The 72,089-nt window shown below is 39.2% G+C and overlaps 1 protein-coding gene and 1 long non-coding RNA gene across 2 annotated transcripts; one reads left to right on the plus strand and one right to left on the minus strand.

The window, feature by feature from the left end:
- Positions 1-7,907: 7,907 nt before the first annotated feature.
- On the plus strand, positions 7,908-40,840 carry foxg1a (forkhead box G1a). Its single transcript, XM_051944606.1, has 4 exons — positions 7,908-9,764; positions 36,682-38,823; positions 38,924-39,010; positions 39,991-40,840. Exon 1 carries the CDS (start codon positions 8,223-8,225, stop codon positions 9,549-9,551), a length of 1,329 nt encoding a protein of 442 aa, XP_051800566.1. The 5' UTR covers positions 7,908-8,222; the 3' UTR covers positions 9,552-9,764; positions 36,682-38,823; positions 38,924-39,010; positions 39,991-40,840.
- A 2,951-nt stretch (positions 40,841-43,791) lies between these two features.
- On the minus strand, positions 43,792-51,401 carry LOC127532665 (uncharacterized). The gene is made up of 3 exons (XR_007940261.1): positions 51,051-51,401; positions 44,568-44,618; positions 43,792-44,172 (listed from the first exon to the last, which is right to left on the minus strand). It is a non-coding gene; the product is annotated as an uncharacterized LOC127532665 (long non-coding RNA).
- Between the last annotated feature and the right edge of the window lie 20,688 nt (positions 51,402-72,089).

The following is a 72,089-nucleotide window of genomic DNA, read 5'->3' on the forward strand; positions in this document are numbered from 1 at the left end:
AAAAACAGAAAAGCAGCAGGAGATCCCAGACTCCACCAGTTCAACCAGTTTACTCCTGCAGACTGGAAGCAGCTTTTCTCCACCAGCCAACCGGAGAAAGACGCAAAAAAACACAGAAAATACAGATAAACTGCAAAAACATAGAATGAAACGTCGAAAAGACGCACAAGGGGCCGCAAAAATATAGAAAATACGGTAAAAAACGAAACGAAACGCAAAAACCCACCGCAAAAATACACAACTAATCAGACAGAATAAAAAAATAACATTAAAAGCAGTAAACTAAAGATTTCGTGCCTCGGTTCAGCTTTTTTTTCCTCATTAAGTTAATTGAAATTTAAGATTTCTGCGATTAAAATCCCGTAAATTAAAAACGTGTCGCCCGTTTTGCGGCACAAAGATGATTTTTTAAAATGTTCTTTTTTCTGGAATAAGATTTAAAATCAGTGAAATACGGGCTAAAATAAAATCATCTCCAGTGTCTTCTTCACTTTACCACCGAAAACTCCGATATTTGAAGAGAAATCTGTTTCTTTTTAGTCTGTTTTTAATTAAAGGCTGCAGATGAAGTTTAAAATGTTTTCCTCTTTAAATAAGCTTCACAATAAAAGACGCTTAAAGGCGATTTAAGCCAAAACAAAATCATATTTATTCGTAAAATGGTACTAAAATACTGAAAATATTCATAATTAGATTATTGTGTAAAAAATAAATGTGAAGATTTAATTTAATTTAAAACATTAAGATCTAAATAAAGTGACTTCAGATCAGTTTAATATTAAATCTTTTTCCAGGTTTTAATATTTATTTAATGTTTGAAATAAAATCAGAAGTTTGTTTTGAATCTTTTTATCAGATAAATCTGAGGTTCTTTTTTAAATCACTGAAAGGCTGAAGAACAAACAGGAACATAGAACCTTCAGTCTGCTGCACTTCCGCTTCCTGCCGTCGGGGGGCGCCGTCAGTCCTCCCACAGAAACGCTGAGGTTCTCTAAAGTTCTCACAAAAACCCAACAGAACGTTCTGTAGACCAACAACCATTCTGTTCTATGTTCCGTTTAAGGAACCTTCAGGGTTTAGTCAGTCGTTGGTTCCACCTCAGAACAGGTCAAAGGTCACAGAGGTCAAAGGTCACGGGGTTCTCTGGCCGGAGAACGTGTTGGAACAAAATAATAAAGATGCCCTTAATACCCCTTAATCCTTGTAAACCTTCAGGGCAACTGGAACCTTCAGGAACCATCTTAACAACCTGACAACCCCCAAAGAAACCCTGAAACACCCTTAATAACATCTACAGAACCCTTTAGGAACCCTATTAAAACACCTATGCCCCCCAGAGAACCTCTAAATAACGCCTATAGAACCCTTTAGGAACCCCATTAAACCCAAACCTTCCAATAATCCTCCACTGAGAATCAATAAACCCCCTTTAAATGTTTCAAAATGTCTTTAGAGCTTCTGGAACCTCGTTAAGAATCACCAGTCTCCAGGAACCCACTTAAGATCTCCTCATCAGTAAATAAAAATACCCTTTGAAATGTCCTGGAACCAATTAAAACCTTGAGGAATTCCTTGAACCACCTTAAAATTCTACAACAAATGCTAGAACCACCTTAAAAATCCCTGAAACTTCACAATGACATCTAAATTTCCCTCATTAGGATCCACTGGGACCTCCTTTAAAACGGAAAGAGAACCCTTAAGAACTCCTAGAGGACCCTGTAGTCACCCTTCCTGGTCAGCTAGAACCTCCAGGAACCCTTTAGGACCAACAAACTCCCTTCCTTAAACCCCATCAGATGCACCCTGACAACTCCAGAATTCTTAGTTTTGAAACTCGTTTAGAACTCCTAGAACGTCTTGAGGAACCCCTTAATGACCTTGAAATCACATTTCTGTTCCTTCAGAAGTCCTGGAACGTCCTTAGACCACTATGACCCCACTTATTAACAGCAAAGCCTCCTTTAGAACCCAAAGAACCACGTATGGCTGCTAGAACCCATTTCTGAACATATTTAATAACCTTTAGAAGTCATGAGGACGATCTTGAGCTTTACTAAAACTCCTGGGTTCAACTCAAGAACCACTGAAACCTCTTCAGAACTTCTAGAACCCAATAGAAAACCTCTTTAAATTCTTGACATTCCCTTATATGACTGAACACCTTTAGATCCTTCAAAGGGTTCTAGAACTTCCTTACACCTTGCAGATCCTATTTATTAGCTCTAAAGAACACCCCTAAAGCATCTTCAAGAACCTACAGAACCCTAAAAAGGCAGTTGAAACCCCTGTATAAACAAGAACAACATTAAGAACACAGAACCCATTAAGACGATCTTAGGCTTAATTAGAACTCCTGGATTCAACTTAAGAATCACTGAAACCTTTGCAGAACTGCTAGAACCACATAGAAAATGTCTTGACAAACCCCGAAATCCCCGATGTTCATCTTTAGATCCTTCAGAGAGCTCTAGAACTTCCTTAAACATCTTGGGTCCTTAGAAATGAAGACAAACACCTGAACCCTAACAAACATGAAGGTTCCTGTAGTCTTTAAGGAGGTTTGTTGGGTTCTCCAGAGTTCTAAGGTCTTATGACTGGGTTCTAGCGGTTCTTCTGGTTCTTTACAATATTTCAGGATCTTCTTTGGAGTCAATAAAAAGGATCCAAGAAGTTTAAGAAAGTTCTAGAGCGTTTTGAAGGATCTAAAGGTGTTCATTTGTCATTTAGGGGTTTGTCAAGACGTTTTCTGTAGGGTTCCAGAGGTTCTGAAGGGGTTTCCGTGGTTCTTAGGCTGAATTCAGGGTTTTAATGAAGCCTGAGAGCTTCTTAATGAGTTCTATGTTGTTCTTGTTGTTTTTACGTGGATTTCAACGGCCGTTTTAAGAGTTCTTTTGGTTCTTGAAGAGGTTTTAGGAATCTTCTTTGGAGCAAAAAAAAAAACAAAGGATCCAAGAGGTTTAAGGAAGTTCTCGAGCTTTTTGAAGGAGATACATGTTCTTTGGTCATTTAGGGGTTTATCAAGATGTTTTAGGGTTCTAGAAGTTCTGAAGAGGTTTCAGTGGTTCTTAGGTTGAATCCATGGGTTGTTATCTACGTTCCTGTTGTTTATAAATGAATTTCTGCAGCATTTCTGGGGTTCTTTAGGTTCTTTAAGATGTTTTAGGATCTTCTTTGGAGCTAATAAATGGATCTACAAGGTTTAGGAAAGTTTTGTAGCTTTTTGAAGGAGCTAAAGGTGTGGTTTGACTTTTAGGGGTTCCTCAAGAGCTTCAGAATGGTTGTTAAGGTTCTGAAGGTTCTAAACAGGTTTTAGTGGTTCTTAGATTGAATCCAGGAGTTGTAGTGAAGCTGGACAGGTTGTTCTGTATGTTCCTGTTGTTTTTAATGAGTTCCAGCTGCGTTTTTAAGGTTCTTTGGGTTCTTTTGTTCTCTAAACTGACTCTGGTTTCGACCAAAAACAGAGACATTCAGTCCATCCGATGGTCCACGGAGCAGATTTGTGTGTTTAAGTTGTTTTAAGATGTTTGGTTTTATTTAACTTCTCTGTTGTTGCTTCGTGTTTTTCTGCTTCTTCTGGCTGCAGATCTGATGTTCTTGTGTTTTTCATTTATTTTCAATTGTCTGCTCATAAACTGATGAATCTCCGAGATAATAAACGGATTCTGGTGCAGTTTAGTCAGCGCTAAAATACAGGAAAGCTTAAACGGAGTCTGGTTTGTTTCCATTTGAACGTCTTCATGTTTTGGTTGTTTTAATAGTTTTCTGTTGTCAGTCGGCCTGTTTTCCTTCCTGCTGCAGGTTTGAATCTTTCTGTCGTTTGTTGTTGAATTTATTCATCAACCAGCTTCTCAGGTTTGGTTTTTAATCCCAGATTTGTGCTGCTTAAACAAGAGACAAGAATGAAGCTCTAAAATTCAGGAAAAATAAACTGGAGTCTGGTTTGGTTTGACCATGACGTCCCCTGGATGTTCAGATAAAGATTCAAACTTCCTGTGGGCTCCTCACTGCAGATTTGTCTGTTTATGTTGTTTTCAGACTCAGAATAAAACAAATTGAGTCATTTCATCTTTTTTTCATCATTAAATTCCAAATTAAATTAAGTGAGTTGGACTCAATTTTCAGAGTGGAGCTCTAAAATTCAGAGAAAAATGAATGGAGGCTGGTTTGGATTTATTGGAACATCTGTTTGCACATTTGTGTTTAAGTTGAGTTTTAAAATGCAGAAAAACCTGAACAGAGTCTGGTTTGGTGTTTTTTTAAGTCTTCTTAGTCAGTCAGTTCGTTTCTGCTGCACTGAACATTTGTTTGGTTTGATTTCAGGTTTTTGTTTCCATCTACGAACATTTTAGTGAATCTTTAAAATCCAGATTAAATGAATGGAGTCAGGCTTGATATTTAATCCTGATGTTTTAGCTGCAGAGAGTGAAGCTCTAAAATTAAAAAGTGAACGGAGGCTCGTTTGTTTTGATTTGGTGTCTGATTATTTGAATATTTTCCTTTATGCATGTGAGTTTAAGTTGAGTTTTAAAATGCAGAAAAAAAATGTCTGGTTCAATTTAGTTTGAAGTGTCTGCAGTTAATCAGCCTTTCTGTCATCATTTGTACTGAAAATGTGAATGTTTGTCAGTTTTGAGTTGAAGTTTTAGCTGATTTTGTGCCGCTACAATCTACAGTTTCATTTATCAAACACTTTTATCCAAAACAACTTCCACATGAGAGCAGATCCAGCAGCAGCGAGGATCTATGAGGAGAAAACAGCTGATCAGATCCACAAACCAGCTGCTTTTCTCTATAGATTTTTATTTTGACTTTCAGGTAAAATCAGCGCGTCAGGTTCAGTTTGTTTTTGGATAAATCTCAGATTGGAGCCTCTAAAATTCATGAAGTCTGCTTCGGTTTGAGCCTCTGAGCTTTCTTCTCTTCAACAGAGGTTTAAGACTTTTATTTCTGCACATCTCCTTCTTTTTCTTTTCTCAGAATCTTCCTCCATCCACCTGCTGCTCAGTCCGGCTCGGTTCTCTAAAATCCTGAAGCTCAGAAGCACAAAAGCAGCAGGTTTGTGTCTGATGGAGGTTTTTCCTGCAGCTCCTCCTCCTCCTCCTCCTCAGGTCTGTTTGGATGCTGCAGAGTCTCGCAGCCCCACAGACACTAGCAGGATTTACCTCAACACGTTCAGACACAAACACGGAAACGCGGAGCGGCGCGTCGGTCCAGACTCACATCCGCAGCTTCCCGAGCAAAAACAACAACAACAGTAAACAACCAGTATGTTCGGTTCACCGGGAGTCACCGGGGAGCCGCAAAACAAACATCCTAAAGCTCCACCAGCAGCGTGACGCACGGAACCGACTCTCCAAACATGTTCGCTTTTACGCACCAACAAAAGAGAAAAAACCCGCGGAGAGCTGCGGCGTTTCTGCTGCCGAGGAGCTCCTGAGCAACAAACTGAACCCTCCCTGCATCAACATTAAATAAAAATATGTGTACCAGCAGCTGAATGAGGGATGGAAGCTCCAGAAAACCCAAAGCACAAGATGGAACCGTCTGCAGGCAGCTTAGTGACAATAACTAAAATCACATATAAAAGGCACATTTTAGAAGATAATTAGAAGGAAATATGACATAAACCCACTTTAATGTAATCAAATGAGCTAAATATTCATGCAGGATGCCGTTAAAACATTTTAAAATAAGAAAACTAACGTGAGAGTTGATTTAATCAGATATTTTCTGTTTATTTGACCTCCACGATGAGTCCAAAGCTTCACAAAATAAATCTTCGTGATAAATTTCAGCCTCATTTCAGCATTTAAGCCAGTTTTTATGAATTAATGTATAGATTAATTTATAAATCTCTGGTCAGCAGCGACCAGGAGCCGGTGCAGGTTGCCTCGGAGCCGTTTTTCTGCGGCTCCGGCTGGATCTCCACCGGCTCAGGTCGCTGCTCCGGTGCGTAAAGCGGCTCCACGGCTCCTCCAGAAGCTCCGCTGAAACCTCAGGAAACGTTTCTGGAGGATTTTCTGACTTCTGCGCTGCGGGTTGCGCGGTTTGTTTGTTTTTTGGATCAGCTGTTTTTCTTCTACTTGATGTCAAATAATAAAAATCTGACAGCGAGTCTCTCATTCCACCTTAAACGTGTTAAATCAGCTGTCTCCGTTAAACGGTTTAAGGTGGAACGACGTCCCGAGAATTCACACCTCTGTGTTTGCAGGTGACTCCACAACAGAATATATTTCATATTTATCCTCAGATGAAGTAAAACCCTCCGTGTTTTTCATTTTATTTTAAATCCTCTAATTTTAGCTGCTGAGTCAGAAACAAACTGGATTTCAGTGAAGCTGCCTGAGTGGGAAGCAGCTGACTGGAGACTCCAGTAGTAGAAAATATCTGCATGAATGAAATAAACCAGATAAGATTTCCCTGAATTTCCGCACCAGTAAAACGGTCTGATCCGTGCTGGGTTTGGGCTTTTTGTGCCACAGAAGCTGCAGGAAACTTTGACACCAAACAGAGAAACATCCAGCTGCCGTAAATAATAAATACTGGGGTGTTTTGTGCATGTTTGGGTTTTATTTAATAGAAATAAGTGAACATTTAAAGCATTTCTATTTATTTTCGCAGCTTTGGAGCCGCTTTCTGTTTGGCCTTAAATCTGAATCCACTCAGTGTGAATAAAATCAAATCAAACCCAGATCAGCCTGTAAAACCCGCAGCAAAATGTCTTTATTTTTATTCTTAAATGTGGAAATTAAATAGCATCTCATGTCAGGTTTTGATTTTTAAAAACCCTTAAATGTAAATTAAACGTGTTTTGTGCTTCAGACCAACGAGGCGAAACGTGTTGAAGCTTTCAGACGTTTTATTTAAATAAAAAGTGAAATAAATCCAACTGGAATCATCGTTTAAATTATTTTATTATGACTAGTTTTGTTTCCAGTGAAAATAACCTGTTGGTGACTTTTGCTTTTAGTTTTTAATTCTTCGTCTTTTTCCAGGTTTCGTGCCCTGACTCGGCTCGGCTCGGCTCACTTTGTGCTGCTGCTAATTTCTGCTCCACCCGGAGGAAAGTAAAATCTCGGCTCGAACCCTCCTGGAAGCTCCGCGGCTCCGTGTTTTTACGCCTCTCCGGTGCGTCTTTTACGCACGAAGCCGCGGCTCGTCTCCGGCAAGAGAATCACCTCCGCGTGTCCCGGCCGTGTCCGCGTGCCCTCCGGATCGCCTCTGCTCTGTTTATTTTCCTGTGCACCGGGATGTAAACAGTTTGGGAGACGCCGAAGGGGCAAATATTTGAATCGGAGGAGTGTAAATATTCGGAGCGGCGGGGATTTGGGTTTACGCATGCACGGTGTGTGTTTCCCAGCTCCGGTTCTTTTGGTGGAGGAGGGGGAGGAAGGGGGAGTCTGAGGGAGGAGGGGGGAGGCAGAGTGTTGATAGGGGTGAGTGTGTGCACGCTGCAAAAAGTGTAGAGACACCTGGGCGTGAGAAGAGGCTCCCAAAGTCTCATTTTACCAAAAAACAAAAACGTAAAATAAAAAACAAAACGTGGGAAACATTTTTAGTTTCTGATCCGTTTTATTTTTATTTTCCAAATCTGTGGTTTGTTTTTCCAGAGGAGTCTAAAATAAGCTCTGGAGGCTTCAGTTTCAGAAACTAGGATTCACGCAAACTCCTAAATCAAACCGTTTGGACTCATGAGGAGTGTTTGTCAGATTTATGTAGACCCGGTTCTGGTTCTGGGTCCAGTTCTGGGTCCGGTTCTGGTTCTGAGCCTCCAGCAGACCGACTCTCTCCCGGAGGTGTGCGCATCTTTTGCAGCGTGCTCGGCATTGGTGGATGTGTGTGTTTCCCTGTGCGTCATGATTGGCTGAAAGCGCGGAGGACGCCTTAATATTTAATCCTAATGTTCCCCTGGTTGGCTGAGGACTGGAAAGGTCCAACCAATGTTTTTGAGTTGCTTTAGTGGCTGCGGCTCCCTAATTAATTGCAGCTATCTGTCTCCTATCGATGTGTGTGTACATGTGTGTTGTGTGTGTGTGTGTGTTTCCTTTTTTCTCCCCAAACCGAACATGAAATAGTTTGTTGGGCTATACTTTCTTTCTTCCTATCTATCCCCCCTTCCTTCCTTCCCGTCCTGGTTCGCAGCAGAGACAGGACAGATTGAAGCCCAGCTGTGTTCGTCGCTTTTGCTCGTTGCCATTTTCCCCCCTCATTGCCCGGTGATGTTGGATATGGGAGAGCGCAAAGAGGTGAAAATGATTCCTAAATCGTCGTTCAGTATAAACAGTTTGGTACCCGAGGCCGTGCAAAGCGACAACAACAACCAGCAGAACCAGCACCACCACCAGAACCACCACCACCACCACCAGAACCACCTCCACCGGCCCGGCGGCGCCGACGAAGCCGAGCAGAAGGCGCCTCTCCCGGCCGCGCAGCCGGACCCCAAAGCGGAGCCGAAAAGTGAGTCTCCGAGTCAGGAGAGCTGCGGGGAGGAGAAGGACAAGCAGGAGGACAAGAAGGACGGCAAGGAGGCGGACGGAGGGTCCGGGGGGAAGGACGGAGAGAAGAAGAGCGGCAAGTACGAGAAGCCTCCGTTCAGCTACAACGCGCTGATCATGATGGCCATCCGGCAGAGCCCCGAGAAGAGGCTGACGCTCAACGGCATCTACGAGTTCATCATGAAGAACTTCCCGTACTACCGGGAGAACAAACAGGGCTGGCAGAACTCCATCCGACACAACCTCAGCCTCAATAAGTGCTTCGTCAAGGTGCCGCGGCACTACGACGACCCGGGGAAGGGCAACTACTGGATGCTGGACCCCAGCAGCGACGACGTCTTCATCGGCGGCACCACCGGGAAGCTGCGGCGGCGCTCCACCACGTCCCGGGCCAAGCTGGCCTTCAAGCGCGGCGCCCGGCTGACCTCCGGCCTGACCTTCATGGACCGGGCCGGGTCCCTGTACTGGCCCATGTCCCCCTTCCTGTCGCTGCACCACCCGCGGGCCGGCGGCGCGCTGGGCTACAACGGTACGTCGTCGGGCTACCCGGCCCACCCCATGTCCTACAGCACCATGCTGACCCAGAACATGAGCAACAACCACTCGTCCTTCCCGTCCTCCAACGGGCTGAGCATGGACCGGCTGGTCGGCGGGGACCTGCCCTACGCCACGCACCACCTGACGGCGGCGGCCCTGGCGGCCTCGGCGGTGCCCTGCGGCCTCTCCGTGCCCTGCTCCGGGGCCACCTACTCCCTGAACCCGTGCTCGGTGAACCTGCTGGCCGGACAGACCAGCTACTTTTTCCCCCACGTCCCGCATCCGTCCATGAGCACGCAGAGCGGCGGCAGCGGCGGCGGCGGCTCCCTGCAGGCCGCCCGGGCTTCGGCCTCCAACTCCCCGCAGGCTCCGTCCTCCTCCGCGCTGCCCTGTGACTCTCTGAGGCCGGCGCTGTCCGGCTCTCTGCCCGCCTTCTCCTCGGGACTGTCCGGGGGTTTGTCTGACTATTTTACGCACCAGAACCAGGGTTCGACCTCCAACCCGCTCATACACTAACACCCCCAGAACCTCACCCTCCACCCCCCTGTCCCCCTCACCGTCCCCCATCCTCAGCCTAAAGACTGGAGCTGTAAGTTGAACATTTACATGTAAAAAGTGACAGAATTATTATAAAACTACCGACTATAGAAAAAGAGGAGAGACTAAAAACTGCAAAACAAAACAGAGCAGCAGAGAGACAGAGACAGAAAGCAGCCCTGAAGTTCCCAGGTATTTTTTAATCTTTTCTTCTCTTCTCTGGCTTCTTTCTTTCTGTGTACATACCGTCTGTGTTTGTCTGGAACTTCCTGTCAGTCAGCGACGTGCAATGTGAGAAAAACGGAGATGAGAGCGGATTCTTCTGTTGTGTTCTTGTTGGAGGAGGCATTACTTTTAGAGAATGTGTATTTAAAATAGTTTGGTCTAATTTTGAGATTTAAAAAAGCTAAAATAATAATAATAATCCTATGTCTACTAGCCGCATGTCTGCAGTATTATCAGGTCTCATGCGGGTCGGAGGAGCGGCGGAGAGTTGATTTTATTTTATTTTACGGAATTGAAACACTAATTTTTTTGTTTTTTATTTTCTATACAGTGAATGTGTTTTTTTAAGCGACTCTGCTAAAAGCTCAAAGTCTCCTGAGGCTGTTTCTCATCATTCAATGTACTTTTTCTAGACCAAAGACTCGGTTTCTAGGAGTTGTAGTCAGTATTGGAGCCACGGCGGGCCTCCTGCTCCACTGCTGAAAATGTCCATTTAAACGAGATCTCATTGCACTTCTTTTGCAATCTCTTCATGTGCTTAAATTGGCGGGGATGTGAGCGCAGTCTGGTGCAGCAGTTGGAGGGATTTTTGCCTTAATTCGCCTCCTTTTTCTTTCCTCATCTGTCAGAAGAGAAGCCGCTTTCAGGCTGAACCGTGTCTCGTTTTCTCTCATGGATATTTTCCGCAGTGCCTCCTGTCCTGCTTCTCTCTCCTAAACACGGACGTTCACGATTCTCCTGCTTCTTTTGTTCTTTTGTATAATTAGTAAAAAAAATAAAAAATAAAGAGAGAGAGAAAAAGGAAGAGAGGAAATGTCTATTTGTAATTTGGAGTTTTGCTTTTCTTTCTTTCTTTTTCTGTTGTAGAAAAGGAGGAACACTGTAAAAACCGTGTGTCTGACAGAAGAAAAGATGCCTCATTATCTAACCTACTTGGAATGATTGTCCTTTAATTGTCGTCTCTAAAAACAATTTTTCATGGTTGTGATACTATTGTGGTCTTATTCTTATTCCCGTGTTTGTCGCTTACAAAAGTTAAAAAAAGAGAAAAAAATGTTTTAATCATAAAAATAAAAAAATAAAAGAATAGGTTACATTCATAACTAAAGCAAATCCTTTTGTCTTTTTTCCTCCTGTGTCGTCACTTTACCAACAGGTGCAACAAACAAAAAAACCCATAAATCCACGTAGCTTTCCAAATATTCTTTTTTAAATTTTAAATTTTACAACCGATTATTTTCCTTAAATTTGTGTTTTCCTCTTTGAGCTTCTTCACTTTCAGACCCTATCTGAGGTGCTTTCTGCCTCCAGCTGCACTCATCCCGCTGTTTTCTGCTGTTTTCTGCTCTTTGTGTGTCTCTCCTCCGTGTTTACGCGCAGAAAGGCGCAGCGGCTCCTGTGCGTAAAGCTTTTACGCACGGACATTTTACGCGCGTCTGTGTGGAAAAACTGTGTCAAATGATGCAACCAGAGGTCGCGTTCGGGCTGCTGGAGCCTGACTGAGTGTGTGAGGCGCTTTTTGTGCTGCTCCTCGTGACATTTTCTGCTTTTGAACAGTGAAATCTGAGGCGCTGCGGCCTCAGAAATACCCTCAAAAGTCCCGTTTGCGCTGATTTTAAGCGTCACGTGTTGATTTAACTGCGCACAGGAAGCAGATCTTTGTCACATTTCAGTCTCTATGTGTGTTTTTGTGTTTTGTGAGCGGCTGCTTTGTTTATTTGTGGCTTATTTAAATCACATTTGTTCCAGAAATTCTCACATTTTGCATTTTTCCTCCAACCAAACTCAGATTTCGACGCTTGTGCCATTTTTGGTTTCCTTGTTTTTACGCATCAAACCTGGAAAAACGTTTCTTCATTTTGAGTTATTTTAAAAAGCTTCATTTATTTGAGTTTCTGTGTCGCTGCTGGAGGTTTTTTTCTGATTAAATGTGTGAAGAAGCCGAACTTTCTCCTCAGATCTGCAGGATTTTTCCGTTTTCTTGGAGCGGAGCCAAACGTTTGTGTCCAATCTGTCAGTCCGCGGTGAGGAGACGTTCTGTCTTCATGTCTGGACTTTCTGCTGCTGCTGCTCTCACAGTTTCAGCTTCTCTGCTTCTTATCTGACAGCTGAAACCTGAAAACAGCAGATTTTTCACCTCGTGTCTCCTGCTTCTGCTGCTCCTTCTCAGCTCGTTTGCTTTGATTCTTTAAACCGTTTCTTTTCACCGTTATTTTTAGAGCAGCTTTTGCTTCACTTCTGAGGTTTTGTTCATTTCATTCTTGTTGTTGTTGGATTTCTGTGGTTTTCTGAGCAGAGATGAATCATTTTGCTGCTCCTCCGCCTCCTCTGCTCGTGTTTCTGCTGCAGGTTTGTCAGGTTTAAAGCTCATTCCGCGCCTTTCTTTCTGCACTTTAACGCTTTCTGGGCTGTTGAGACTTCAGCAGATCCACGTTCAGCTTCACACTGAACCGAACACGCGCTTAAATCTGCGGTTATTTCAGGAAAAGTGCGCCTGAACGCGGAGCCGCAGTTAGTTCCGCTGATCTGCGGCCTGAAGCTCGTTTTGTTCCTGCAGCTCGTCCTCAATCTGCTCCTCACGTTGTGCTTCTTCTTCTTCTTCGTGTTTTTCTGTATTTGTAGATTCTTCCAGGTTTCAGGAGTTTGAATCTTCTGCAGCCTGAAGAAGAAAAACGTGTTTTTTGTGTTTTTTTTAGTGGATAAAATGTGAATGTTTGTGTTGAGGAGCTTCAGTTTTTCCTCTTTTCAGCTGAAATCTGCAGATTTTCAGGTTTCTGTGTTTTAACTCGTGAACTGACCATAAAAACGTTTTCTGTCTCCGTTTGTTGTTTCAGTGGAACATTAATCCAGAATTTTAGGCGCAGCTTCACTTTTTTTTCTGCGCGTTAAAACGACGAAGAAGGACTGAATTAATTTCAGTTTATCTGCGGTTTCATTTGAATTTCTTTCTGGTTCTCCGTTTGTGCTCAAACATCAGTAAATTCAATCTGAGCCTTTCCTGATGGTTACAAAAGGAAAACAGAAGAATTAGAATTTTTGGCATCAAATGATAAAATCTGAAGCTAAAAATGTAAAAGTGTGAATTTATTTGGAGGAGCAGAGATGCTCTACACACATTTCTGGCTCCATGGGAGGTCGTTCAGCATCAAATATAGATTTTCTAAACAGTTTTTATTGTTTTTTTATGTGAATAACATCTTCTAAATATGATAAGACACAAACCATAGTTTTATTAAACTCAGATCTTCATTTTCTAGAAGCTGCTGCTGTAAAAACCTCAGATTCTTTAGAGAAATGCTTTAAATGAGGCTGAATGTGTGAATTTAAATAACTTCAGAATAAATCAGAGCGGTTTATTTTCCACAGAAGCTCCGGATCCATTTTATTATCAGAAAAAAAAGATGATTTAGATTTATTTTCTCTCTAAAATACGACGCGCTGCTGCTGAGTTTTAGTGGATCAAACAGAAAAGACTGAATGTTTTGGTTTTAGCTCCAAATTTAAGCGTTTCCTGAAATAAATCAACATCATTCCTCAGATCTATGTTTTTATTTGTGGATTCAGATCGAAGCTTCAGCAGCGAATAAAACCAATAAAATCAGATCTACACCAGTTAGTGTCATTCTAGAATAAAGCAGCAGTGTTGCTTTAAATACTAACAATAAATAAATAAATGAATGAATGAATCTCCAGTTGAGCTTCTGTCTGAGGAGGTCAAAGGTCAAACTAGTTTTTACTCTTTTTTTAAATATATTTTTATTTTGAGTCTCAGTTTTTCTTAAAACATCACAAATCCTGCTTTTATTTGGACTTTATTTCTCAGAACAGACTGGGTTCTTGTGGTTCTGGATGCTGTTGTGTAGTTGTGTAGCAGCAGAGTTACACACTGATGGTTGTTTATGTGTTTAGGTTTGGATTTTACGCGCAGAGACGCAGAGCTTAAAAAAAAACGCGTTTAGAGGAACTAAAATCCGGTTTTTACTCCTGAAATCATCCTCTAGTTGCTCCACGTGCACTCTGAGGTTTCGTTGCTTCTCTTTGAGTTTTTTTTCTCTGGTTCTGGTTCTGGTCGGTCCGCGCCGGTTCTGCGGCTGCGCACTGACGGCGCCGTTCGTCTCCCGGTGCTGCTGCTTGTTGCTGTTGTTTGTTATTTTTTTTGTTGTTGTTTGTGTCCGGGCTCCGTCAGGTTCCCGTGATGCTCTGCGGTGACTTTCTGTGAGCGTTTCTTTTCCTCCACAGTTTGGATCGTTTTCATGCTTTCTGAGCTCATTTAAAGGAAACATTTGTTGAATATTTGGCTCCAGATTCTGTTTTAAAAATGTTTAAGGATTTTACTGAAACATCACAGCGGATCTCAACACCAAACCAGAGATTTAATGGAGGAAAATCTGTGATTTTCAGCTTCTGGTGGCAGAAACTCTGAATATTTAGATGATTTTCCACATTTATAATATTTCTCTGCTCTGACCAGAAGAAAACACTCAAAGTAAATATTTAATTTTTGGCTCAAATTCTGGTTGAATCTAAAATGTTCCATTATTGCTGATGGCCTCTGCAGCCTAAATCAGGCTGTAAATGGAAATAATTTTGTGATCTTTAGCTTCTTTTAGAAAAAAACTCTGAATATTTGGATAGTTCAGCTTTAACAGCAGATTCCTCATTAGAACGTTTTCTGGCCTCATTTAAATCAAACGTTAAAGATTTGGCTCCAGATTCTGATTTAATGTCATCATTTTTCATTATTTTGATGTTTAAATCACCTCTGGAACATAAATCAGGCTTTTAATGAGACCTTCAGCAGATTTTCAGCTTCTTGCTGCAGAAAACTCTGAATATTTAGATTTATTTCTTCTGAGCTCATTTGTTGAATATTTGGCTCCAGATTTTAAACCTGATTAATGATTTTACTGAAACACCAAACCAGAGATTTATCTGTGATTTTCAGCTTCTGGTGGCAGAAACTCTGAATATTCCATGATTTCTGCAGCAGGTTTAGTTTTGGCACCAGTTTCATCATTTTAACGTTTATCTGCTTTAAACTCTGGAGGCAAATCTGGAATATTTCAGTTTTTGCCCCCAAATGACGTTTTTCTTCAGTGATCCTCGTGAACCGTATTTATTTAACATTGAACTCATTTTTAGCTTCTTGTTGCAGAAAATCCAGAGCATGTAGAACATTTAGACTCCTTTTGCATCTTTGGCAGCAGCTGGATCTTTAAAACGTTTTCTGCTCTCTGATGTTAAATGTTTCAGTTTTTTATCACAGAATTCTGTTTTTGTCCTTCCTCGGCCTCCAGGAACCCAAACACAATGTTATCAACCATTCACTCCCTTCATGCTGCAGAAACACATTTTACACCAAAAACATTCAGTTTATGGAATATTTCAACATTTTTCTGTCTTTAAAGGAAGAAACTTTAAATCTGAGGAATTCTGGTACCAAATTATTTTTAAAAATGAGAACAAATTCCTGTTATTTTCCGTCTTAAACACGTTTTACTGGAATATTTCTGGCCTCTTTCAGCAGAATATTCTGAATATTTTCCACCTCAGCTCCTTAAATGTTGCCTTAAAGCTGCAAAAACCTGGAAACAGTTTCACCGTTGTGACGCTGATCGACTTTGATTAGAAGAAAAGACTCAAAGTGCAGGTTTAATATTTGGACTTTTGGCTCAGACTCTGATAATATTCCATCATTACTGATGTTTAACTCTCAGCTCTGGAACATAAATCAGGTTTTTAGCTTCTCGTATCAGAATATTTAGAAAAGGTTTTAAATGTTCATTCAGAGACAGAATTAGAGATTTTCAGACCTGACAGGAAAAAAACCAGTAAAAATGAAATAAACCACATCAATAAAGCCAAAGCAGCTTCTGTTGCTTCTAAAGATCCACTTCAGTGAAAGAAACCACTAAATGTCAGATTTAAGTTCTGCCATCAAGTTTGATTTTTTAACTGAATTTCACATTTTTACTGATGAATCTTTTTAAAACTCATTCAGAGGCTCAGAAAAACCCAAAGTCTTCATTTTTCATTCCCTGCTGCATTTCTGTCAGATAATCAGCGTTTTAAAAGGAAATTCAGTCTAAAGTCAGCGTTTGTCTGCGAAGGTTTGAAAACTGCAGCAAATCAGAAAGAAAAAGCCTGAAGGAATAATTCTGGTTCTGGAGGATTCAGACGTCACAATAAACCAGATCAGAGGCGTTTTCTGGATCCGCTTTAAAAGGAACGTTTTGAACATTTTCAAACATTTTGTCCTAAATCTGCATTTGAGGGAATTTTAAAACCTGACAGACAGAAAACTGAAGTTAAAGGAGGATTATTTAGATTTATTTCTTCTTTAATCTGAAAAAAACATCAGGCCTGAAAATCAGTCATTTTCTTTGAGTTTTGATCTGAAGCAGCAAAAAGAAAAAGGATTTCAAAGACATGAAGCAGTGGTTTGTCAACATGTAAGAGTGTCCAGAAACGCAGACTTTACTGGTTTTACTGGTTTAACAGTTCACATTAAAACAGCAACACTGAGATTTTATTTTGGAATTTTCGGCTCCAAATCAACAACAATAAAAGTCTGAATATTATTGGCAGCAAACTGGAAAATGTGAAAATAATAAAAGAAAACATCCGTTTGAAATATTTCCTGAAAATGTGGAGATTTTCAGGTCAACAGGCTGAAAATTCAGATTTAAAGGAAAAAATAACGAATGTTTTGGTGAAAAATGATCAGAAATAATCAGTAAAGTCCTAAAAGAATCAGTTGTGATGTTTCAGCCTTAAAGCAGAAAAACTGGAAACAGAATCTACACAGAGAGGAATAATCTGGACTAAATGAGGAACATTTGACTTTATTTATCAGAGACTCTAAAGGTTTGACAGCAAAGTGGAACATTTTAATAAAAGTCATCAAAAAATCATCAAAATCCATCAAATTAGAGACTTTAGAGCCTCACAGCTTTAAATGCTCCAAAAGCTCAACAGTTGATGTTTTTTGGCCCCAAATTAGAAAAATTCCAAAATAAATGTCTTTAACTGCAGATTGTTGCTTCAGATCATCAGTTTCTGTTGAAAAATGAGCGTTTCAGAGCCTCACGGTGCTTTGAAGCTTTAAAAGGCTCTAAAGTCTGTAAAAACTCGACAATGTGACGAAGGATTTTAGAAGAACAGCTTCATGTTGTCTTCAGACACCAAAACCAGTCCATCTGCTGGTTCCATGCAGAGTTTGAGGCTCTAAAACGTCGACATCAGTTTGTGATGAAGATCAGCAGCTTCAGGGTAAAAATGAGGCAGAACAGAAGCGTAGTCTGTGGTTCTCTGGATGCTCCAAATGATCAGTAAGAAGCTGAAATTTAGAGTTTTTTCTGACCTTAAATAGGAAAATTGTAGAAATGGCAGCACTTCATTGGTGTTTGAATGAGTGTTAAATGAGCCTCTCACTCTAAATGCTCTAAAAACTATAAGATTCACTTTTTATCACCAAGATGGAAAATTCAGCAGATCACTGGACCTTCAAAACACCAAAACCAGGTTCTGTCTTTAAAACCGTGTGGTTCCTGAAGGTTCTGAAGGTTCTCAGAACTCTAGAACCTGCAGCTTTTAGGCTCCACATGGAAAAGAGAAAGAAGAACCGTTCACCTGCAGAACCCCAAATAACTCCAGACAAGTGTTTCAGTTTGCACCTTCAGAACCAGAACCAGAACCAGCCCAAACTCTGAAAGCGAGGAGGAGGTTTCCTGTTTTTGTCTCCAGATTGAGAACTTTAAGGAATAACATGTAAGTGATCAGAAAGCTTCAGATTAGAGCCTCAGTAGATCTGCATGTTCTAGAAGATGAGGTCCAGATCTGTTGTTTCCTCCACAGCGTCACTCTGAACCTGAAAACCGTAAAAACAGTCTGAACTGTGAAAACACCGACAGCTGTAAACCAGCGAAAAGGATCCTATCAGTCTGAAATCAATCAGCTGATCAAATAGAATCAGTTTGAGTCTCAGATGAAGAAAGTTCTAGATCAAAATGTGGATGCTGTTAATGATTGATCCTGATGATCGATCAGGGTGAACTGATCATTGATCCTGATGTATTGATTATTGGTTATTGGTCCTGATGTATTGATTATTGGTTATCGGTGGCGGTCTGTCCCTCCTGTGAGCTGCTGCTGAACAACAAAGCAGGACTTTGAGGGTAATTTGTTGGTTTCCGTGAAGAAAAGCAGCAGCGAGTTAAACGAGTCCGACTGTAACGCTAGAACTGCCCCCTCCTCCCCCCCAACAATGGCAGCCGGGGAACCCAATATCTGCCCCGCTGATGCTATCTGCCCCATGTTAAATGGGGTGACCAGCAGTCAGCGGATAAAGGAGGCAGCAGGAGGACACGGGGGAGACGGGGCAGATAAACTTTCCTCTTTCTTTCTTTCTTTCTTTCTGCCTCCAGTCCTCCTACAGACTTCACTTCCTCCTTCCATTCCTTCTTTCATCCTTTACTTCTCTCCTCCTTCTCCTGTTTATCTTTTTCTTTGCTTTTATCCAAAGTGTCTTTTTGTTTCTTTCCCTCTTCCTCCCATTTTTCTTTTTGTTCCTTCTTTCTTTCTTCCCTACTTTTTACCTTTCATCCATCCATCCATCCATCCATCCATCCATCCATCCATCCATCCATCCATCCATCCATCCATCCATCCATCCATCCATCCATCCATCCATCCATCTTTCTGCTGAGGATCCATACAGCTTCTTTTTTTTTCTTCTCTGAGATGTTTCTCTTCTTTACTTTGTTTCTGTTAATTAGTCATTAAAATTAACTCATTTATTCTGTGAGTTAGAAGAAATAATTGAAACCAAACTAGAAAACTAAACATTCTAAAACCATAAAAGTCTAACCAGATGTTTGAGCGCTTCAGCTTCATGTTTTTCTTCGTTCCTTTGGTGTCATCAGGCTCTAAGCGCTCTCAGGGTTCACGTGTTAAACATCTGTTGTTCTATGTGATGCTGTATGAGCGGCGTGCTGATCGTCCTCCGTCAGCAGCTTCATCTGTAAATCCTCTCGGTCCGTCTGTTGGTGGAAAAGCGGAATGTTTTTGTCTCTAATCTGCTGAGGATCATCTGGAGACGCTGTAGGTCAAACATGGAGGTCAGAAGGTCAGCTGGAGGTCGTTGAGGGCCCGACTACTTCCTGGAGCAGCTTCAACCTGCTCCATTTGCACAGCAGAAAGTCTAAGTTACTGAGAGGAACTAAAGATCCAGATGTTGGAGACGATAAAGTGAAGATGTGATTCAGTGTTTGAACAAACCGGATCAGTTTATCAGCAGAAAGACGCTTCAGATTTCAATTTAAACGCTTTAAAAGAGGCTGAAAACTCTAAAAGAACAGAACCACAGGAAAGAGGATCTGTCAAAAATGAACCTAAACTCATCTGAAATGACAGTATTTTCAAAATTTTTAATTTGGATTACGTGAAGTTTTATATTTAAACTAGAAAACACTGAATTCCACTCATTTCCTGCAGCGTCAAACCATGAAACTCTGGAAGAAAAACTGGATTCAGACTCAGACTGATCAGCAGCAGAAAGTCTGGAAAAGACAACAACAGAGTGTTTGAGGTCAACTATTAATGAAGGGCAGTAAATAAGTAAACAACAACAAACAGGAAGAAGCTTTCCTCTCCTCCACAATAAAATGATTCACATTCAGTCACAGTATTTTAAAAAAACACACAAAAAACACACAAAAGCAGCACAGAAAATAAACAAACAAATAAACAGGAAACCTTTTCTCTTTTCCACAATAAAATGATTCAGATTCAGTCACAGTATTAAAATAAAAATAAAGAAACAACGCACTGCTTTTCCCCAACAGCAAAATCATTCAGATTCAGTCACATCATCATAATAAGAAATAGAATTAAAAACACAGAAAACAAAACAAACAACAGGAAGCTTTTCTCTCCTCCACATTAAAAGATTTAAATTCAGTCACATTATTACAATGAAAAGCACAAAAACATAGAAAATAAATCATGAAACATAAACAAACAAACAGGAAGAAGCTTTTCTTTTCACAATAAAGTCATTCAGATTCAGTCACATTATGATAAAAAAACTGAATTTATGAAAACAGAAACAGAAGAAAATCACAAACAGAAGATCAAATTTAAAATCAATCATTTTCATTTCATTTGTAGTTTTTAAAAAGATTCAGACATTGTAAAAAAAAAAACATAAAGAATCAATAATTAATACAAACCAATCAGGCTGAAACCTTTCCAATAAAATAATCAATAATTCATCAATAATCCAAAATAAATTAGAAAAAAACATTAAACAGCCTGAGGAGGTGTGTGTGTGTGTGTGTGTGTGTGTGTGTGTGTGTGTGTGTGTGTGTGTGTGTGTGTGTGTGGCTGTTCACGCGTCACTCGCTCCTCCGCAGGTCACGCGCACAGTTTCCTCCTCCCGTTCACGCTGCGGTGACTCCAGCGTCACGTGATCGTCACGTTCGCGCCTTCACAGAGCAGGTGTGTGACGTGCCTGCGAAGCGCGTGACCGTCAAGTGAAGTCGCGGCCTTCACGCACCAAACGAGTCACAGGCCTCGAGCCCGTGACGTCACACACGCGTTTTCTGTCCATCTGGTGACGTCAGTGTGTTTTTGTTTTTAAATAAACAACATTTGTTTCTGGAAACAGTAAAAAAAAAAAACATCAGTAGGCGATCTGAAACCGGAGCAGAAAATAATTTAAATCAAATGTGATCAGCTGCTTCACAATTTTTATTTGTTATTTTAAATTTTTGTTTAATTTTTAAAAAAATTGTTCTCATCCATTCCCAGCAGGTCTGACACTTTGAGGCCGTGATGTTGGAGTTTAACTGGTTGTTTTCAGAGTATTTATGGATGAAATATTTAATAATAAGAACAATAATAATAATTTGTTGTTAATATTCTCTCTGTTTGTTTCACTGCAGATACATTTCATTCTGAGGCCTTTAAACCGACTCTAGACCCATTTACACGAATAAAAAAACATTTGAGGTAAAAAAATGAAACAGCAGATTTGTATCAAACTTTATGAGTTCAGAAAAATTCTAATAAACTTTTGTTCAACCAACAAACTGAAGTGAGTTACAGGAACCAGATTTCCTCCACAGTTAAAGGTTTTTAATTATTTAATGACTGGCAGCGAAAACATTTAATTTTGCAATAATTACTCATTAAAATGAAGCTTTTCCAGTCAGTACTTCCACGTTTTTTAATTGTATCTATTAATTAGTTTAATTCTGAACAGAAGCATTTCAGATGACAAACATTTAAAAATTAATTAGCTCCATTTTCTTTAGTCGTTTTTATTATTTTTATTTTCCTTGTTTTTGATGAGAATATTCAGATTTTAATGTCAGATTAGTTGATTTTTCCTGATAGAGCCAAATGTGACTAGTGATGCGTTCAAGGAGCGTCGGAAAGTCGACAACCAGGAGATTCTTTCTGGATGTTTCACAGCTTCAAGTTGATAATTTGTGATTTTTTTTAAAAAAAAAATTCTTTTAATGAGTTCAAACCTGCTGGTTGGTTTTAAGGTTCAGAGTTTAATTCAGACTCTGAAAGTCTGAATTTAAATCTGTGAGAACTCAGTGGTTCTGAAAGTGGCTCAAAAAAAATGGATCCATCCATTTCTAAACACTAACAGCTTTACGGAGACACTAGACCAGCTGGGATCGGACATTTAGCATGTTTTATCATTTTTATAGGAAAATAAAGATTAATTCCTGTCATTTTTGAGATTTTTTAGACAGTTTTATGTTATTTTGTTGAAATTTGGATTCATTTTGGACAATTTTGACTAATTTTATGGATATTTTAAGTCTAAATATCTAAAAACTGAAACCTTGTCTGGTCCAACTTTAACCATCAGGTTCTACTGATGTCAGAGCCTCAACGGGTGGAGAAATGTGGACCAAAGACTGTTTTAGTACAAATATGGATCCATCCATAGATCGACACTTACAGGCAGGGGTAGATCTACCGGGGTGGCAAAGGGTGCAACTGCCACCCCTAGAAGACGCCTTGCCGCCCCAGCTGCCACCCAGAGTGGAACGATGTAAATCAAAATGTATATGGAAGTTTGTGGCCGCCGTAAAGAGCGAAAGTCCAAAAAGGACAAATAGAGAGTGAAACTCGGATGTCCGAGTGCTTTTGAATGCACCACGTAGCCAACGTACCGTCTCTGCTGCTACAGATACGAGGTCACACGTTCATGTGGACGACAGTTAGCTGGGTTAGGATTGGCTGACAAATAATAATTACTTAAATAGACATAGATGTGTATCTCTGTGGATGCCGCCCTTTACTGCCCTGTTTTTTTCTCTAGATGTGCCCCTGCTTACAGTAACTTTATGCAGGCACCAGACCAGCATCTTCCATTTATAAGGACTAATAATTATTAATTAGTGTCAGTTTGAACAAGTTTCAGGTCAATTATGATGATATCATTCAAGTCATATTTTTCAACAGATGTTTCGTCAAAACAGCAACAAGTTGGAGCCTTCTGTTCCTAGACTAACCACACATGCAGTTAATTCCACTTTTAAGGTCCAGTAATTAAAACTACATCTTCTGGATCCATTCAGTCATTCTGATCGGATCAAACTGTTCTGTATGAAACCTTTAAAACGTCTCCACAGGTTGTTTTTGAGGGTTAAAACTGTAATTCTCTGACCTGAAATTCTCTAAATGTATTTCAAATATTGAACAGATCTGAGTTTTGGTCCCGAATCACAAACAAACTGAACAGAAACTCCGTAAACTGAAGCGTTTCCAGTTCGTTTCTGATCCAGTTTCCGTCCCTGAAGTGGATCAAGTTCACTTTAATCTCTGCTGCAGCTCCACACATTTCTATCTTTATTTAACTGGTTTTACTGGTTTTACTGGTGTTACCGGGGAGTTGATCTGCTGCTGCCATGTGACCTCTGGGCGAAAAAAAGCCGATCTGAGGCCAAAGAGCCGAATAGAAATGCCCACGAATAATTCGGATTAGAGGAGAGTGAGAGCTGCCGGGTGTGTTTTAGTGTTTTAGCGTGTGTGTTTTAGTGTGTTTCAGTGTGTTTTAGCGTGTGTTTTAGTGTGTGTGTGTGTCCATTCTTGTCTTCAGCCTCCTCAGGCCGGCTGTCGATCAACGACGATTAAGATTCAGAGAAGAATGTCTGCAGAGTTTTTCTTTCTGCTTTAAACGGCTAATCTGGATTTGATTGGTCCAGATGAGGTCCAGACACACACACACACACACACACACACACACACACACACACACACACACACACACACACACACACACACACACACACACACACACACACACACACACACACAGACTGTAAATCTGCAGGAATCTGAACTAAACCCATTTTTACCGACTTTTTCTGCTTCTCCTGAAGGCATCGTCTGAAAAAGCTCCACAAACTTTTCTTTAGTTTTTGTTCGTATTAAATTATGATTGAAGTCAAAGTTAGAAAACATAACTCTGAGATTTGAGTCCAGTTCTTCTATAAATACAACAAGCAGGACATTTACTGCAGTAAAACACCACAGTGAGGTAAAAATATACAAAAACAACTAGCATTACAGTAGTTTGTTCTGAAATCTGATCAGATTGTTAACAACAGATTATCTGCTTCACTCTCTGCATTTATTTTATATTTGTTTGACTTTTATTTATACATATCTATCTGTCCGTCCATCCATCCATCCATCCATCCGTCCATCCGTCTATCCATCCATCCATCCATCCATCCATCCATCCATCCATCTGTCCATCCATCCATCCATCCATCCATCCATCTGTCCATCCATCCATCCATCCATCCATCTTAGACATGTTTTATACATTTCATGAGGATTTTTCAACATATTTTTGCACATTTTAAAATATTTTATTGATTCTTTTGGGACATGTTTAAAATGTTTGTTTAATTTTTTATCAATATTTTTGAGATTTTATTATAACTCTAAGATTTAAAAAACTGTTTGGACATGTTTTGCACATTTCTTGAGGATTTTTCAACGTACTTTTACAGATTTATTGGTTCTTTTTGAATATTTATTCTCACAATTTATTAAACATTTTTTTTGCTTAAATATTTTGGAGATTTTATTGTATTTTTCTATCACTTTTTACAATATCTGTCGACATTTTTTGGACATTTTTTGGAGGATTTGTCAACATATTTTTGCACTTTTTTAAAACATTTTATTGATTCATTTTCTTCATCATCACTGTTGATTAAAAATTTCATTTTTCTTCAATATTAATAATAATAATTTTAATTTTTTAATAATAAAAATAATATTATGCTTTACTAACATTTGCAAAAATATTTTGGACATTTCAGGACAATTTTTCAACATATATTTGCAATTTTCTGATTTTTAAAAAAATCTTTTTGGATACTATTTCCCACCATTTATAAAAAATGTTTGTTTGATTTTTGTCAAATATTTTGGAGATTTTATTATGCTTTTGTAACATTTTTTAAAAATAAATATTTATGGATGTTTTTTGGGCATTCCATGAAGATTTTTCAACTGATTTTTGCATGTTCTACTGATTCTTTCATACATGTTTTCCACACAGTTTATTAAAACGTTAGTTTAATTTTTAAAAAATATTTTTGGAGATTTTATTATGTTTTTTTCGAACATTTTGTGAAGAATATTTGTGGAACATGTTCCATTTGGATTTTTCTGAATATTTTAGGACATTTCATTTTTATTTTTGTTCAGATTTTCTTAATATTTTTTTGGAATTTTATAAAAAAAAATGATTTTTTTTCTTTATTTAATGTTTTTGACATTTTGGGAGCATTTCACATTTTTCACATGTTTTATTTAATCTTTTGGGATGTCTTTCTTTAATATTTGTGGGAGATTAAATAATTTAATGAATATTTTTCCATCTCTTTCATCACATTTTCCAGCAGGTTGCTGCTTTACTTTCCTTTATATCCAGTTCATAAGTTTAATTTTATATTTGCTGGAATTGTTATAAAATTATATAAATATTCTAGACAATTTTAGGTGAGGAGCAACAAAAAAATGTGAGCAAAATGTATTTTGTTCACATTTTCTGATTATTTTATAATTCCTTTTTGATAAGATTCGTCTCAAATTCTCCTAATATTTTGAGACATTTTCTGAGTATTTTTTTTGTATTTTTTCAGAACATTTTATCACATATTTACTGATATTTTTGACATTTCTGGAACAATTTCTTTCCTGCCATTTTATTCGGTGTGTGTGTTCATGTGTGTGTTTCTCTGAATGAAGAAGAAAACAGTCGACGGCTCGTGAATAATCGTGTTAATGAGCTTTTAAAGCAGCAGCTTCACTTTTCTTCTTCTTCTTGCTCTCCTTCTTCTTTTCTTTTTGTTTTTCTTTTCCTGCCTCTTCTTTTTCTTCTTTTCATCCTTTTTCTTCCTCCTCCTCCTCCTCTTCTTCTTCTTCTCCTCTGCTTCCTGTCGGGTCAAACCATCTCTAACTGTTGTCTCTTCAGTCCCCCCCCGTTCTGCTCCGATGGTTCAGTCCAGCCGCTTCCAAACCAGAAAAAGAAAAAGATTTTCTGATCTTTGCTTCGGTTGTTTCTTCTCATCACTGTTTTATATATTTCTCTGAGTTTATAGTTTTATTTTGTTAAAAGTTTCTGTTTTATAGTTTTAAGCCTCACATCTCAGTTTCGTGTCGTTTTGTTTTGCTTTAGTTTCACTTTAACATCTTTATGTCACGTTTTCGTGTCTCTTGGCAGCGAATTTGAATCTTTTTCTTGTGGTTTTGTGGCTCTGCAGCAGTTTTTATGCCTTTGCAGGGACTTTTTGCTTCCTGCTGTGATTTTATGTGTGTGGACGTATTTTCTGGTGCTTTCGTGTCTCTTTGTTGGGATTTCACGTCTTTTTCCAGCGGTTTTGCAGCTCTGTGGTGGTTTTACAGCACTGTACTTCAAACATGTTTCACTTTAACCGCAAAAAAAAACAAACAAAAAACAGCCGTAGCAAAACTTTTTGAGACATAAATGAGTTACTAGAAGTTAATTGAAGTTCTAAATTAAAATTTCTCGGAGTCTATTAGCTTATTAAAAGGTTTTTGGGACAAATTTAGGTCATTTTGGACAAATTTTGATTGATTTCTGTCAAGTTTGAACTCATCTTGGACACACTGAACCGTTTTTGATCATTTGTGAGTCTTTCTGGACACGATTCATCATTTCTGGAAAATTCCTCCTGGACATTTAAGATTTCTAATTATTTAGTAAATTACAACAAATAACCAAATAAATGTTTGTTTTTTCAGTTCAGAGGGTTAAAAGTGTTTTAGTTGTTTGTGTTCTGCAGTAAAACATTTGAACTGAACCAGAGTTCAGATTTAAAGCGACAGAAGCTTCAGTTTAGTTTCTGGTTCTCAGATTAAAACTGATTCAGGTTCAGATCAGAGATTAAAACTGCAGCAACCGAACATAATAATATGAGACGATACAGAAACATGTCTGCTCTCTGCTATTTCTGTATTTTTAAATCAAACGTTTCACTTCCTGTATTCCAGGTTTTATCTCAAAGCTGCAAAATAAAAACAAACTCCTTTTAACAGGCAGACTCGCCTTTTAATCCAACTTTAGACAGATTTCTGAGATTTTTCACACAAACTAAAGTTTTTCTCTTGAAGAGCTCAGAGAATTCTTCTGCTTCTTAAACTCATAGAAACAAACCAGATTATGAGTTTAGTTGACGAGGCTGAAGCTGTTTTACGTCTGCAGGTCACCGAGTTATTACCAGAGAACCGATTGTAATACCAGGGCTACACACAAACATTTGCAGCGTGGATTAGTACTTTACGGTGACTGTACTTCTACAGTGTGTATTATTACTGAGTGTTTACGTCATTTATTAGCGGGGCTGCCACACACGGGCTTCACACACACTCACACTCCAAATATCACACGGGTAAATAAACAAAAAACAAAAACGCTCCACTTTGCTGTTATGGGAATATGTAGCCTTTGGGACAATCCAGTTTACGTTTTTACTCCAGAGAACTCCAGGTTTGTGAAAATTTCCGTCCTACTCGCTCCCCAGCTCCTGTGCAGCTGTCAGGCTGTCTCTGAGTGACCACCTGTGTTTTAAAGCCTGTGGAGCTGCTGGGCAGTGGCAGATCTTCTGTGGGGCCACTGCCCCCCCTGATCTGAAAAATTTTGTATTATTAATTTCCCAAGTTTTCACTGGAATTTTACATCACTGATACTCCGATTTCCAGAGCTTCTGAACACAACTTTGTTGTCAGACTGCAACTGAATGCACCAATGATGTTAGTTTGATCTTTTGATTGTATTTTGTTTGGATCTGAAGAAGCTTTGAAGACGTTTCCTGCTGCTGGAGAAGACAAGCAGCTTTGTACCTTTGAGGTAAGAAAACTATGACGTTTCTCAGTACGTAACTGTCTGTACCTGGTTCTGATGTACTCATGAAACGTCATCATGGAGACTGCATCAGACCAGACTAGTGAGCATAGACATGAATCAGTAGATAGGATGGGATTTTGGTGACACTACAGTGTATCAGAGTGAACTTATTGAATATTTGTGTCTCTCTTCGCTGTTGCAGCGGTTTTGCGATTTGCAGACAGTCCCTGTGCGCTCCATAGACACCAATGATAGACAATAAACCATAAACCACAGATTATTATGTGGCTCAAAAAGCACAAAATGATAGGATGTTGCCTAAAATTATCATGTATGATAGGTGGTTCAAAACATGTCAGACTGCAGTATATGGTCAAAATAGTATGTTATTCAAGAAAACATCAGAGTGTAATATGTGGTCTAAAAAATGACATAGAATAATAGTTCATTACACAAGTAAAAGTAGAGTAATTTTTAAAACTGTTCAAAACGAAAACAAAAAAGTCATAGTAATACAGTATGTCAATTAAAAAGCCTATAATACAGCGTGTCGCCCAACAAGTGTCAGAGTTTGGTCTTTGGCCCACAAAACGTTGTTCTGTCCCGGCTGTCTGAAGTAGGTGAGGAGCGACACAAAAACAGTCCAAACGCTGGTTCCCAGAGGGTTAAAATCCAAAACACTCCGCAGTAGCACCCTAAACTAAAACCACCAGTGGGTCCCTGTTTTCCTTCCTGAACAGTTCAAAGGTCCCTCTCTATCTCCCCACTCATCCACCAACCACTGGAACACATCTGCAAAGTTCTGCTGAAGCTCAGCTTCCCCTCAGAAGAAGTGCTGCCAGATGAAGGAGCCTTTTGAGAGGCAGCTGGCATCGTGATTGGACGGTACTTTGGTCTGATCCAATCCAGCTTCAGCTCCAGAGACGGCAGGCGGGACGAGTCAACGGAGGCCGGTTGGACGAAGGCATGAAGCGGAGAAGGCATGAAGAACTTCAAACGTCTTTTAAACACGATGGAAAAATCATCTTTGAGGACTTGTCTCATTCTTAGTGTTTTTACATTTTAACTTCATTGCTCGGCGCTTTGCACATCCATTGTAATGTCGATGTTTTTTGTCATGACCCTGTTTGTCTGGAACTCAGTGTTTTATTGTGTTGTTATATTGTCTAGTACAGGTCCCTTAGTGTTGTTTGTCAGTGACTCAATGTTGTCTTGTAATGTTATTTAAGCACAGGTCTCTCTTGAGAATGACACTCAGTGTCTCAGTGAGATTACCTGTATAAATAAAGGCTAAATAAAATAAATCAAAACAGAGTAGCATTGTATGTCTCTTAGAAAACATCATAGTATAGCTTTTGGGATGAAAAAACGCCATCAACTCCAAGATTTTAAATACTTTCATTTACTGCAAATGAATATCTCCTCCAAATGTCTCACTAATAATCATTATCAGCCTTAAAAACCCACAAACACCCCCCCCTCTATACTGGACCACACTTAGTACAGTCCGGTTCCCCCTTCTATAAATCTGCTTAGAATCTTCCACTTCCTGTTTGTCAAAGTGGCCTTCTACCTGGACAGGTTTAGTTGGAGCTCATCAACAAACATTTTGGGTAACTGCACTTTAATCTGGATGGATGGCACTGAATTAGTCTGTTTTAATCAGACTGAGTTCAGATGTGTAGCTCTGTCATTAAATAGGAAATTATTTCTCAGAATTCACAGAGAAAAGTCTAAATGTTTGCTAGGTTAGCGTCCCACATGTTCTGTGGCTCAGCTAAAGCTAACTCTCTCCAACTTCTGGATCTCTGGAGCTGCTTGTTGTTCAAATATCTTCTAGAGGTGCTGAAGCTCAGAAAGTCTGAGATGTTTGTTCAGAATCAGCTCATTCTCAAGTCTGATCTGAACTGTCCTCTTTAGTTTGAACTTTCCCTAAACTTAGGAGTTAATGACAGAGCAGCACATCCAGACTCAGTCTCATTTATGTAGAGATTAAACTTCAGTGTCATTCATTGATGTTAAAGTGCAGTTTTTCATGTTTGTTGCTCATGCTCCGACCAAACCAGTCCAGGTGGAAGACGATGTGAAGAGAAGCTCCAGAGGATGAATATCACACATTTATGTTGGAAATAAATGTTCTTTAATTAGACATTTTCATGCAAAAGTTGGATTTCCCTTTAATGATGTTCAAATCTTTGAGTGTTTTGTTGATGTTGGTTTCTAAATGTTTTCTGACACTCGGCCCCAAACATTAAAACCTTCTACGGCTCACAAGCTGCAACAATTCACACATTATCAACTACACTATATTGCCAAAAGTATTGGTTCACCCATCCAAATAATCAGAATCAGGTGTTCCAATCACTTCCATGGCCACAGGTGCATCAGATCAATCACCTGGGCATGCAGACTGCTTTTACAAATAGTGAAAGAATGGGTCGCTGTCAGGAGCTCAGTGAATTCCAGCATGGAACTGTGATAGGATGCCACCTGTGCAACAAATCCAGTCGTGACATTTCCTCACTCCTAAATGTTCCACAGTCAGTCAGCTGTGTTATAAGAAAGTGGAAATGTGTGGGAACGACAGCAGCTCAGCCACCAAGTGGTCGACCACGTAAACTGATGGAGGGGGGGGTCAGAGGATGCTGAGGCGCATAGCACCAAGAGGTGGCCAACTTTCTGCAGAGTCAATGGATACAGACCTTCAGACTTCATGTGGCCTTCAGATTAGCTCAAGAACAGTGCTTCAGCAGAGAGCTTCATGGAATGGGTTTCCATGACCGAGCAGCTGCATCCAAGCCGTACATCACCAAGTGCAATGCAAAGCGTTGGATGTAGTGGTGTAAAGCGGCCACCACTGGACTCTAGAGCAGTGGAGACGCCTTCTCTGGAGTGACCAATCACGCTTCTCCATCTGGCAATCTGATGGACCAGTCTGGGTTTGGTGGTTTCCAGGAGAACCATACTTGTGGGACTGCATTGTGCCAAGTGTAAAGTTTGGTGGAGGGGGGATTATGGTGTGGGCTTGTTCTTCAGGAGCTGGGCTTGGCCCCTTAGTTCCAGTGAAAGGAACTCTGAATGCTTCAGCATACCAAGACATTTTGGACAATTCCATGCTCCCAACTTTGTGGAACAGTTTGGAGCTGGCCCCTTCCTCTTCCTACATGACTGTGCACCAGAGCACAAAGCAAGGTCCATAAAGACATGGATGACAGAGTCTGGTGTGGATGAACTGGACTGGCCTGCACAGAGTCCTGACCTCAGCCCGATAGAACACCTTTGGGATGAATTAGAGCAGAGACTGAGAGCCAGGCCTTCTGATCCAACATCAGTGTGACCTCACAAATGAGCTTCTGGAAGAACGGTCAAAAATTCCCATAAACACACTCCATAAACCTTGTGGACAGCCTTCCCAGAAGAGTTGAAGCTGTTCTAGCTGCAAAGGGTGGACCGACGTCACATTGAACCCTACGGATTAGGAATGGGATGTCACTGACGTTCAGTCAAGCATGTGAGCGAATACTTTTGGCAATATAGTCTATTTTTCTGACTAAACTAAGATAAAAAGTGAAAAACTGTCTGATTCCTGCATCATGAATGTAAATCTTTTTGGTTTTTATGACAGTAAACTGAATATATTTGGGTCTGACATTTAATAAACCAAAACAAGAAATGAATTAGTGGAGAAAACAATCAACAGATTAATGGACAAAGAAAATGTGTTTTCCAGCATATATGTCTGAATTCCTCCAACATTCCATGATACATACAATTTAAATTCACTTTTATTTATATAACACCAATTACAGGTCAAACTGTCTCAAGATGCTTTATTTTTATATTTTATATTTTTGTCATTTAAAATCTGACAAAGTAGAAATTTAAACCTCTTGACTAATCCAATTTATTATTTGGTTTTTAACAGACTAATGGACAATTAAAATAACTTTCTGCACTAACACTAATAAACATGAGGTCAGATAGAAGGAACAGTTTTAAATCCTGCAGTCCCACGACGACAAGAATAAAGTTTGTGAACAAAAACTAAATCTGCTGCTGGATTCCATTAAAGTCCTAATAAATGATCATAAAGTGTGATACTAAAGGTTTGTGGAGCTAAAAATGTCAAAGTAAAGACATCAAGTTGAACATCTGGATGGAGGCTGATAAAAGTTGACCTCCCTTCATTTCTCTGGAGCTCCATGGATTTTATGGATGCTGGTTAAAGACCTGCTCTTCTAGTCATCTTCCTTCTAGTCGCTGTAAAAAGTCACTCCATCCTCACCTTCAACACCTCTTCATGACAACTTGTTCTGCCTCTGACCTGGTGGGAAACTCCAGAAACTTGGGGAAACCCGTCAAGACTCGGATTTTCAAAAAACTCGTCGGGCGGGGGAAGGTGTGGTGGGCGGTGGAGGAGGAGAGGGGGGGAGGTGGGTGGCGACCTCTGTACATCTACTCCGCCCACCTCCCCTCCCACTCTCCGCCCTGACTCCACCCAGACTCCGCCCATGTGGTCACTTGGAAACTACGATGTCAAAGGGACGACGAGTTTCTTTCTTTTTATCTGATCTGTAGCTCAGTGAGTTAAGGGTTTGTCTATGGAGCTGTAAGTTGCTGGTTCAAGACTAGACCCTTCTTAATTTTCTGAAAAACTTTGACAAAGAAACAAAACTGCTGGTGGTGGGTCTTGATCCTGTTACCTTCCACTTGGTAGTCTCTCCTCTTATCCCCCTGAGCTACTCACTCAGATACTAATTCTTCTTTTTTTTACGCATTTATCATCGATTTTTTGTCATTTTTCGAGTTTTTAAAAAAAACTTTTTCTCGACTCGACCGTTTTTCTCAGGAGGTTGGACTTCAGCCTTTGTGCTGGAGGGTTGAACCCTCAGTTCCAAGACTTTCCAAAGCCTCCAGACCTCCCGAGTCCTCAGGACCTGAGCTTTCACACAGTCTGAGGGATGAAATCTTCTAAGTCCCACAGTAGATCTCTGTTAGATTGAAACTTCAGACAGTCTGAGGACTGAAATTTAAGAAGTTCTTGAGTAGTTTACTGTTAGTTTGAACCTTCAGACAGTCTGAGGACTGAAGTTTTCAAAGTTTCTCAGTACTTCTGTGTTAGTTTGAACTTTGTGGTTAACAGAAGCCTTAAAACTTGTGACCATGAGTCTTGATTTCACATTTAGACCATCCATCTGAGTTCTTCTCAGACCTTCTGTGGGTTCTTTAGAAATCCTGAACAAACTTTGATTCTCTTCACTGAACAGTAAAGTTTGTGGAGATCAGAAGGTAACATTAGTTTGATCAATGCCTTCAACTACTAGTAGACTTTATCTGGAAAGCAGTTTTCTGAAATGAGCTCTTAGTAAATCTGTCCACAGTCAAACCAAGAACACAGAAAGAGGAAATGTTTGAAGAAACAACTTGATGTTTTCATTTCAGACTAGAAAACGCTTTAAGACCTTTATCTGTTTTTGCTCTTTTTCATCGTTTTATCGTCTCTTCTGTTTAATTTGATCTTCTAAAGTCTAACTGGTGTCTTTTACAATGTTTTGTCTTTAGTTTGATTCTTCTTAAATCTTTAGTTTTGCTCTTTTCTCACATTTTATTCTTTTCTAATGTCTGATTTGATTTTGAAATGTTTTGTCTTTTTAATGTTTAATTGTTGTTTTTTCAAATGTTTTATCGGCTTGTTTGAACAATTTCCTTTTCTTTCCCAAAGTTTAATTTCTAGATTAAATCTTTAAGGTTTTTCTTTTTAAATGTTTTACCAACTTTTAAGGTTTAATTTTCTTTTTAGCTCCTATTTAAAGTTTTTTGTCTTCGAGATTTAATTTTCTAATTAAACATTAAATTTTTTAATTAAATGTTTTGTCTTTTTTAAATGTTATCTGAAATAATTGTTTTTGTTTAAATTTTTTTTGTTTAATTTCATATTTACAAGTTTTATATCTTCTGTTTAATTAACTAATTAAGTATTTTGTCTGTTTAATATAATTTAATTGTATTTTTAAAAGTTTTATTGTATTAAATGTTTTCCTTTGATTTAATTGCTTTTTTAATGTAGTTTATTTAATCTTTTTTTTCTGTCAAGATTTTAACTCCAACCTTAAAAATGAATCAAACCCTTAAATCACAATAAAAATACTTCTGTTGTCACAATCATGAGTTAGTCACTTATTCAGTTTATCAATTCAACTTTATTTGTTTAGAACCTTTCACACAGATGACAAAACTACACAAGCAAAGAAAAAAACTGCTAAAACTCTGATTAAAACTCAAAAACATTAAAAAAGATTAACATGGTAATAAAATGTGTTCAGGGGATGGAGGGAGTTTATTGAAGTCTTCTTGGGATCACACGGTAAATCATTTAAAATAGAAACTTGATATTCAGTCTAAGGAAACTGCAGAGTGACAGAAGAACCAACAATATCTCCTGTTTTCTCCTTTAATGAGTCGACTCTTCTGGTGCTTTCAGACCAAAGAACTACAGACTCTTCACAACCTGCTCAAACTCTTGGTACAGGACCTCACCACACGGGTCAACAAGGTTTCCTTCTCATTTCTACTCTGAAGCTCACCTTCTCCTGCTCAAACTGCTGACAAATGTTTGTGCTGCTCTAAAGTCTGGTCTCCAGAACTTCCTAAAAACTCTCAAAGTCTCTTCTGCTGCAGGTTGCTTTGTAGAACTGTTCCAGAAAACCTCATTAAACCACATGGAGGGGCCTCAAGATAGTCGTCCAAATGAAACCGTACAAAAACCAAACTAGCACAACCCAGACGCTAAAGTCTCCTGCAGCCTACCAGAGAAGCTCTTTAAACAGAGAATCAGGACAGGAACTCTTACCTTCTGGACAACCAACGTTGGTCCACAAACAACCAACAACCTCTAAAGACTCACCGCAGCCAAGATAAAGACACAACTCAGCTGCACCAAATCCACTAATCACTGCACACATTAGCACCATGAGCTAACTGTGGCTAAAGAACCACATTTACCAAGACAACTATCCAGTACAAAGCCCTAAAACACACCAAGAAACACATTAAAGAGGATTTTACTGCTGGAAGCTGCAAGCCAACGCCTAAAGAACAAACTAAAGCAACAGAACCAAACCGGTTCAGTGAAGAGAAACAGAGGAAATGTTTGACTGCAGACATAAAGCAGGAAGACACTGAGCTGCTCAGGTGTTCCTGATGACACCAAGCAGCCACCTGGACAGCCAATAGGAACACAGCTTACTGGAAGTCCAGAGGGCTGGCTTAGTGAAGGAAATTTAGTTTAAAGTTGAAGCAGAAAGTTAAAGAAAGTTGAAAACCACCTTCTGATCCCTGAAATCTCTGAGTTTTCACACAAAGAACACCTGAACATGTCAAACTGGTTCCATAGTAGAACCTTCACTGTAAAAACGTCATAGGATGGTGTGTTGCTCAAGAAACATTATGACCGGCTGTCTAGGAGCGACACAAAAACAGGACAAACGCTGGTTTCAGGGGGTTGATAGAGTGAGTTTAGAACAACACAACATGTGAGCAGAAAAATCACAAAGTCTGTCTTTAGTTCAGCTGAAAATATGAGTTTTTGTCTTTTTTATTGACCAAACTTTTCAGGAAGTAGATGAAGAATAACTAAAGCTCTCATGTAGAAGTCCAACTTCTGTTGGATCCTTGTAGAGAGTTTAGTCTTAGAGTTTGTAAAGCTGTTGAGTTTTTAGAGTCACATGGATTGTTTTGACATTTAATAGAGAGTTTAGTGTCTGATTGTAATTCTGTTCAGTGAATGGATCATTTAAGTTATGGAGTCATGTTTTGTTTTTGCTTCAGCACTTTTTCTTGTTTAGTTGCTGATGTGGTCAACTAGAAGCTGTTGAGAGCATTAAAATCCTCCAAGACAAATGTTACAAAGTGGTTGCTGGAGTTATTTCAGTTATGCAGATATTTATGGAAAATAAAGTTGGCAGCCCTGTATTAGTACCTACAACCCAAATATGTGCTGAAATTAGCATCAATTCGTTAGCATAGAAAACTTCCCATTAGCTTAATGCTAACTTAATATTTAAACGCCATAGACAGGCTAGCGCATTTGCATCGCTCCCGATTTTCCGTTTCCCATAGGAGCTGTGAACTTTATCAAAAGACCATCACAGGTACCCTTTAAACTTCAGTGTACCGCCGGCGGTACACCTACTAATTTGCATAGGAATTTAAAGAATGTCCGACGGCTGCAAACCCGATTATACAAACACTATACACCGATGGAAAGCTTAGATTCTCATGAATCCGCCGGTATAAACCACTTTCAGATGTGATTACTACAGCGGGTGAGAAAAACACATTTGTCCGACAAAAACAAATATCCATCCATCCGTTCTCTATACACGGCTTCAACGCACACAGCGCGACTCACATTTCCGGGTTCATTATTACACACACAAAAAAAGATTCCACAAAAAACGGCCATAATCCAACCTTTTACATCCAGATGACACAAGCCAGGAAACTATTTTGTCCAAAACATGTCCTGAAGTCGTATAAAATCCCCGAATCGGTCGTTTTCAAGGAAATGCACCTCCCGATGCGCGTCCAATATTCCCCGTATTTTTCGTAATTTTTTTTTATTTAAAAATAGAATATTAGCGATTTTTTGTACTGAAAACGGCTGGAATTGACTGAAGCTTAAAGGGTTAACATGAAAGGTATTACTGACAGACACGTGATCTTTAGGTTTCAACAGAGGAAAGGCGAAGGAGGAATGAGAAAAAAACAACAGTTTGTTTTTAAACTTTCTTCAGTATAAAAGCAAAGCTAACTACGGCAAGTATACATGAACAAAAAGGCACACCACATTGTGCTTTTAGTCAAGAATAACTGTGTCTTTTATTGTTTCTTTTACATTTCTGTCCACACAAGAATGATTTCATGTTTGAAATGTGTTTGTTTTTCACTTTATAACAGATTTTGAATATTTTTATAACTGATAAAGAAGAATATTAAACCGAGCAGAAGAATGTTAATGTCCGTTTTGTTTTCCTCTCCTTCCCTCCATCACCTTTAGTATGATTATTATCAGTGATAAAGACCTGGGGATAGTCATTCAAATATAATAATTTCTTTTAAAAGTATTAAAGGGAACTTAAAAATAAAATGCAATGATAGAATCAAAAAATGAAATGATTAAAAACGTTTTAGTACAAAGATAATACAAGTAAATTAGTCTTTTTTAAATGCATTTAAGGGTTAAATATGCAACTGCTACACATGATTTACATGAAATGACTCATATTTATGGAATAATAAAACATATTCACACATAGAAGCACCTTAACAAATAAAAACATCTAGTTTTCTGTCTACATTTTGAGTGTTTTTCTAAAAGTGTTCACATAATTTCCCTCCTGATTGGACTCCTTCCTGTAAAATCACTTTATTATTTAGTGTTTTTTCTTCTTTGTGTTCTAATAATAGTGGAGCGGTAAAAGTGCAGCTGCTGATAATAATATTGTGTCAGCCGTGATGGAGTGAACAGAAAGTGGACGAGCTGCAGCTGCGACAAACAAAAAGCAGCGGTGACACGTTTTAAAAAGATTCCAGTCCTCCTCCTCCTCCTCGTCTCTCTGGAAACAACAGCAGGTAAAACATGAAAACACGTGTGAGCTCGGCCTCGCTGCAGGTGGAACAAACATTCAAACACTCACTTCTCTCCACCGCCGTCAGGTTTTTCTGCTGCAGAGGAAAGACGGTTTCAGCCGGACGTCACTCATTCTGGTCCAGACACACATTCATCCCAGTCTGAGCTCCAGTAGAAGCACAGAATAATAACCTGTAAATAACCACAACTCCTCATGGTTCCTTTGTTTTAGTTCAACAGTCACAGTTAAGGAATTATCTTTTTACAGATCTCCAGATTTGATGGTTGTGTTTCTGTATCTCATTTCTTTCAGTCTTCTACTGATGGTTTCTGGGCAGCGCTGGTCTGTTTCCTCCCAGTGGGGGAGGAAGAGGAGGAAAAGAGGGTGAGGAAGGTGGCGGTCGCTGGTTTGTTGCCCTCAACATGTTTGTGATGGAAGTCTGGGTTTTCCAGAAGGAACATTCTGCTGCCAGACAGGAAGTAGCATCAATCTGTTGGGTCAGAGTGATCAGCTGCTGCTTCTGTGGAGGTTATCTAAAGGTTATCTAGAGGTTATCTAGAGATTATCTAAAGGTTCTGTAGAGGTTACCAAGAGGCTCTGTAGAGGTTCTGTAGAGGTTATTTATAGGATCTATAGAGGTTTTATAGAGATTATGTAGAGGTCTGTAGAGGTTTTATAGATGTTATCTGGAGGTTTGGCAGATGTTCAGTAGATGCTATCGAGAGGTTCTATAAAGGTTCTCTAGAGGTTCTCTTGTGATTCTGTAAAGGTTATGCAGTGGTTCTATAGAGGTTGTCTAAAGGCTCTGTAGAGGTTATCTAGATGTTAAGTAGACATTCAGGAGATGTTATCCAGAGGTTTTATAAATGTTATCTAGAGGTTCTATAGAGATTCAATAGATGTTATGTAGAGGTTTAATGGAGGTTATCTAGAGGTTCTGTGGAGGTTCTGTCAGACAGAAACTGGTTCATGAAGTGGAAGTGGAAGCAGAGATACGTCCAGACAGATCAGTGATCCAGATCTGAAGGTTTGATTTTCAGCAGCTTCCAGACTGAACCATAATTTAAACATCTGAAGTTCTTCTGGTCTTCAGACCCAACATTCAGTCCATTTTTATTTATGTAGCTCAGATTCACAGCATGTCGTGGCACAGCGTTAGCATGGTTAGCTAGTAGAGAACAGGAAACCCAACGATCCAAAGTTCATGAGTTCTGATCTTCAGCTGATGGCGGATGAGGCAGAAGCTAAACTTCATTTTTAAACCTCCAGACTGAGTTTTAGAGGCTCCTGGACACGACCAGCTGCTGTTTTATTGCTGCGGTTTTGCGTCTCTTTGGAGTGATCATGTTTCTCTTTGCAAAGGTTTTACGTCTTTCAGTGTTTGCAGTGATTATACAGTTTAGTGATTCTGTCTCTGCAAACATTTTTTCTATCTTTTCAATTGTTTTGTGTCTCCTTGCAGTGGGTTTGTGTCCGTTCTTTGCTGTCTGTTAGCATTTGCAGTGGTATTGCGTCCCTTTGGAGTAATCTTTCCTCTTGTTGGTAGTTTTGTGTCTCTGCTCTCTGGTTTAGTGTCGTATTTAGAGGGGCTAAGCTGCCCTGACGATGCTGTAGTTCCCTGTAATTGTGACTTTTGTTTTGGTCTGGTTTTGCATCTTTTTCTAATCATCACCTCTTCACAGTGGTTCCATGTCTTCACACAGAGCTGAGGAGCCTTTTTGTTGTTTACAGCTGGAATGTAATGAACTACTTTGCTACGTGACATTACAAAGATGTTGCATTTCATTTAGTGAACGTGCAGAATCCTGCAGTTTGTGGGTTGTTGTGTTTGTCGTCACATGGTTGCATGAGTGTGAAGAAATAAACTCCTCCCTGTAGCTTCATGCAGTTCCACTGATGGACAACTGGTGGCAGCAATGTGACGAAGGGTTGCGGCCAAATAGAAAGAAGAGGAGAAGAACGAAGAGACGACAAACAGGTAGAAAATTCAGAGTTCATCTTTATTGCTTCAGACAAAAATCCATTCAACACATTTGTTTGTGTACATTATCAGATGTTGTGTGTTTGTGTTCGGGCAGCAGGTTGTCTCCTCCAGTAGAAGGTATCCAGAAGATGTTCCACCTCCATCCAACGGACGTTCCTCCTGACTGGTTGGGGTTCTTCAGGTATTTATTTTAACAAGCACTGCATTTATTGATTATTATTCATTTTTAAAGACCGATCATCTCTATGGTGGTCTTCACCAACCCGGTCAGAACAAAGGTAAATTACATCTTCACTCTGACCTTCATGATGCTCTGTACAACTGAACCAGGAAGTTGTGATTTTTTTTGTCACCACAGACTGAAAGAATTGTGCTTATGTGTTGATGCTGCTTTTCTTTATCTTCCACCTGAACAGACATGATTAACCTGACAATTCTGAAGAACTGGTGTAAGACATTACTGCAGGAGTCATTCTACCTTACACTATGACTCGACATACGATACTATAACAAATGGCAAAGTTTAGTATATCGTGCAAGAAGTGACCAAAATGTCAGTTTAGTATGTCGTTTGAAAATTGAAAAGAACATCAAACTTTAGCATGTGGTCCAGAAAAACATTGTAGTTTAGTAAGTGGTGCAAAATGTGACCAAAATGTCATAGCTTAGCATGTGGTCTGTAAATCGAAAAAAAAGTCATAGTTTAGTATGTCGTCCGAAATGTCATTAAAATTTCATAGTTTAGTATATCGTCCATAAAACCAAAGAAAAACGTTGTAGCTAGTGTGTGGTCAAAAACATCATAAGTTACTAAGTCGTCCGAAAATTGAAAAAATATCGTTTAGTATGTCGTCTGAAATGTCATTAAAACATCATAGTTCATTATGACATCAAAAAATTGACCAAAACGTCATACTTTAGTATGTCATCCACAAACATCACTAAAATGTCATAGTTTAGTATGTCGTCTGAAAATTGACCAAAACGTCATAGTTTAGTATGAGGTCTGAAAATCGAAAAAAGCATCGTAGTTTAGTACATCATCCAAAAATCGAAAAAATGTTATCATTTAGTATGTGATCCAACAGTCAAAAAAATGTAGTAGTATTGTATGTTGTCTGAAATGTCACTAAAACATCATACTACACTGTGTCTTGTCAGAAGACAATCCCTGGACCCAGTGGAGGTGGTTGGAGACAGGAGAAGCTACTACCCTGATGGAGGACCGATGGAATCTTCTCACAGCGTGGACAACTGCTTCTCTGGTGATGCCAAAAGAGGGAGACCGCAGATCTTCATCCTGCTGCTGGCAGTCTCTACAACTGCTCACAGTAAACCACAGGAGTAGAAATTGAGTTTCTCTGTGATGCAACATCAACACATCTAAATCTCTGGATGAACAATATTTGTACACTAGAAGGTTCTGTGTAATATCACTGTTTACTTTATAGAGAAGAATCTGTGCAATGTCAGTGTTTTCTGCTCATGAATGAATCAGTACAATGCATCTTTACTATCCATAGGTATCTGCTTTGACCTCATTGCTGCTGCAACACTGCATATTACCCTGCTGTGGAATTAATAAAGGATTATTTTATCTGTTGTCTATACTATGACTCGACACATCTGACAATACTACTGTACTGCGACTCATAACACAGTTGACTGTGACTCCCACTACTAAACTATTTTGATGTTGGATGCTTGAAAAAGTAAAACAAATTAAAAAGTGTGATATTTCAATGAAATCATTGATACTTCAAGAACATCAGACTGAGAATGTTTCCTACAAGAAAGGACGGAGTCTACAACACCACTGATCAGGTACTTATAATACAGTCTTGACATCATTCCTCAGGAGGGTTAACCACCACTGAGTTGTGGAGTCATCTCAGTTAGAGGTGATCAGAAATACCTGAAACAATCCATCAACCTGGAAAATGCCGTGGGCCATGATTAAACCTTCATTGTAAGTAAACCTGTAAAGAAAATAAAACCTCTCCAAGAACAAGTGGTTGAGTTGAATTACTTGGTTTTGCTGTCAATGTTGAGGCAAAATGCAAAACTGTGATGGTTTTGGACAACATACTGAACTATGGTGTTTTGGGGTATCATGCACCACATACTAAACAAACTATGACATTTTCGTACATTTTCGGACGATATACTAAACTATAACATTTTTTGTCCATTTTCGGACGACATACTAAATTATGATGTTATTGTCACATTTTCGGGCGACAAACTAAACTATGACGTTTGTGTCAAATTTTCGGACGACATACTAAACTATGACGTTTTTGTCCATTTTCGGACGACATACTAAACTATGATGTTTGTGTCCATTTTCGGACGACATACTAAACTATGACGTTTTTGTCCATTTTCGGACGACATACTACACTATGACGTTTTTGTCCATTTTCGGACGACATACTAAACTATGACGTTTTTGTCCATTTTCGGACGACATACTAAACTATGATGTTTGTGTCCATTTTCGGACGACATACTAAACTATGACGTTTTTGTCCATTTTCGGACGACATACTACACTATGACGTTTTTGTCCATTTTCGGACGACATACTACACTATGACGTTTTTGTCCATTTTCGGACGACATACTAAACTATGACGTTTTTGTCCATTTTCGGACGACATACTAAACTATGACGTTTGTGTCAAATTTTCGGACGACATACTAAACTATGACGTTTTTGTCCATTTTCGGACGACATACTAAACTATGACGTTTTTGTCCATTTTCGGACGACATACTACACTATGACGTTTTTGTCCATTTTCGGACGACATACTAAACTATGACGTTTTTGTCCATTTTCGGACGACATACTAAACTATGACGTTTTTGTCCATTTTCGGACGACATACTAAACTATGACGTTTGTGTCCATTTTCGGACGACATACTAAACTATGACGTTTTTGTCCATTTTCGGACGACATACTAAACTATGACGTTTTTGTCCATTTTCGGACGACATACTAAACTATGACGTTTGTGTCCATTTTCGGACGACATACTAAACTATGACGTTTTAGTCACATTTCGGACGACAAACTAAACTATGATGTTTGTGTCCATTTTCGGACGACATACTAAACTATGACGTTTGTGTCACATTTTCGGACGACATACTAAACTATGACGTTTTAGTCACATTTCGGACGACAAACTAAACTATGATGTTTGTGTCCATTTTCGGACGACATACTAAACTATGACGTTTGTGTCACATTTTCGGACGACATACTAAACTATGACGTTTTTGTCCATTTTCGGACGACATACTAAACTATGACGTTTGTGTCACATTTTCGGACGACATACTAAACTATGACGTTTTTGTCCATTTTCAGACGACATACTAAACTATGACGTTTGTGTCACATTTTCGGACGACACTAAATTATGACGTTTGTGTCCATTTTGGACGACATACTAAACTATGACGTTGTCAAATTTTGGACAACATACTAAACTATGATGTTTGTGTCACATTTTCGGACGACATACTAAACTATGACGTTGTTGTCAAATTTTTGAACGACATACTAAACTATGACGTTTTTGTCCATTTTGGACGACATACTAAACTATGACGTTTTTGTCACATTTTCAGACGACATACTAAACTATGACGTTTTTGTCACATTTTTGGACGACATTATAAACTATGACATTTGTGTGCATTTTTGGACGACATACTAAACTATGACGTTTTTGTCACATTTTTGGACGACATTATAAACTATGACATTTGTGTGCATTTTTGGACGACAAACTAAACTATGACGTTTGTGTCCATTTTTGGACGACATAATAAACTATGACGTTTTTGTCACCGTTTTGGACGACATAGCAATCTATAACATTTGTGTGCATTTTTGAACGACATTATAAACTATGACGTTTGTGTCCATTTTCGGACGACATAATAAACTATGACGTTTTTGTCACCGTTTTGGACGACATAATAAACTATGACATTTGTGTCCATTTTCGGACGACATACTAAACTATGACGTTTTTGTCACATTTTCGGACGACATACTAAACTATGACGTTTGTGTCCATTTTCGCACAAAAAAAGACTTTTTTGTGAATTTTCGGACGACATACTAAACTATGACGTTTGTGTCCATTTTCAGACGACATACTAAACTATGACGTTTTTGTCAAAATTTCGGACGACATTATAATCTATGACATTTGTGTCCATTTTCGGACGACATACTAAACCATAACGTTTTTGTCACATTTTCGGACGACATACTAAACCATGACGTTTTTGTCACATTTTCGGACGACATACTACACTATGATGTTTGTGTCCATTTTCGGACGACATACTAAATTATGACGTTTGTGTCCATTTTCGGACGACATACTAAATTATGACGTTTTTGTCACATTTCGGACAACATATAAAAACTATGATGTTTGTGTCCATTTTCGGACGACATACTAAACTGTAATGCTGTGGGTTTTTTTGCATTTTTCGGCTTTATAGTGGCAGTGAAGGTGGACAGGAAGAGCGGTGGGTAGACATGCAGCAAAGGGGCACAAGCGGGAATCGAACCCAGGCCGCTGCATCAGAGACCAGCCCCTGTACATGGAGTGCCCGCTTAACCCAATGAGCTACACGAGCACCCCACCTATGACGTTTTTGTGTCCACTGTTGGACGACATACTAAACTATGAGGTCTCTGTCCGTTTTCGGACTACATACTAAACTATGAGTTTTTTTGGCCATTTTCACACGACATACTAAACTATGACGTTTTTGTCCATTTCCGCACAAAAAATTATGTTTATTGTCCTTTTTCGGATGACATACTAAACCATGATGTTTATTGTCCATTTACTTTAGAAAAGTCAAGAACCAAATCCAAAGAGTAGAAAAACCTGTTGTGAAACTGAGGCAGGTGTAGTTTAAAATTCTGTCGTATTGTTTCACTTTTTTTTTTTTTAAGAGATCCTTCGAAATCAGCACAGTGTGTTGATAAAACACAGATAATGCCCATGGAGTTGTTATCCTCGGAGTCGACACCAAACACATCTCTGGTGACATCTGTGCAACATTTTCTGTCCAGTGTGGAGACAAAACCCAACGACAGACTCATCCAAGTTCTTTCTTCCTTTTGTAAACAGCTGATGTCGGTTCTTTCTGTCTTTTGCTTCATATTTTCCAGTTTTCCGGCAGTTGAATGTGTTTAAGCCCCAACAGTCGAGGCCTGCAGTGATAATGGTTGTTGGGTCACAGTTTAACGCTGCTTCCTGATTGCTGGAAAAGCTTCTGGACCCTTCAGGTGCGAATCTATGTTGAGAAATCAACAAGAACGTTACCTCGAAGGTGAAAAAATATCAGAATAAAGGCTTTTTTCTCAGCATTTCTTTGTGGTGTTGATTATTTCAAACACTGGGAGAGAAACTCTGGAGAGACTCTCAGCTCCTCCAGGACATTTCCAGGTTTAGTTTGTCAACAGCCGGCACATGTAGTTACAGAACACAACATTTCTGACACTGAGGTCTGACAGATTTACTGTTCCTTCAGGGTTCCACACAAAATGGGGGAAATATTAACAAAGAAAAGGATGAAGATTGCTGCTCTTAAAAACAGAGAAAATAAAAAATGAACAGAAAACAACTGTTTGGATACAAAGCCCTGCAAGCTCATCAAAAATGAAAATAATTAAAGTGAAAATAACTCACCTGATAGTGGGAGGCCTTACAGCTTGTTCTGGCAATTTCATGGAAGTTCCGCTAGAAAAAAAAAGAAAAAAGAAACTGGTTAGAAAAAATTAACTTTATATTTATGATTAAAAAAAAACCTCTCAAAGTCTGCATCATTCAAATGTAGCTCTCTGAATTATTAGCAATTAGCAAACATTAATCATGTTTGCAAAATGACGAGAACACCACACAAAATCATCAAAACGAGACCCCAAATCACCAAAATGCGACACAAAAATGGTTTCTACTGGTTTCTGCTGGTTCTTCAGAGAGACAGAGGAAAATTAAAGCGACTGCATGAATAAATAAATGCAGCATGACTCAGACACAGTGAACAGAGGAGCAGGATGTCGGAGATCCTTTTAGCATGGTGAAACATCTTTCTACTGATGAGAAGAGGAGGGAGGAAAAGTCTGGAAACATGGAGATATTTACAGGATGAGAAGAAAAAACGGTCATAAAATCACAAAATGAGACACAAAAAAATGGTTCCTCCATGTTCTTCCTAGTTCTTTCCTGTTCCTCCATGTTCCTCCTGGTTCCTTCTTGTTCCTGCATGTTCCTCCTGGTTCCTGCTGGGGTTCTGTTTCCTCTGAGAGCTGCTCTCTGGTTCAGTTCTGCAGGAGGTCTGGATTTTACCAACCATTAAGCTATCAGGAGCTTTTTGTTGGAGAAATATTTCTGCGGCCCTTCTCCTAATTGCCTGTCAAAATTGCCTTAAGTGTCGCCGGCGAGCAGAAAGCGGAGCCTTCATTAATCATGGCGGCTCTATTCACTGTGGATTAAACATGTTCACCTGAGTGCCGACACATTTAAAGAGGAAAAGTATCGGAGGTTTTAAAATCACACTCAGCACTGCAGGTGTTTTATTTGTGTTATTTTCCTGCTCAAGTCAATCAGCTGTAACACGAAGGTTTTAACTAAATCCAACAAAAACAGGACAGATCTAAACGAGCGTGGTGTGCTTACTGCTGCAGCGATGTAACGATGTTAACAGAACAAAGCCAAAGCCTTCACAGATCCGTGAGCCGGACCAGGGCCTCCCTCCTGGTAAGACGATCAGCTGCTCATGAACCTCGCTCGACCTCCACTTAACACAGAAGATGGGATCATGGGATAGCCGGCTCTCTTTGTCCATTAAATAAAAGCATTAGAGGACACAGATCGTATCTGAAGCTCTGCTGATGGATCGATGCTCTGCAAGTCAGCAGCCTTCGTATCTGTAAATACACATCTCATGTTGGCTCCTGTTTGTTTCACTTGAACAAAGAGTTTAAATGTCGCTGAATATTCATGAGTCTTAGAGAGGAAAATCTGTGCACAGAAGAACAATGCATTTCTGCAGTTAAGGTTTCTATTTTTACACGATGATTTGAGAGTGTTTATGGAAGAAATAATGAAGTGAAAGGCTTAGTGGAGTACAAAAAAAATACAACTATGGATAGCATTTCTGTGTACATATCAAAAATAAAAGCAGTTCAAAGATGTGAAATATCTAAAGCTAAAGTATCTAAAAAACATCAAATTATTAAAGCTGAAGCAGCTTAGGGGCATTCAGTAGCTAAAGCTAAAGTAGCTAAAGGATGTGAAATTTCTAAAGCTAAAGTACCTAAAAGACATCAAACTATTAAAGCTAAAAAAGCTAAAGGGCATTAAGGAGAGCTAAAGCTAAAGGAGCCGAAGGATGTCAAATATCTAAAGCTAAAGTACCTAAAAGACATTAAATTATTTAAGCTAAAGAATCTCAAAGACATTAAATTATTCAAGCTAAAGTATCTAAAAGACATCAAATTATTAAAGCTTAAGTAGCTGAAGGGTGTTAAGTAGCTAAAGACAAAATAGCTAAGGGCGTCAAATATCTAAAGCTAAAGTATCTAAAATACATCAAATTATTAAAGCTAAAGTATCTAAAGTATGTCATAGCTAAAGAACATTATGCAGCTAAGCAGAGGGGCATCCGACCGCTAAAGCTAACATAGCTAAAACACAGTAGCTGTAGGAGAAGGGAAGCAGGTTGAGGACATCGACTTGTCAAAGCTAAAGTAGCAAAAGGACATCAAGTAGCTGAAAGACACCAAGTATCTAAAGCTAAAGTCTCTAAAAGAAAACAAATTATGCAAGCTTAAGTTGCTAAATGGAATTATGCAGCTAAAGCTAAAGTACCTCAACAACATTTAATAGCTATTGCTAATGTATCTAAAGGTCATCAAGTAGCTAAAACTAAAATTGCTAAAAAGAAATCAAACAGCTAAAGCTGAAGTAGCTAAATGGGATTGAGAATCTAAAACTAAAGTAGCTAAAGAGCATTATGTAACTGAGCAGAGAGACACCTAGCAGCTAGAGCTAATAGAACTGAAGGACCATAGCTGAAGAAAAGGGTAAGTAATTTGAGGACCTCACATCTAAAGCTAAAGTTGCTAAAGTAAGGTAGTTAAAGGAAAGGAAAAGTAGCCCAAAGACATAAAACAGCACAACCTAAAGTAACTGAAAGACATTGTGTAGATAAACAATGGAATATCTCATAGCTAAAGCTAAAATAGCCAAAGGACTGCAGCTAAATAAATAACGAAGTAGGCTGAAGACATCAGATAACTAAAGCTAATAGCTAACATAAAGTAGCTTAAAGTTAGCTATAGCTAAAGTTGTTCGAGGATGTCCAATGGCCAACCCTAATAGCTAACATAAAGTGGGTAAAGGACATCAGGTAGCTGAAGCTAAAGTGGCTAAGGGGTATCAGGTCACTAAAGTAACCAAAACATAACAAGTAGCTGGGGACATTATGTAGCTAAACACTGAATAACATGACAGTGAGGATTTTGTGCTAACATACATCCAATAACTAAAGCTAAAATTTTGTCATGGATGTAAGCTAAAATGGCTAAAGGATGTTGAGGAGCTAAAATGTTGTTTGAGGATGTCAAACAGCCAACCTTAACACAAAGTAGGTAAAAATACATCACGTAGCTAAAGCTACAGTCACTGAAGGGTGTTTGGTCACTAAAATAACTAAAACATTACAGGTAGCTGGGGACATTGGGTAGCTAAACATTCAATAACACAACAGTGAAGATTTGGAGTGCTAATCTACATCAGGTAGCTAAAGCTAAAGCGGCTAAAGGGTGTTTGGTCACTAAAATAAGTAAAAGATTACAACTAGCTGGTCACATTAGGTAGCTAAACATTAAGCAACACAACAGAGAAGATTTTGTGCTAACATAGATCAAGTAGCTAAAGTTAGTGTGGCTAAGTAGCTAAAGCAGAAATTGCTAAAGTACATCAGATAACTAAATAAAGTAGAGAAATCCAGCTCAGCATTAAATAACACAACAGAAGGGATGTTTGGGTGCTAATGTTGTGACAAGCTAATCATCATCAGAATCATAAGACTGCTGTTAATTTCTTAATAAGTCTGTAAAGCTAAAACAGCTGAAGACATCAGCTTTCTAAAGGAGATCAAGTAGCTGAACAATAACATGATGTTTGGCACTTAAAGCAGATAAAGGACTACAAATGCTAAAGTAGCTAAAAGAAATTCAATATCCAACGCTACGGTGGAGGCTAAAGAACCTTTCCAGCAGTAATTTGTGAAGAAGCAGGCGTAGTTTGCAGGTTTCTGCTCCAGTTAACCTGAGCTGACAGGATCAGATCGGTGTCGCTGACATACTGGGACCAGAGCCAGCGCTGGAGGACATGCCGGCTTCAGCAGCCGGAGATGTCCTGACAAGAAAGTACAGCAGCGACGAAACAAGCCGCCGGGATGACGTCCTGTCAGGTGGGTGGTTTACAGACCTACATGAAGCATGAACGCGTTAAATAATGGGTGAAATAATGTTTCTGTGTTCATGACTGGCGGTTGTGTTGCTCTGCGGTCGGCTGTAAAAAGACAAACTGATCTCAGCTGCAGTTTCCCCGCAGCCCTGCTAATGTAATAGAGAGGCAGTGATTCATGGCTGTGATTTTTCTATCTGTTTCTATTGACGCTTCAGATGTTTGTCGGCGGAACAGGAGATCGCTGAAGTGCTGTCAGCCATTTTAAAGCCGCAACACAATCGATGCAGCCGTGGTTTGACAACACGAGCTCAAACAGCAGAGAGGCTGACGAATGGACAAACTGTCATCCGCCACATTCTGCATCCTCACGTTTACTGCAAGCTCAATAGAATACTGAATACACAAAACACGTCTAGGATTTATCATGTGCTACCATGAAATAACAGCAAAACAGGTATAAATACGCACCAAACACAACCACAAAGAGACACAATCTGACAGCATATCTATGAAAATAAGAGTCAGAGCAGCAACAAGGACAAAACAGCTGTGGCCAATGACTATAAAAAGACACAAAACAACCCTAACAAGATTCAAAATGCCGACAAAGAGACGCAGACCGATGACAAAGGGATGCAAAATGGCTCCTAGGAGACACAAAACAACTACAAAGATGCAAAACAGCTACAAAATGACTACACAAGCCAGAGTTACCTTTTCTTACTGCTGTGTCGCCTCTAACTCAGTCAGATATGATTGATTGTCATGGAGAGGTGTATCAGAAACGTGTCAGAACAACGTAACAACAGATTCACCTGCAGTAGGTAACAGATCTGTGTGTTTCTGTGTGAATTCATCAAAAACAAGGTGACTAATCATCTGTTTTACCGTCTCTGCGGTGGATTTCTGTCAGAAACGAAGCATCAGACTCTGCTAATGTTGTATCTCACAGCTGCTGTTTTTCTACAAAACTACTGCAAACTTTCCTCATTATTTTCTGTTTTTATAAAGACATGTTCAGGGAAGTCCTGCATTATCTGGTACTAAACTGTGAGGAACAAAATCACTGAATACCTGCCTGTTATTTTAGAAAAATAAATTCGTCTTTTTCACATCTCATGAGCAGGAGAACACGCTGCTGCCGGTTTATTACATGGATCAGATCTCAGAGAACAACATTAACATAAAGTCTTTATCATGATGTGAAGGCTTCATCTGTTCCTGTAAAACCACACACACAAGAAAGAGACTCACAAAGACCGCCGACAGACAAAAGATCACAAAGAGGCACGGAATCAGCACAAAGACATGCAAAATGACGAGAAAGAGGTGCCGAACCACAGCAAAGTCATGCAAAACAACCGCAAAGAGACACAAAGCAAACAGTAAGAGATGCAGAACTGCTACAAAAATATGCAAAACAGCTGGAAAAGACACCAATTGAACACAAACGGACATGCAACCATCACAAAGACACAAAACAAGCACGAAGAGACACAAAATGACCACAGACACAAAAAATGCTATAAAAAGGTGCAAAACTACAAGAAAATTAAGCAAAATTACTTTAAAGAGACTCAAAATTACCACAAAACCAGAACAAACAGACACAACATGATGACAGAGACACAAAATGACTTCAGACACACAAACTGACGTATGAACATTGGTAAAAGGTGCAAAACAAGCACAAAGAGACCAGAAACAGACACAAAAATGTGACACAGACACTCAAAAGGAGTGTAAATTCACACAACTACAACAAAATCCAGCAAGATTACCTAAAAGAGACACAAAACAAACACAAAAAGATGCAGAGCTACTACATACAACCACAAAGACAAAACATTGTGACAAAGACTCAAAATGACTATAAAGAGGTGCAGAACTACAAGAAAATCCACTAAAATTACTTTAAAGAGACTCAAAATGACTACAAAACCAGAATAAAGGGACACAAAATGACCATAGAGACACAATCTGAAGCAATAACTAATGGGAAAAGGTGCAAAACAAGCACAGAGAGACTTAAATAGACCAGAAAGAGACACAAAACAAACTACAACAAACACAAAATGGCACTAGAAACATAAGATGACGATAAACAGACACAAAACAACTGCAAAGTGATGCAGAGCAAGACGACAAATCACCAGCAAGGGACACAAAATGACCTTAAAAAAGGGAGAAACCAACAAGAAAATCCAGCAAAACTGCCTAAAAGTGACACAAAACATTATTAGGTCAATTGTTCTAAGAAAACCTTATAAATACTAGTTTGTTTGCACGTTGTTGTCTTTTGTTTTGATCTGATATCTTGAATTTTGCAGCTCCTTCAGTGTTTCAACATCAATCAGCTGAGATGTTCCAGGTCTAAAGACTCATTAATCCTCCTCTGTCATCTCTATCTGAGTCGTGTTGTTTATGATTGTTTGTACATGTCCTGTTATCTGTTTGCAGCTTCTTCCAGCCCGGCTTCCCCTCAGGGATCATAAAACTTTGATCTGATCTGCTCTGAATTCTTGTTTCTGGCCTCCTCTCCGTTCCACTCGTCTTCCTTCCTGCCTGTCTGAGAGGCGACAGCCAGTCTCCTCGCCGTAAACCGATCCGCCTCGGAGAGAGCGCGAGGCCGAGCGGGAGAGGATTCCTGATACGGATCTACCTCGGAGAGCCGTCCAGACAAAGCCTCACCTGTTCGCCCCGTTCCTCCTCCGCCTCGCCGCTCTCAAACCCTCCACTTTGTTTCCGTCGGGGATCCTGGAAGCTTTGATACACAGAAATACCTGTTAGTAGCTGGCGGTCCTTTTCCCAAATACCCCCCACCCCCACCCCAGGAGCAGAAAATTACCCCATTTACCCTCCTCCACCATTTTGGGTGTCCCTGCCGGGCCCCCGGGGCAGAACCCAGACATAAAGTTAGCATTGAGGAGCCGAGTGTCCGATATCAGTTAATGTGAGATACAACTAATTAGTCCATTATCCGGCCCCCGCTCCCAGCCACTCATAAATTGGAGCCACTCAAAGGTCGTTTATTATTTATCAGAGGGACGGGGGGGTGGGGGTGGGGGTGTAGAGGGGAGGATGGGGGGGGTGTAGAGGGGAGGCTGGAAGGAGGAGGAGGGGGGGGCTTCTGTTGCTGCTTTGCTTGTTCAACACATCAAGATTAGTTTCAACTAACGCTGTTGGACGACTGCAGCCTGAAAACACCACAGACACACACACTAAAACACACACACACACACACACACACACACACACACACACACAGAGATGTATTTAAAAGAATGCGGCTGAAAGCTCTGGAAAACTGCATTAAAGCAAACAAACGCAAAGATTCACACACTGAAACTGACTCTAAATTCACACAGAACTACAACAAAATCCAGAAAGATTACCGACAAGAGACACAAAAAGTTGCAGAGCTACTACACAACACGCAAAACAGCTGGAAAAGACACCAGATTACCCACAAAACAGCACTGCATCATGTTGTGTTAGGTTGGTAAACTGCATGATGTTGTGTAGTTAAATCACGTTGTATCTGACTGGGATATGTTGCATGACTCTGTAACATTGCTTTGTGTCACACTGCATGGATTTGTGTTTTATATATTGCATCACACTGCTTAAGTTGCATTAGTTGCATAAGTTGCCTAAGTTGCATTAGTTGCATCACGTTGCATAAGTTGCATTAGTTGCATAAGTTGCATTAGTGGCCTAAGTTGCATTAGTGGCCTAAGTTGCATTAGTTGCATTAGTTGCCTAAGTTGCATTAGTTGCATCACATTGCATAAGTTGCATTAGTTGCATAAGTTGCATTAGTGGCCTAAGTTGCATTAGTGGCCTAAGTTGCATTAGTTGCATTAGTTGCCTAAGTTGCATTAGTTGCATCACATTGCATAAGTTGCATTAGTTGCATTAGTTGCCTAAGTTGCATTAGTTGCATTAGTTGCATTAGTGGCCTAAGTTGCATTAGTGGCCTAAGTTGCATTAGTTGCATTAGTTGCCTAAGTTGCATTAGTTGCATCACATTGCATAAGTTGCATTAGTTGCATTAGTTGCCTAAGTTGCATTAGTTGCATTAGTTGCCTAAGTTGCATTAGTGGCCTAAGTTGCATTAGTTGCATTAGTTGCCTAAGTTGCATTAGTTGCATCACATTGCATAAGTTGCATTAGTTGCATTAGTTGCCTAAGTTGCATTAGTTGCATAAGTTGCCTAAGTTGCATTAGTTGCATCACGTTGCATAAGTTGCATTAGTTGCATAAGTTGCATTAGTGGCCTAAGTTGCATTAGTGGCCTAAGTTGCATTAGTTGCATTAGTTGCCTAAGTTGCATTAGTTGCATCACATTGCATAAGTTGCATTAGTTGCATTAGTTGCCTAAGTTGCATTAGTTGCATTAGTTGCCTAAGTTGCATTAGTGGCCTAAGTTGCATTAGTTGCCTAAGTTGCATTAGTTGCATCACATTGCATAAGTTGCATTAGTTGCATTAGTTGCCTAAGTTGCATTAGTTGCATTAGTTGCCTAAGTTGCATTAGTTGCATAAGTTGCCTAAGTTGCATTAGTTGCCTAAGTTGCATTAGTTGCATCACGTTGCATAAGTTGCATAAGTTGCATAAGTTGTATAAGTTGCCTAAGTTGCATTAGTTGCCTAAGTTGCATTAGTTGCATCACGTTGCATAAGTTGCATTAGTTGCATAAGTTGCCTAAGTTGCATTAGTTGCCTAAGTTGCATTAGTTGCATTAGTTGCCTAAGTTGCATTAGTTGCATCACGTTGCATAAGTTGCCTAAGTTGCATTAGTTGCATTAGTTGCATAAGTTGCATTAGTTGCATAAGTTGCCTAAGTTGCATTAGTTGCCTAAGTTGCATTAGTTGCATCACGTTGCATAAGTTGCATTAGTTGCATAAGTTGCCTAAGTTGCATTAGTTGCATTAGTTGCCTAAGTTGCATTAGTTGCATCATTGCCTCTATAACTCCACTATTCTCCACTTGATGTTTACTTGAATGTTTTCTGCTCAGATGTGGTTGAAAGTTGTAAAAAACTGCAGTAAGTCGGGACTTTGAGTTGATCTGTTGGTTTTAGAGGATTTATTTTGTTTTCATTCTGTGAAATGTTACTTCATTGTAACTTAAAGAATGAAAACATGAAACGTCATTGAAGATTTTAGAAATTTCTAAACAATATTTGAGTTATTTATTCCCTAACATGTATTTCATTACTTTGTGAAATAAACGTAATAAATGTTTGATATTAAATAACGTACTGATCTACTGCAAAACTAAAATCCTTTTAAAAAGTCTTTTTTACTACTTTATGTTTTACTTTGGAATTAGATCTATTTTCTATTAAACAGACTGAGCTTAAATCAGATTAAATGTTTAAATTAAATGACCAAAAACAGATTATAATAGGATTATTTTTAATTATTTTTACTTTTAACTTCATTTTCTGTCGTGGTTTAAAATGTGAAACTTAATTTGAAACGTTTCATTTGTGATGATTAAATGTTAAAAATACGTGGAGCTGTTGTGTTTTTGCGTCTGCGTCACATCAGGAATAAAAACGCTGCAGCTGCTCCGTTTCAAGCTTCACGTCTGAGCGGAGAATTAGCATGAAGCCATTATTATGATGTGACGGCATCTTCACATCTGTGTTCCTGTAAAACCACAAACACGCCAGAGGAACTTCATCTCATTATCACCTGACGACCCCCCCGGCAGCGCCGCTAAACGGAACCAATAATGGAACATAATGGGACGGCAGGCGGCGACTTCTGCTTCTGCGGAGCTGGAAATGAGAAGAAGTTCACAGCTTCTTCTGGGCAGGTTTCTCACCTGCTGCTTTAGAGGAACCTCTGATCTGAACGGCAGCTTTATGAGCAGAACACACTTCAGGATGTACGATAACAACAATAATTAACATTAAAACACAAAGGTTTGTGATCAGGAGACAAAATAATTCAATAAAACAAACAGCTAGACAGTTCTGTCAGCAGGAAGGCATCGGTTCTATGAATACTGATGAGATTTTGTCTAAATCTGCCTCAAAATAACCTCAAACTGACACAAAACTATCTGAAAGAGATAGAAAAAGACAATATAGAAATACAAAATGACAACAAGGAGCGACAAAATTACTACAGAGATGTAAAATCAGAATTAACAGACACAAAATGACCACAAAAACACAGAAAACCACCACAAAGATACACAAAACAACCACAAGGAGACGCAAAACCACCACAAAAAGACACAAAAACTGCCTCAAAAAGACACAAAATCGTCACAAAAAGACAGAAAATGCCTCAAAAAGACACAAACGTGGAACAAACCAACTGATCGGCTCCACTGTGTTTTTGTGCATCTCCACCTTTAGATACATGAATTATTCTCGTTAACTGAGGGACTGAAACGCGTCCTGTAGCAGCGTTTAGCGACATCTAAACTTCCTCCTGACAGTCGGGTTGTTGGATGTGTGGGTCTGATCAGAAACCTGCTATCGGTCGGTATCATGTAGAAGTGTGTGAGCGGCTGTCTGTCATCGTCTCAGTGTGAGAAAGCGTCCTCCTGTTAGCGTCTAGGTGTCATTACAACAAGACAACAGCGCGCTAATAAAGAGAATGAGTGCAGCGCGTGTGCTTTTGTTTTCCATGCTAATCAGCCAGCTGATGCTGCTGCTCTGGGCTTTGTTCAGCTGAAACAAACAGAGCAGCATCACTGTCAGCATCACGCTCAGAGCTGACATCTTTCCTCAAATCAATATTATTGTTTTCATTCTGCCTCCTTTGTTTATGCAGAAAGGTTGGGCTCAGTGTGGAAGCTGCCCAGTAAAACCAGAGGAAAACCAGTCAGACGCCTCACAGTCGAAGTTCTGCTGCAGCCACAGATCTGATCCTCTCCTCAGGATGTTCGGTGGTTTTACAACAAATACACACATTATCTCAATATGACACAAACACAAAAGATCCAGAAGCTTCAGCTGAATTAGAAAATGGTCCACCTTCATCTCCACGTCTGACTGAAGAAACCAGAAACTACCGTGCCCTGGAGTTTATAGAGGTAAAACCAGAAGACTTCTGTCATCGCTCCACGTGTTTAGAAAACCGAACAAAATGACCACGGACACACAAAACCACCACAAAACTGAGGCAAAGTGATACAACTAATTCAGCTCCAGCAATGTGATGCAGTTCAGGCAAAGTATCCCAAACAGATACGTGATTTAAAAGAACAACTTCCTGCGATGTGACACCATGCAACAAAATGCAACGCAACTTCATGCAACATGATGCTAAACAAGATGATACAATGTGATTAAACAACACAACTTCATGCAGTGTAACAACGTAACACAATGACATGACGTCACACAATTTAACGCGATGCAATGTGAAAATAATGCAACATCAGGACACAACGCAACTTTGTGCTGAAACAATGTGAAAAAAGGTGACGTAACACAACAAGGTTCAACACAATGTGATGCACAACAGCTGAACCACAACATGACTCACAACATTCACAGTTTAACAACAAAAAAGTTCCTCAAACAAACACAGCGTCCTGATTTCTCTCTATGTTTACATCTTTATTGTTTCTGTTACGGCCGTCCAAGTCTGTTTCACTGTTTGTGTGTCCTCTGTGTGTGTGTGTCTGTGTGTTTGTGTGTCTGTCTGTGTGTCTGTCTTTCTGTTTTCCCAACAGCCTCCCTGAGTTTACAGACACAAAGACTCTGAATCCCCTCAGCGCTGCCGTCTCCGGGGTTCGTCTCTAACTCCTATTAAACATCGTCTCACTGTTTCTTTGTGTGTCAACTTTGTGTGTTTGTGTTAGTGTGTCGGTGATCGGGGGAATTCAGCGACTCTCCGACAGTCTGTCACTGTTTGTGTCTCCGTCTCTTTGTTTACTTCCTGTTTCGCTCTTTCTGTCTGGACTTGACACCTAGTTTTTCTTTCTCCAAATATCGGCAACATTGTGTGGTTTTTTTTTTGGTCGGTTTAAATTTGAGATATTTTTCTTTCTGTCAACAAATCACTAAAAATGAGCCAAAATCCAACATCAGTCTCTCAGTGTTGAGTCTCAGATCTAAGTCTGATGTAAATTATTTAAAAGCTCACCGAAATTTAGCTTCATTTAAAACGATGCTTCGGAATTAGAATACAATAAAAATACTTTATTAATCCCAGAGGAAGTGTGGTCGTTACAGCAGAAAGAGTCCAGTTCTTACCAACATAAATACACATAAATAATGTGCAGTAAATACAAATAAACAATAAGAAACAAATCAACTGATCCAAACAGGAACAAACTGACTCAAACTGAGCAAAAAGGTGCAGTAAATAAAAATAAGCTAATATAAAAATATAAACTGGAAAATGTTCAATGTAAAGAATGTTTGTGTGTTTTATGTGTAGAGGAAATAAAACAAGTGAAAACTGTATTTTTTAGTAAACAAACAGGAGGAAATGTTGCATCTAATAGTGAATATTTTCCACATGTGGTGAGTATTTGTTCGGTTTTATTTCTGATCATTTAAAGTTTCAGAGGACGCAGTAACCTTTAAAAGTGATGATGCTTCTCTTAAATAATAAAACTAATAGAGTGTTTGGGATCATTACATCCGATGAACAATAGAGCTCTAAAAAAAGACAATCAGGCTTTAAAAACAGACAGAACTTTGCATTTAAATTAAATTATCTCATGATGTAGAATATGACATATTTTGAGGAAAAACCTAAAGACGTGTGAAAAGTACAGTCTAAACAACATAGAAGAACCTTTAATCAAATCCTTACAGTGCACTAGAAGAGTCGTTCCAGAACTGGAGGACATTTTAAATCAAATTTCAGATAATCCATGTAAAAAATCCTAAAACATCAGTAGTTGTGTAAATGTGTTTGTCCTGGGACCAAATCTATAAAAAGTAGGAGAAAAGATGGTTGAAAATATTTTTAAAATACCAAATAAGTCTGGAGTTCCCCTAAAATGACATTTTTCTCTTGTCCATCCTCCAATGACCAAACTGAATAAAACAGAATCTAATTTAAATCTCCTTTATGATTTTTGGTTATTTTTTTCATTGATGTCTCTTGTAATTGTGAGAGTATTTTTTTAATCAACATAAGATTTTAAATAATAGTTATTATACATGGAACGTTTCCCATAACATGTTAGCAGAACCTGTTGACGTTTGTCATTTTATGTCTTGTTTTTGTCGTCTTCTTAATCAGAGTTTGAACGTTTTCACTGTTTCTCTTGCCTCTGTTAATGAAATGTGTTTAACAAATAAATCTGCCTTACGTTGATTAGCAGATGTAAGCATTGGACATATTGTGATCTAATATTCTGAAGTTATAATTTTAAATTCCAGATGACCCAGTACGGAGCCTTGAGGGACTCCTGGAAAGACGTTGTTGAAGTTTAGCCTGCCTAAACAGTGATACTTGCTCCAAATAATAAAACTAATGACGCACTTATCATGAATTTGTGCGTAAAATTGTGGAAACTTTCTTTGACTGTTGGACTTTTTTAGACTCTTTTTGGACATTTATAGAAGTACCGTGCGACGTTATTGTTAAATTAGGTTATCATTTGACTATTTTTTCCTTATTTTCACGTTTTTGTTTTGCGGCATTTTTGTTTCTTGTCAAAGGTTCTAGACAGACAGTCAGACGTAAAGGGGTTTATTGTCTAAAGTCATATCAGGTTGAACCTTCCTGATTCTAGTTATGTACAGTGTCTTCTCTCTGAAGTCTGATTGGTCTGAAGGCTGTTTTTCAGATGAAGAATTCCTGAAGTTCTTCACTAACCAGATCTTCCAGCAGCAAACAGAGCTGCAGGATTAAATTACTCTGAGTTCTTCACAAATATCAAACCAAACCAGATTTCACACACAGAACAAAGTCTGTTTGTGTTTCTGTTTGGTGATGAATATTTCACATCACTGACAGTCAGTTCTGCAAAAACAGAAACATGTGCTGGCATCTGACGGAAAACACTCTGCTGCCTCAACTTCACAGCAGAAATACTGAATGTAACCAGACTAAAACAACTAAAGAATACTGGACCTAATCAGGCTAAAATATGAAAGAATACTGGACCAAACTAGGGATAAAAAACAGATGAACTTACAACTAAAACAAATGTTAAACACAAATTAATGTTTGAATAAAATATGGTGAAAACACCAAAGAAAACTGAACTAGAACAGGACCAAAAAAGCAAGGGGATAATGGACCAATCTGGTTAAAAAAGACAAATGAACCACGATTAGGGCTAAAAACAACCCAATACTAGATCAAAATGGGGCCAAAATGCCAGCAAATACTGGACCAAATTAGGACTAAATCACCAAAGAAGACTTGACCACATGAGGCTAAAACACTAAAGAATAGTGAACAAGACCAGGACCAAAAAAGCCAGGGGATAAAGGACCAATCTGGCTAAAAAAAAAAAGACAAATGAACTCTGGATCAGCTTGCAAATCAAGGTTGCAAACCCCCCCCCCCCCAAATATTTTATTAAAATGGGGCCAAAATGTCAGCAAATACTAGACTAAACTAGGACTAAAACACAACCAAAGAGTAGAACTGACCAGAACTAAAACACAAACACTGGACTGATCCAGGTCTAAAAAGCCAGAAAACAGGACCAAAATCAAATGAATCTTGGGATGAACCAGGGCTAAAACTCCAAATAATGTTGGACCAATCCAGGACAAAAACAACAGAGAACTTCAGACAACTTTCAGAAACTTTACATTTATTTATACAGCAGGTCCTCAGTTTATGACGTCCTCTACCTACGGCTTTCGTGAATACATCTCCATTTCCCATAAACTTATTTAGAAAGTCTTGTTCCATCATATTGGCATTCGTGACGTTAAAAAAAAAATCGAGGCGGCACAAGTTGGCGAGTGGAGCAGATGAAGGCGTTGTCGCGCGGCGTTATACGAGGAACACGGCTTTGTTTACATTCTCCAGTCATATGCCATCTTGGATTGTGCTACATTCACTAACATTCTGTCCTTCATTATGGCTCCCAGCATAAGTCAGACTCTTCTGATGCTTGGAGGGAAAGGAAAGCCTTCTCCATGGAAGTGAAATTAGACAGAATAAAATGGTAGTTATGTGTGTGAGTTTTGACTTAGAGTAAAAATTGCGTTTTGCCGTAAGAATGGAATTCCAAAGTAAGTCGAGGACGTTCTGCATGTGGAACTATTCACGAACCCAAACTAACATCTGAATCATGAGTCTCTGAATTATTAGCAGTTTCTCATCGACAAAAATATAAACATCTTCCACCCCAGCTCTCCTAAAGACCTGTGAACTATCGCTGGTAGATTCAAAGCGTCGTCGCTAACGAGGAGTTCCATTAATATTAAGTAGAGTGAACTCAGAACAGCTCCGACAGATGACGCGATAATGAGATTATCAGTAATATCGTTTTCTCCTCTAAATCTGGAGCCGACGGAGAACGAGGGGCTTTGACAAAACGTCCGATTGTTCCTTTATTTTCTGTCACAGCGATCTGTCAGAGGAACAGTCGAACAACAAGCGTCCGTCTGTGGCGTCGCAGGAGGAGATTCGAACGTGTGATTTCTGTGTTTGGGTGAATCATTGTGTACATGTGGAGCTGCAGTGTGTCCTCGCATCTGTGGCTTTGTGTGTGTGTGTGTGTGTGTGTGTGTGTCTTAATCACTGTCAGACTACCATCAGACCAGGTGGTGTGTCTTTAAACCAGAGTCCCAGCTGTACCTGCTCCACCTAATAACTCTCTGTGTGTGTGTGTGTGTGTGTGTGTGTGTGTGTGTGTGTGTGTGTGTGTGTGTCAGTGTCCTGGGATGTAGTTGATGATCCAATTCACCAGAGGCGGCGGCGTTTCCCACCCACCGAAACCACACCTCCACACCCTCAATACCCTCAACGCCGTATTAAATCTTGCCACTGTTGTTTGTGTGTCTGTGTGTGTTTGTGTGTCTGTGTGTGTCTGTGTGCGACCTCCATCTCCCCCCGTGAGCTCATCTTTCCGTGCTCTCTCGTCGCCGTCCGTCCCTCATCCCTGTTGTTGTTGTTTTCCCGTGATACCTCCGGAAAACAACAACAACAAAAACAACAGCATGTACACAAACAAACACACACACACACTGCTGCTGTGTGTGTTTGTGTGTGTGTTTAGACAACATGCTTTTGTTACACAGAGAGAGATTTTCACACAAAGACCCAGACAAGACAGTGTTGATGTGGTGGAAGAAATTATATGTGTGTGTTTGTGTTTGTTTGTGTGGTGGGCGGTTGTCGAGCGGTGACTGCTGGGAGGACGTGGATGGACCAGAGGGATGGATGAAAGAACAAATTCAACAGGAACTTTTTAGAGAGGCTTAATAAGCTGGAAATATTCACTTTATTTATGGTGAAAACATGATTTTCTAGCATTTCACGGATAAGTTCAATCACAGTTAACTCAGACCGATGGAAACAGGAAACACTGGACACAAGCACCGCATGATACCGGACTAAAGAAGAATATAGTGAGTTTTAACCAGAGTCAAAACACCTGCTTAAAACTGGACTAAACCAACACAATAAACAGAGAATATTGGGCCAAAATAGGACTGAGAAAACCCAGAATACTGGACTAAATCAGGGTTAAAACACCAGAGAATACTGAACCACATAAGGGCTAAAATACTAGACTGAGCTAAGGTTAAAATGACAGAACACTGGACAAAACTGGGCTAAAACCATCAGAGAATATTGGACTAAATCAAAGTTAAAACTCTACAAAATATCTGACCAAACCAGGACTATAAAAGTGGAGCATGATTAACCAAACGGGATAAAATTTAAGAACACACTAAACTAAATCAAGATTAAACTTCCGAAAAAACACACTGGACTAAACCAAGAGTTACACAGCTGAAAATATTGGCCCTAAGAATAAACCACCTGAAAATACTGGACTAAACCAACATCTGAAAATGTTAGACAAGACCAAGGTTGAAACACCATAAAATATTGGACTAAACCAAGATGAAAACAAATGAAAATGTTGGACTAAACCAAACTTAAACCTCAGAAGTTTTTGACAAAAATCAGAAGAAAACCAGAACAACAATGGACCAAACTGGGGTTGAATGACTGGAGAATATTGCACCATTTGGTGTTGATACATCACATGTTACTGACCCAAACCAGGGCCAAAGCAGCAGAACATTCTGGACTAACTAACTAACCCGGGTTAGGACTGAAAACACCACCTGATGGGTTTCTGTGGCTCGCTGGTGAAATAACTCAGAGCTGCAGATAAACGCACAGAAAGATTTAACAAACAGCTTTGGAAATAATGCAACACTCACATCAATAAAAACGATTTGATTTGGAAACAAGAGAGAGCGAAGAACGGAGGAAGAAAAGGGGGAGGAAGGGGGAGAGAGGGGGTGAGAGAGGTAGGAAACAACAGAGAGAGAGCTGCTCTGTTTTCATCTGTCAGATCAATGAGTCTCAGCAGTAAATGGAGATTATTAAACAGCAGGGGAGGAGGGGGAGGAAGGGGGAGGAGGTGAGGGGGAAGGAGTTGAGGGGTGAGGAGGTGAGGGTGAGAGAGAGAGAGAGAGAGAGAGAGAGAGAGAGAGAGATGCCAATCAACTCATGTCTCTCTCCCCTCCATCATCGCGGTCCCTGGTTACCACGGTAACCATCTCCAGGCCGACGGCAGCCAACGGATGCGGGGGTCACACACACACTTGCAAATAAATGAGCATGATCTTTAAAACTGAGTTAAATAAACACACAATCACACGTTCACACACACACACAGATGTACACACAATAACATACACAAACACACACACAAAATGTATACACAAACATACACATTTACTCTGCTTATTTACACACACATCTACAAATTAATGAACGTGCTCTTTAAGACACAGCTAAATAAACACACAATCACATATCTAATTACAACTACACACACTAACACACAGACACACAACACACAGACACTAACACACACAGATATACACACTAAATGGCTACACTGACACACAGCTTATGTACACACACAAATACACAAAACAGACACATCTACACTGTACACAAGCCCACACACACTCTGACACACACACAGCCTCTCTGTATCCACAACCTGATCATCATTGTGTGTATCAGTGTGTGTGTGTGTGTATCAGTGTACGTGTTTATGTATACCGGTGGGGACCTGACTATTGCTACATAGGTGGGGACTCGTCTCACGGTGGGGACCAAAAATGAGGTCCCCACGGGGGGAAACAGTGTTTTCTTGGCCATGTTGTTGTTACTGAAAATAGTAAAATTGCAAAAACATTTCTTTAGGGTTAGGCATTGTTTTGGTGTTGGTTAAGGTTAGGGGTTAGATATGAATGGGAGTCAATAGTATGTCCATAGCAGAGAGGGAGAAGCTGCTGCTGTCATTTCAACTAAACAAAGAAAGGGCTACACACACACACACACACACACACACACACACACACACACACACACACACACACACACACACACACACACACACACACACACACACACACACACACACACACACACACACACACACACAGGTAGGCCTGCAGGTAGAGGCAAGATGCAGGATGGGAAGTGGTTACCGTGGTTACCGCAGTGCTGATGATGCAGGATGGTTCTGATTCGTTTGTTTAGTGTTGATGTGTTTTTTTTGTTGTTTTCCAGTTGTTCTGCATAAAGTTGATAAATAAAAACAAACCAACTAGATCCAGAACCAGAACCAGAAGTTTCAGGACATAATCGGTACCGAAGTTTCATTAAATATCAAACCCTGACAAGGAAAACTGGATTTACTTATTAGTATTTGATGTTGAGTTTTACTCGATTGATCAAAAGTTTAAAAAACTACCTAGGTGCAAATTGTTCTATGATTATTATTTTTTTCTACTATTATGTATATATATATATATATATATATGACGAGTTTATTTGCAAAAACAGATAACTCCGTTTTGATAAATTTTCAGAAAACTTTTTGTTTATTGTGTACTTGAGATAATATCAAACTGAAGTTGAGTGGATTTGACTCAGCAGAAAAATACATGACAAAATAGAGAAAATTATTATCTCAAGTAAACAATAAAAAAATAAGTTTTCTTAAGATTTATAAAATGGAGTTAACTGTTTTTGCAAACAAAGTCTTCATATATATATGTGTGTGTGTGTGTGTGTATATATATATATATACATATATATATATCAAAAAATCTAAATAACAATAATAATAATAATAATAATAATAATAATAATGATGAGTGTTTTTTTAAGAAAATGTTGGACAAAACCAAGGTTAGAACACCTGAAAATGTTGGACTAAATTTTTCTTTGATTTTCTTGATGGGGTCCAACATTTTCAGGTGTTCTAACCTTGGTTTAGTCTAGGGATGGCTCGATACCACTTTTTCACATCCAATACCGATACTGATACTGCAGCCTTAAGGATCGGCCGATACCGATCCGATATGATTCTTTTTGTCATTCTAAAAGTTGTTAATAATACATGGATGTAATTTGCTTGACACTGAAGTCTAAAAACACCACGTTCATTGTACGACAACTGTTCTGGTCCCCTAAAGAAAGAAGGAAAACGTGACAAGTTATGTGTAACTGCTGTGGCTTCATTAAAACTTAAAGCTCACATCGCTTTTAACAGCGTTTGTAAACACAACAGACCCAGCTGCACCATTCAAATGTTTGAAATAAAACTGCAACTTGGTGCACATATTTAAATTAAACTAAATAATCCCAGTGTATAAACAGAAAAGTCACATTATACCTCAATGGTATTGCAAGGCTGCAATAAATAATTTATGAATTAACATAAAATAATAGCATCTCCACTAGAACAATGTAGGTAGGACTCAGTAAGTTACACATAGCTTCTCAAGACACACAATCAGAACAATAAAAATCTAGGCTATACACCTGATTTGCTGCACCAAAACAAAAACAGAAAAACAAGGGTAAACAGTGCTAATGCAATCTAGTGTCTTTCTTCTTTTGCATGCAGCCGCTGATGTTGTACTGTATGTAAAACACAGTGAACAATTATTTTATTGACACGTGTACAACACTGATGGAATATAAATAATGTCTGGGGATTAAACCTTGTCCTAACGTTCTCATGCGAGTGAAGCTGAGAGCAGCGTAGGATCTCCCCTGATGCCATTTAGACACCAACGTGTGGATGAGACGAGAGACCTGTCACCTCATCATATTTAACACGAAAACATGTTCACAGTTCCCTACTTTATCACATTTAACCCGAAAAACAGTAGAAAACAATAAAAAAAAACAGTAAACGTACAACAGAGAAGCCGTCAAGTGGCCACAGAGTGAAACGTAAGTCGCACACGTTCACGTGAAAATACTACAACAATCTACATTTTCCACCACACAAGGTAGTTGGCAATTTTCGACAATTTTCTGTGTTATATTTTGGCGTTGGAGCGAGTTTTGTACTCTTCTGTAGTGCTTCCTGCAACGATGGTTGCTGCGGTTCATCTTTTGTTTTGCACTCGCCTGTAAAGTCTCCGTACTGCTTTCCATGATGCTTCTGCAGATGCTTCATTAAGTTTGTGTTAAAATGTCCGGTTTTGCTTCCACCCCTTGAGACACTCATTTTTATATTCATATTATTATATTTTTATATTCATATTTTACTTTTCTCCTCCGTTCGCATAAGTAATTCCACACGGAAGAGATGACCACAGCTCTCCAGGCTTCTGTTCAGTCTCTGTTCACGTGACGAAAACACGGGCACATGGCAACCATGGCAACAGCTCGTCTGTGTTACTGCATGTCGTGAAAAGTGAAGATGAGGATATATGACAGATTGGGCTTATGGATCGGATCGAAGGAGTTCTAATATAAAACTCCGATGCTCAATCCAGTCATTTTGGCCTGGATCGAACTCGATATTGATCCAGCGGATCGGATCGAACCATCCCTAGTTTAGTCCAACATTTTCAGGTGTTCTAACCTTGGTTTAGTCCAACATTTTCAGGTTTTTTAACCTTGGTTTAGTCCAACATTTTCAGGTGTTTTAAATTTGGTTTAGTCCAACATTCTCAGGTGTTCTAACCTTGGTTTAGTCCAACATTTTCAGGTGTTCTAACCTTGGTTTAGTCCAACATTTTCTCTTGTAGGTTCTTGAACCTCCAGTCCAGTTGTTTCTACTGAAGCCCCTACCATCACTCTGACCTGGATGACTGAGGATCTACATGACATAAAAGAGAACAGAAAAAATTTAGTAATCTATAAATAGGACAGTGAGATGAAATACTGGCAGCTCTACTGAGGTAATGACTGATCTGTGGTCAATTTCACATTGTTGGTGTTCGGTCTAAAAGCTTCAGTCGGCCTCCATCTTGTTCTGAACCTTCTACTTTCCAGAAGTCAGAGTGTAAATGAACTTTTCTCAGAACTGCAGATGAAAATCTCTGTGTTGGCGTTCAGTGTCACGTGTTCGAGGACACTTTGACCCTTCAGGTCGTCTCTGAGCGGCTGTCAGATGAACGTTTAGCACAAACTGCACCCGATCGCAGCCGCAGTCAGTAAATGTGACATTAAACTGCGACAGGAAGTAGCAGCCCTTCCTGCGCCGCCGCCGCCCGCCACCACAGAACTCCCCTTTTGTTTTCCCAGCTTTGCTCTCAGCGTCGCCGCCAAACAGTGAAAGCAGCGACACAAACTGTTTGTGTGGCGGCAAAAACGGCGTCCCATCAAGACCAAATAGCGGCGCTATCATCATCATCGACGCCATCATCATCATCATCATCATCATCAGCGCCATCAGGCTGCTATCAGCTCTGCAACATGACGCCTACTTAGGATGCACCTGTGGGCTTTGGATGTGTCTCCGTCTGGCACCCATTCCCCTCCCGTGTGAAGGCACTGACACCTGGGAAGATTGAACATCCCGTCACACAGAAGCCCCTTTTGTCAGCCTGAATATGTTTCGCTATTTGCCGACGCCATTAGAGAGCAGATTTTTTTCCTCCTCTGCATTGTTATTCTCAGAGTATTCATATCATTCTTTCCTCTGTGCCGGCTGGAGCAAGGTGGTGGTGGCGGCGGCGGCGGGGTGACGCATTAGCTGCATTTTAGATGCGTCCGGGCTGACAGCAGATATTAACGTCGGGGGAATTTCTCCGGTGTGGCTTTTGTCAGAGAGCTGTCAGTCTATCTGCTCCTCTAAGTTCTGCTGGCTGTTAACTGGGTTTGCTGAAATTGGCTTGTGAGCGGTAGGACAATAGCAACAGCAGCGGGACGGGAGGCGGGGCTGTCAGGGCGAGTTAAGTGGAGATGTTAGCAGGAGATGTGGATGAGAGCGAGGCAGACGCCGCACAATGACGGGATTCTGAGCCGGATCTGAAGCGAAAGTCGTGATTCTTTCTTTATTTGAGTTCCAAAGATCTGCTGAACAACAAATTAGAACAAACGGATCATTTCACAGTCACACTAAGAGAGCTGATCCCAGAGATCAGGACCTGGCCTATGAAGATCTTCTTTAACTGATCAGGAACCTAAACCTGTCCACATCTACACGGGAGATCACAATCTGCGGCTACGATGCTAATTTTGACTTATTTTCTTAATTATCAGCCACAGTGAACATTCATTCTGTACTGATGATTCTTTTTCAGTCCACAGACTCACAATTTCAGAGTCCAATCTGTCACTGAGATGCGAGAACTCTGCTCCAGTTGATCCCAGTTTATGTTAAACACATTAAATCTGGTTGGAGGTCATTAATGATCACAGAAGTCTTTGTCATGGTGCCCATTGCTAGCTAAATTCCCACAAATATTATGTGACTTTTCATGGTTGTTACAGTGAGTTACATTGTTGTTCACTAGGCCATAGTGACTGTTCTAGTGCATTTTAGTTCATCTTTAAAATAAAAGCTCCGTTTGGAGGGCATTAACCTCCACAGAAATCTCTGTCATTGTGTACATTGCTAGCTAATGCTCTCTGTTTGTCTCCTCTGGTCTCTACAGTATTAAATAGGAAGATGTGTCTCCATCTACTAGAATCTGTGCAATGTTTTTTCGTCGCAGACACATTTGTGCAATTTTAATATTTCTCTGTCAGTGTTTCTACTCATGAAATAATCTGTGCAATGTTATTTCCACCCAGAGGACGATGTGAAGTAGTACTTATTTATATTTTTGGTTTATTTCCTACCAAAGCTTTCCAACTTGTTCAACACCAACTATCAGTTAGCGTCTGGATCAGAACTGTAGTTTGTATGAGTGAAGCTTTGCACTCAGAACATCAGCTGCAGAGCTTCCACATGTTCTGCCGATGTTAACTCGTGTTGAAGGAAACATCATGGCCGCCCGACACACACATGATCTGAGGTGACATCACCGTTTAATACTGAGAGGATTCCGATTGGTCGGAGCCATCTGCTGTGACAGCTGTCAATCAAAACATCAGGATTCATCCGTCACCAGAGGAGAAGTGATGTTTGACAGCGTCAGGCTTTAAAAGAATCCTGATTTAAAAACATAAGAAAGGAAAAGGAGGAGAGGGAGGGCAGTGTCAAGTAAAAATAATCTCTCATCATGACTTCTGCGTGTTAACAGAGGTTATTAATAAAAAGCAGCACAAAGCTGAAAACCGAGAAACTTCTAAATCTGACTCAATTTGACAAACGAGCAAAAGTTTTCATATTTATGTTTTAGAAAATCACATCTGCTGAATTCACCAGTTTGTTCTGCACTGACGCATGAAGTCTGAAGAAAACTCCAGAACACAGATCCTCAGTCTGTAGTAGTAGAACTTTTAGTAGGTGGAACAAGACGTTAGTATTTGAGATGATTTTACCACTCAGTTCAAGGAGAAACTGTCATTTTGAATCAACGTCACGGCGTTGTTCAATTAACACCAAAAAAAAACCAAACTATTGTGATTGGTTTAAAAAAATAAATACAGAAAATAGAACTTTTTTTCTCCTTAGAGCAGAATAATGGCAAGGTGGAGTCAGATCATTCTATACTGTAGAATTATAAAAAGAAAAAAAAGTGCAGTCAGACCAGTCTATACTGCAGAATGAGAAGGAAAACCTTCTGCATTACAGAATGGACTGACTGCACCTCATCAATCTGCTGCAAAAACATCAGATAATATTCTCCCTATAACACAGTAATCTTCCTGTTGTCTTCATTTACAGGCACTAAAAAATAATGTTTCCTTGTCTGAAAAAAAAAAAAATCTGTAACAAAATCTCCAAATTTTTGAAAATTTGCAAAACCTTCAGGAAGAAAATTCCAATAATTCCTTAAAAGTTTCTCTTAAAAATTTTATTTTAAAAAAATTCTCCAAATTTGGCAAGAAAATTCTGGTAAATATTTTCAAAAAATGAGTAAAAATCCTCCAAAAAAAAATCCTAAAAATATCTAAAGTGATTCCATATATATCAGTAAAACTTCTACTGTCCAGTGAAATTCGCTGGGTTTTGGTTCATTTTATTGTGACTGTTCTTTAAGAAACATTTTGAACATTTTTTTCCACTAAAAAATGTTTAAAGAGTTCCTAAAAATGTTGAAAATGTGGACATCAGAAGTTTCCCTGTGAAAATATAATTTTTTTTCCCACATTTTCAAACTAAAACAGGTCAATGTTGACCTGCAGGACGACATGAGGGTTAATTACCAGGAGCAGTCAGACCATTCTATCCAGATCAGTCAAAAACTACCCGTCAGTGAGAACGTCCTGCTTTGGGTTTCTGATTTACAGCCGAGCTCTGGACCACACAGCAGAAGAAACATTAGCTTCAGCCAGAACATCGAGGTGTTTCCGACTCCAACCGGGCAGCAAATTCAATCAGGAAGACGACCGTTAATCACGTTGTCCTCTTCTCACAACCACCAGATACAGATCTCAAGTTCACGGTTAACCTCGGCGCTTACAGCTAACGGCTCTCTGACAGGATTATCAAACCCTCCAGAACCAGAGCAGAACCAGGACCAGAACCCTGTAAAGAACATCGACCGGGACTCAGTGGAAGTGCTAAATTAAAAGCTTTGTGTTTCCTTGTATCTGTGAGTGAACCCGAAGTGTAAATCTGAACACGCACACACACGAATACATTAACACTGCCGACACACACTGTCACCCCGCCCCCGAGGGTGTGTGTGATACGACTATTCCCTCTGATATTTACCCACATTTTCATACTGACACTCACACAGTGCAGTTGTGTGTCTGTGCATACAGAAACGTGTGAAACCATGAATATATACAGTATATATGTCAAAGCTCATCTGTGTAAATGAGCACATGGGGCAAAGAGTGCACGGATGTGTGCGCGCGCGCACACACACACACACACATGTTTGTACTTCTATCTTAGTGAGGACATCCATAGGCGTAATGCATTTCCTAGAGCCTTACCCTAACCTTAACCATCACAACCACACACACACACACACACACACACACACACACACACACACACACACACACACACACACACACACACACACACAGCTTAATTAAATGCAGCTAGAATGTAAAAATCTGATTGCTGTCACTAAACTGGTTGTAACAATAATAACTGAACATTTTGAGCAAATTAAACTCAAACTTCCTCTGATTTAAAACTACATTCTAGTTCATTCCTGATTAATTAATAAATTCCTTTCAGTCAGTGCAGTTTGTTGGCTGAAAATAATTAATTTGAAGGCGTCAAAAATCTACATTTTCTGGGTAATTTTATGATGAATAAATAGCAAAATCATTAGCAATAAAAGATTAATTTATATGTTGACTATAAAAGTCTAAATTATAATTAATGTCCTACTGCAATTTTATAAATGGTTATTTATTCCTTTTCATTGTTTAACCATAAATTTATTATTTTTTTGTCCAAATCCAACTTTTTAAAATTCAAATCAGCTCAAAGTTGAATGATTTTACGGATATTTGTCATTATTTATAGGAAAATTATATATTTTAAAGATTAAAAGATACAAAATATACTTTTTCTTCTATTATTATTCGTTATTAAACAGATTTTTTTCATTTGTTAAATTTCAGATAAAATCACAGAAAAAAATTAATTTACATATTGACTAAACAGAAACAACAATAACACTAAATAATAATAATGAACAAAAATTAATCTCTACATCAAAAATCTGTATTATTACAGCGATCATATTTTATTGTGATGATTAATGTTTTTCTTTCATTATTAGTATTACTTCACAGTCAATATTTATATATTGACTGAAAAAATAAAAATTAAATATTTTTAATTAATTTCAACATTAATTTAATGATGCATTTTTAAATTATTATTATGGTTTACCATAACTATTCATATAATGACTGTAAAAATAAAAACAATTTTATTTATTCATTAATTTAATTTATATTTTTTTACAATATGTAAATATTAATAATATGAGAACACATAAATATAATAAAAATAATGAATAATGAAAAGGATATCTTTTTAAATTTCTTATATTTTCTCATTATATAAAATATTCTCATTATTTATAATTAAAACATGTGTTATTAATTTCATTCTCTTTTTCATTATTATTTTTTCCAGTCTATTTTTAAATATTGACTGTAAAAAACTGTAATAAAAATATGTTTAATGTTTTTAGATTTTTTTGGTTTTATAATTGCTTTTACAATTTTTTATAATAATGAAAAAAGATTATTTTTATATTACTTTCATTATCTTCAATTTTTCATTATTTAAAAATAATATTCTTAAATTAATTTAATTAATTTCATTTTTTCATTACTGCTTTTTTTTTTACAGTCAGTATGTAAATGAAACAAATTTCCAGATAAATAATCTGTATTTTTACAGTTCTTTGACAGCATGTGACTGTAAAATTTAACTCTTATTTAAAACATTTTCATTTTTTTAATGTTCAGCTCCATGTGAACACGTTAAATATTCCCGCCGTCCTGCTGCAGCTCCATGTCAGCGTTTAGATATTCCCGTTCTCGCTGAGCTGCTCGTTTTCCCAGAACATGTGTGTTGTCAGGCTGAACCCCCGCTGATAGATTGGTCTTAATATTTACTGATGAACTTTAATCACCACATCTAAATGAGACGCTCTCGTCTGTCTGTTGGTAATCACTCTTCTTCTTCTGCGCCTCTAATTGCCGGCGGTGTAAAGTTTGGAGCAGCGAGCGTTCGACCTCCGGCTGATCCCTGAGAGCTGCGAGTGTTTGGAGTCAGACTTCAGCTCGTCTGATCTATCGGCTGCAGTGTTTAGGGCCGGACCGTCGGCGCTTCACTCAGCGGACCGGTTCCAGCAGATCCCTCAGCTCCGTCAGCAGCCCATTGGTCAGCTCATTACACCACCATTCATCAGCCAGACCTCCTCCAGGAAACCTCACAACAACAACAAGCCGCCAGACGGGAAACGTTCCTCCCAGAAAGTCCAGGAAACCGAGCTGTAGTCTGAATTTTTGCAGGTTCTGGACCCAAAGATCTGCACAGATTTAAGCTGGAGTTAAACAAAAGCTGAAACACAACACTGACCAGCAAACACAACCAAACACATCACCAAAATGTGATAAAAAAAACAACCAAAAAAGACAAAAAACAACTGTAGAAACACAAAACAACCATAAAATGTGCAAAAATCCCCAAAGAGTTACAAAAAATGACCACAAAAAGAC

The sequence above is a fragment of the Acanthochromis polyacanthus genome, chromosome 1 (genome assembly GCF_021347895.1).
Source record: "Acanthochromis polyacanthus isolate Apoly-LR-REF ecotype Palm Island chromosome 1, KAUST_Apoly_ChrSc, whole genome shotgun sequence".
Classification (NCBI taxonomy): domain Eukaryota; kingdom Metazoa; phylum Chordata; class Actinopteri; family Pomacentridae; genus Acanthochromis; species Acanthochromis polyacanthus.

Excerpts from the sequence above, each read along its gene's own strand:
- foxg1a (XM_051944606.1), top strand. The coding sequence starts at position 8,223 with ATGTTGGATATGGGAGAGCGCAAAGAGGTGAAAATGATTCCTAAATCG.